Source organism: Chelmon rostratus, chromosome 2, assembly GCF_017976325.1.
Source record: "Chelmon rostratus isolate fCheRos1 chromosome 2, fCheRos1.pri, whole genome shotgun sequence".
NCBI classification, from domain to species: Eukaryota; Metazoa; Chordata; class Actinopteri; order Chaetodontiformes; family Chaetodontidae; genus Chelmon; species Chelmon rostratus.
Genome location: NC_055659.1, coordinates 4360432 through 4424188, shown reverse-complemented (window position 1 = coordinate 4424188; position 63757 = coordinate 4360432). Strand labels below are relative to the sequence as shown.

Below are 63757 nucleotides of genomic sequence, written 5' to 3'. Positions count from 1 at the left end.
AGACTGTGTCTCTGTACTGGCTCAGTGTTTAGTCTGCGTGTGTGTGTGTGTGTGTGTGTGTGTGTGTGTTTGTGTGTGTGCGTGCGTGTCTAACATGCTGGTTCGCTTTCGTCCTTTCTGCTCAGTCAATCGTTTGATTTTTCATTTTTCCTCTTCGTTCCGTCTTCCTTTCTTTCCTCCCCTTCCTTTCCTCGTTCCTCTCGGCCGTTTCTTTTGTTCTTTCCTTTCAGATTACTTCTCGTCTCTCATGTTTGATCCATCTCACTTTTTCTGTCTCTTTTTCCATCATTCGCTCTATTTTGTCCTTCCTTCCTTCCCTCCCCTTCTCCTCCCCTCTTATTCTTTTTCCTTCCTCCTTTCATTTCTTTTCATTTCATTTCTGGCATGTTTCCTTCCACCTCTTTCTTCTCTCATCTCTAATCCCTTGCTTATTGCTTTCCCTCCTGTTTTTCCTCGTATCAATCTCCCTTTCCTTCCTCCCCTTTCCACCTCTCTTTCTCCCTCCTTCTCTCTGTCTGACGCTACACCTCTCTTTCCTTCACAACACATCCTCCTCCCTCTCTTCCCCTCTTCATGCTCCATCTATCCCCCTCCTTCCCTCTCCCTCATTATTCGGTATAATCGGTTGTCTAGACAGAAACTCCCCACACAGATCACACCTGAGAGAGCGAGTGATGGAGGGAGCAGAGAAAAAAGAGACACAGAAGGAAATGAGACAGAAGAGAGGGAGAAAAGAGGTGATAAAATGATTTGCCTTTTTTTTTCCTCCCCTTAAAGGCGTTGAGAGGAAAAGCTGTCTGAGACATAAAACACACTGATTGAAGGAGAGAGGGAGGGAGAAAACGGGAGGAAGGGTAGAAAGGAGCAATAAGAAAGACGAAAGGGTCTGACAGGCACACACACACACACACACACACACACACACACACACACAGGCCCTTGGAGAAACTGCAGCTCGACATTATGAAATACATCCATTAGTTTTGTTCTATGCAGTCTAGACTGGTTGATTTTCTGATGTGTGTGTGTGTGTGTGTGTGTGTGTGTGGTCTTGTACCTTTGTGAGGACCACTTTGCTCGACCTTCAGAGAGGGGACAATTTTTTGAGGTTTACATCTGATAACATGGAGTCTGTATCTGCTGGACGTCTGCATGGATAAAGAGAAATGCCCCGTTGCAGCGTTGGTTATTGGTTTTCTAGCCTAGAGTCGGATGGGAACATCAACACACTGGGAGCCTCTCGTTGGACTGCTACAATCTGCAGGCGAGGGTCACGTCATCACTGGTGAGCTAATCTGTTAGCATGCTAACTGTCGTCTGATGTCACATCCGGACAGGCCTCTGCTGCAGCTTTCTGAGAAAATGAAGCGGCTCATGGGGTTTTCTTACCATGTTCTAAGTCAAATCAGTATCCACTGAAGCAAGGAACTGAAACTTAGTGATTTTAATGAAATCAAAGAACAATAGCATGTGAGCTCCCACGAAAAGCTACAAGCATTACAGTGGGTGTTGATGTCAGCGTAACTTGGTTTCAAACCTATGCATGAAACTCGTCAAAGCACTCCTCTAAAGCCATTTTCATTCTAGTTGTTCTCTCTGATGTCTAAAATTCATACGGTGTTCTGTGCTCTCTGCTCCTCTGTTGTTGCAGACAGGTCTGAACTGACCACGGCTCCTAGGCTTGTGGACTCCGTGGACTCGCCTCCTCTGTTGAGGGGAGATGGTGCTCGTTAAAAGATGCTAAAAAGCATAAGAATGACACACACCACTGCTTCAAGAACAATAACGGTAACAATGACGTGTAACATTGTGCACACAGTGGTGCTGCAGGCTAAAGCTCTGTCGGCAGCTGAGGAAATGGATATTGATGACCTGTTGCTTTGCAGACAAAGAGGAATCAGGAGAATCCAACTCTCTGTTGCGAGAGTTGTTATCTTTTGAAGACTAATTTGATTTGCACTTTATGAGTCAGCGTGATTTTGATTGGACCTGGCGATTGTCAAGGAGGACATCAGGGCAAAACTAATTTGAGAGAACCCAGAGACCGTTTGACAGTATGTCTCAGGTAAAACGACTTTTTTATGTGAAACTGGCTGTTCGTCTTGCTTAAAATCTATCTTATCTTACTGTCCTTACTCTGAAAGTGATCCCATTGATATTGTTAGTCGCTGTTCTTTTAGCTGTGGTGTGGATTCCATCATTCACTTGAGCTAGAACAATTTTTTAAAATATTCATATTCCTTTGGTGTGGACGGCTCTTAACTACTGAATAAACAACAATATTAATTTGTTTTTCCAAAAACCATCCCTAAATAAATACATGAAGTGACCCACATTTGAGAAAGGGTCTGTTCCAAGGCTTTATTTTTATTTATTAGGGTAGTTTCAAATATCAGTGGGGTTCTGAATGAGGCTTTCTTACTTCTGTAACAGAAGCAGAAAGTTCTGGTTTCACGTTGGCTCTATATTTACAGTACAATGTTATCTCACAACATTTGCAAGGGTTTGTCAATATTGATTTATGAGTCTTTATTTGATAAAATAGTACAATGGGCATAGTATTTTAACAGGAACTGATTCTTGGAAATTAAAATAGTTTCCTAGTAATTACAGTGACATTGAGCTGTGTGTTGTGTCGACATTCTGGACAGATACTGGAGGTTAGTTTGGTGTTAGTTAGTTGTTTAGTGGTGTGGCAGACCACGTTTTTGAGGAAACATCTGTGGTGATAGACCTGTAAGACATGGAAAAATTGGCAAAAATCTGATTAGAAACGATTCATGAATGACATCAGGGAGGTTATTTTGCTTAAATTCTCTCTTGATCATAGTTTGTATACTGTGAAAACATGAAACATGAACTAACTGCTGACTAACACAGCAACAGGTGACCACCAACCAGCCTGTTGGTTATATTCTGTAATTTCCTGAATGCAAATCATCCCACTTTTATGTGCTTCCCTGTTCTTCTCTCTCAAACACAGACACTTTGTGTATTGACTTAACTCACACATGTCTCTCTGCAGAGCACATCTCTGTAGCCATCTCATACTTTGATGACTTTGGCTAGTCATCAGCCCGAGGTGGCTGTCTGCATCAGTAGCAACTGAAATAAATCCAACATGGTGCAGAAACCATTGGCGCACACTGCCCCCTAATGGTCTTTGGGTGTACAGCACAAATATTTTTCTACTTATTTATCAAGATTGATGATGCAGTTTATGCATTTGTTACCAGAGATCAGCACTTGACCTTAATAACGGCAATATTAAAAATGCTAATATTGCTACTTGTTGCTATAATTGCTCCTGTGACAGTTAGGAGTAAAATAACTGCAGCTAATTTAATTGCGGTGCAGCCATGATTGCGTATGAGTGTACACACCTGACTGTAAAAGTGATGTAGCATGATCCGATGCACCTGATCACACTAAAAAGACAGGTGAGGCCTTGAGTGCACAGGGATGCCCACTGTAGACCTTTTCATCTTTGAAGTCATGTTGGCCTAAGGGACTAGTTAGAGCGAAAAATCCTTTGTAATCAATTTTGTGTCCACAAGCAAATGCATGTTTCTGTCTGTATTTCTGCTAATTAATTAATTTTATTTGGCATTAAAGTCTCCAAAGCCTACAAAGTGAAAACCCAAAACACAACACAATAAAACCATGAAATTACTTACACGACATCAGAGTCAGCTAACAGGAAACACCTGCTGCCCTCATCATCACACTCTTAATGAGGTCTCATTCCCAAAAAGAAGAGGAGGTGTGTCTCTTCTTACCAAAAATGATGGCTCACCAAGAAAATGATAAAAACAATAATTAAAAAAAATATATTAAAAAAATATTTAAGGTGCTGTGGTAAATAGCTGACATAATAATGAAGCTGATAATTTCACGATAAACAGTAACAAGAACTACATATTAAAAGACACAAGGGGGCACTGGAGTCCTTCAGTTTTTCCCTTCAGAATGTTTGTATTTCATTCCGTAAATTCACATTTAAAGTACAGATATTTCTGAAAAAATTAATTAGTTGTGTTAAAAGCTGATTCTACCAATCAGTTCTGCTCCGTTTCTGTCATCTTTTTTCTTTCATTTCTTTGTCCAATAACTTCCTGCTCTAGGCTATAACCATAAAGTATTCTACCCGGCAACAGTGGTGTAATCATATCTGACTGGCTGCTTAAAGCTGGACAGTCTGAAGTTTCTGCCTCAGTGGTTTTATTCCCTGAACACAAGCAACATGTCTGGACTCCAGATGACTGTGTCTGTGGCCGCACTGATCATACTCACTGGGGCTGTTTGCACTTCTGCAACAAGTAAGAAACGAACTGCAGCTTTTGTCAGCGTTCACCTGGATGTTTGTGAGTGACTCAGCAGGTGTAGAGTACAATCAGCTTCCTTTAGATGTCTGTTTGTCAAGGTAAATTTAGCTTGATTCAAACTGACTTACAGAGAACAGCCTGAATCAAACTGTATCAAACAAACTGCTGCGATTCAACAAGTGAAAATACAAGAAGTTGAACTTCAGTGTCTGCGTTTGTGAAAATGTGTTTGGACAAATCCTTATAGAAGGTTTGACATTTCTCTTACCTGAAGGGATGCAGTCTGAAGTCTCACCCCACACTAAATCCTATGCCAGTCGTCCCTTTTGAGATTCATTGCAAAGTAAGATCAACCAGTTAAACAGACAGTTGGCTTTTCTGTGTGCCACAGGTCATAAAGGTGCATCCATGTGCTCGCATTGTTCTTGTGAAGTATTGGAGAGCTTTACCAGATGAAATGATGACTTCAGATGAAACAGTCGAAGAGGTTCACAGAAGAAAGGTGTTCTTTGGTTAAACTGCACACAGCTCATAGCCAGAGTAAACCTTTGATGAGGGGTTGAAAGCATTATTGCTGTGTGAGGCGTGAATACCAAATGTTTACCCACCTTCCAGGCTGTTGGTTTGAACTAATGTCAGCACAATATGGACTTAAACTCGCAGTGTTTGAGCTTCGATCTTGTGACGCTGTTTCATCTCCTGCTTCTCAGCACCCTCCCATTACTTCCACTACATCTACGGCTGCTATGAATCCACTGACGTGCGGGTGGACATGCTTCTCGATGAGGACGTGGCAGCGTACGCTGATTTCAGCAAAGACGAAATAGTGTGGGCGATGCCTCACCTGCCGCAAGCTGTGATAGACTTCAAGCAGTGGGTCTTTGGATTTGCCAAATCCAGCATTGTTCACTGTCACAGCGTGTTGGGTAAAGCAAGAAGAGCAGAACCTGGTGCTCCCAAAGCACAAGGTACCACTTCATGTCAGGTGTTCATTTAACCAATCAAACTGGGTTGCAGTAAATTGATATTAATCATTAACTGTGTACATTTGCTTATCTAAGGTATTGAATTCTATTAGTGTTTATTAAGTTAATGTCAAGTTTCATGTCTGGCAGGACATAATATTTTGTAATTCATTTATGAACGTGTTTATTCAACCAAAAACTTCTGTTTTCGTTCCTTTAATACCGTATATGGTGATATTTTGTGAGACGATTATTATTATTTTTATTATTATTATTATTACTTTTGCTAGTGCATTAGCTAAACTGATGACCAGTGGCATCAAATATGACTCCTTTTAACAATATTTCTCGATATGTTACTACTGATGATGACATCAGCGCTACCTTCTTGATATCACACTTGGGGAATGATTTAACTTTTAGAAGTAAATAAACTGATCTAAGATGTAGAAATTTAAACAGAAGCTGAACTCTGTGACCTTAAAGCAGAAAATCAACATTTTTTTTATAAAATCAAATAACACTGTGTCACATTCGCCGTTTTAGCCTCTTTCAGCTCATTGTTTTGGTTTTATAGCCCCACAGCTTATACTGTTCTAGTTCACTGTTCTGGTTCTAGAGACCAGCTGTGAGCATAGTGGAGCATTTAGCAGCTTAAGATCCAGACTCATTGTTCTCAGGGGTTGGTGGAGGCCAAAAACTGAGCTAAAAGACAGTGAAAGAGGCAAATATTAGACATACATTTCTTTAGGTGAAGAGAAACACAGCTCCAAATGAGAGCTAATGTTGCCCTATGTCGACTCAATGTGTAAATACTGTGAGACACTGTTTGCAAACACAGTTGCCATTTCACTTAATTGGTGATAATATTTCACTGTTCGGGTTTGCAGCTTGTTTTCACTGCCCCCAAGTGGTGGGAAAACCATTTGTCACATGCAGCAGGTCATGTTCAATTGGAAATGCATCATTATTGGAAAAACTTTGCACTTATGATTTAAACCCAGTGTGGGATGCACAAAGTGTGGGTGCGGAGGTCGGGGAGGTGACATTTAGACTAAAACCACAGGCGCAGTTTAAACTGAGGGGCTCATGAGTGACAATTTAAACTAATCTTTGACCTTAAACTGCAGCTAATGTCAGAGAAACAGCCCCAACATCCTCTTCTTCTGATTTTGCATGTTCTCTGCATCATTATTATATTTCCTGAATAATTCTGCATTCATATAACAGTTGAAAATTATCTAACTCACTGCACATTTATGGTGATGTCAGTTAATTAGAACTGTCTCTGAAAATAAATAAGATTAAAAAAAAATGAAAAAATGAACAAAAATGTGTATCCTCAGTCGCGTCTTGCTATTCTGTTCATTTACCAGAAGCTCCAGACAGCTACGTCTACACCCGGTACAAGGGCGAGGATGGTGTGATGAACACTCTCTTCTGCCTGGCCAATCACTTCTACCCCCCCTCCATCAATTTCACATGGACGAAGAACGGGGCTGAGGTCACAGAGGGGGTGTCGAACCTGCGTTACCTACACAACAGCGACGGGACGTTCCACAGAATTTCAACGCTGAGTTTCACGCCTCGGGAGGGCGACGTTTACTCCTGTTCAGTGGAGCATCAAGCCTCGCGGCAGCCCCTCACCAGGAGCTGGAGTGAGTCAAAGAGTCGTAGCATCTGTTCAGCTACGTCCAAAATGCCTCTATGAGACATGAGGAGGTCTAAGTAGAAGATCAGATGGCTTAGAGAAGAAAAGAGACGTTTGAGACGTGTCACCAAGTGTAGTTTAAAGGATATCTTTCGTTTTTTTACAACCTAGACCTTATTTCAAGAGTCTTTCAAGATTCAAGAGTCTTTATTGTCATTGCACATGTCAATGAAATTTTCATTGCAACCCCCATGTTAGATGGTAAGAAAGCTAAGACTAGAAAGAGTGAATAAAATTAAGATAACTACAATAAAATAAAATAAACCAACATGCAATAAAAAAAATATTCGTGAAGCAATTAAAAATATAACAGAATGAAAATATACTTAGGCAATAAAATATACTAAACAATAAACAATAAAATATGGAAGTGAAATGTGCAAACAGAATAAAATATACAAGCAGAATAAAATATAAAATATACACAGTGAAATGTTCCGACAGAATAAAATATGCCAATGAAACTGAAATGTGCTGATATACTAAAATGTATATAATTATAGTATATGTGTGTACATAAAAGTCAAGTACACAGAAGGTGCAGGTGGAGGTAGAGGTGTAGGTGTAGGTGTAAAGTGCGGTGTGCAGTGTTCACAGTTCACACAGTCTCTCACTGCAGTGAGGGGCTGCTGGGGGTGATAGCTCTAACAGCTCTGGGGAAGAAGCTGTCCCTCAGTCTGTTAGTGGTGGTGCGGATGTTCCTGTACCGCTTTCCTGATGGAAGCGGTACAAACAGTCTGTGGCCCGGGTGGCTGGGGTCCGTGGCGATGGATCTCGCCCTCTTTCTGACCCGACCTTCATATATAGAGTCTAGGTCAGGGAGGGGGCAGCCCACGATGCCCTGTGCAGTTTTAACCACCCATGCCAGTTGTTTCCTCTCCTGTGCCGTGCAGCTGCCATACCACACTGTCACACTGAGGCAGAGGATGCTTTCAATTGTGGCCCTGTAGAAGTTAACGAGCAACCGAGAGGAGAGTCCAGCCCGTTTCAGCTTCCTGAGGAAGAAGAGCCTTTGTTGTGCTTTCTTCACCAGGCGGGAGGTGTTCATGGACCAGGAGAGGTCAGATGTGATGTGGAGGCCCAGGAACCTGATGTTGTCCACACGCTCCACCACTTCTCCGTCCATGAGGAGGGGGGCGTGATCCGTCTTCCTGGACCTCCTGAAGTCCACAATGACCTCCTTGGTTTTCCCTGTGTTCAGCACCAGGTTGTTGGCTGAACACCACTGGGTGAGCTATTTCTAGCATTAAATACGACCATTTACTCACCCAGACAACTTTGGTGGCATTTGGAGTCGTTTTGAAGATATTAGCCCCAGAGGAGCGGCACGTATATCCGTATAATGCGAGTACTCGGGGCATCCATGCGCAGCCTCTATAAACGCACAATCTGCGGCGAAACTCGTTCGTATTCCAATATTTTGTTCTGATATGCTGGTGCTATTCCCCTCTGAGCCGGCGGTCGGCTAGTTTAGCTGTAGTTTGGCACAGCTGTGGTTTGTTCGTAGCCGACTGTTAGCCGTGTTGGGGCTGGCTGCTCGCAGCGCCCGGCGTTCGGTAATGACGTCATCCACGTCAGAAGTAGTTGTCTAGAGACGCTGGATGTTGATAACATGCCACCAGGGGCTCAGAGGGGAATAGCACCAGCATATCTTAACAAAATATTGGAATATGAACGAGTTTCGCAGCAGATTATGCGTTTATAGAGGCTACGCACGGGTGTCCCGATTACTCACATTATACGGATATACGTGCCGCTCCTCTGGGGCTAATTTCTTCAAAACGACTCCAAATGCCACCAAAGTTGTCTGGGTGAGTAAATGGTCGTATTTAATGCTACAAATAAGGTCCAGGTTGTAAAAAACGAAAGTTATCCTTTAATAAAAGATGAAGACATTTTGCAAAATCCACTCATTCGCTTTCCGTTGCAGCATTAGATATGAGGATGAGTACTGTACTCATACCAGCAGCCAGTGAGATTAATGTAGTTTAGCGTAAAGACTTGAAATGCAAACAGTTAGAATGGGTCTGTCCAAAGGTAACAACCATCACCTACCAATACTTATAAAACTCACTATTTACTTGTTATATCTCATTTCAGTACAGTACAGCCAGATAATGACTCCCTTTAAAAGAACAGGTCTACAAGATAAGTTTAAAACTACTTTATATTTCACAGACACCTGGCTTACAGTGGCATATTTTACATCCAATGCCATTTTCATTGTCATTTCATTATCTGCATACAGCAGCTACGGTATGTGAAAGGTTGGGAAAGATTGTGAATCATTGTTAAAAGAAACCAGTGTTGACTCTCGCTGCTGGAAACTGGAAACAAACAGCGCTCTGTAAAAAGCCTGACGTTGTGTTGACCCGGCCCGACCTCCTCCCTCTGCAGACTTTAAGACTCTGTAATAACATCGCCTGACTTCCGCCTTTGGAGTCACAATTACTGCAGCTGCCAGACGGCTTTATCACCCGAATGTGTCGTTTTTAGTTTTTTTCTGAGGCATTTGATGCTGTCAAGGCTTTTCTACTTCTTGTAGTTTGGAAGCAATGCACTCACAGTTTTCAGGTTTGAACACTTTCCATGCATTTTGTGGCTTAAAAATGCTAAAACAAAAGTTTCTGTTTGATTTGCAGAGCTGCAAGAGAGGGCGAGCAGCATGAGTCCTGCAGCGGGGTTCTTCGTAGCGAGCCTCGTTTTGTGCCTGGTGGGAATCGGGACCGGAGCCTACTTTTTCACCAAGGAGCCAAATCGGTGCCTTCGCTAGTTTTACTGAGAGCAGCTCAGCATTCAGCTGAGCGTGCACATGTTTTCACCGTTAATGCGACGGGATGGTCCAACAGCCCGGCCTCCTCTTTGAGGGCGTGTTTCTCTGTACGTTAAAGGAAAACCTTCACAACACCTCAACATATTGCAAAATCAAACACACGACACATTTGTCTTCATGGAGGCAACTGGACTTTTCATTAATGATGCACAGGAAAGCCAAAGGTGATCTGGAAAATTGCAACAGAAAAGCACTTGCGCTTTGAATTCAGAGGATTTGTATCGTGACCCGACTTGTTGGCTCAGTTTCTGAAGTTTCTGTTTTATTTTGCCTGAATGTTCTAAGATGAAAGGATGGTAACACAACAGGACATGTTGCCTTTCCGTTAAAATATGCACAGTCCTGTACAGCTGAGTCAAATGTGCTGATTGATGCAGTTGATCCCTCTTGAGAATTTACAGTTAAATAAAGCAAACCTATCCCGTAATACTTTATTTGTACTATACTTTATTTTCGAAACAATATCAATTCAACAGTCATATTTAATGCACTTACCGTGCACGTCTTTGGATTGTAAGAGGAGATCAGTGCACCAGTCTGTGATGGGACAGAAGGTCTGGTCTGGACCAGGTGAATCAGACTGATGAATGCCGGGAACCAGGAAATGTCCAACCTCCCTCACACTGAGGCCTCCCTGTGGACACATTGAGCGACTGCCTCTAAAACTTTGGCCTTGACTTTGAGCGCCTCACTTCCTCGCTGGTCCTCAGCGTTGATTCTGAATAATCTCCATTTCTGAACACACACAGAGAGGACAGAGATCTGTGAACAAACCTGCTGTGAATGACTCTCTGACTCACCTTCTGATTCCAGAGGAGCATCTCTCTCAGGTAGAAGCGGCTCCACCTGCTTCCTGCAGCTCTCTGAGCTCCGTCTGGATCATCACATCACAGCCAGCGCTCGACTCCTGGAAGACTTTAACGTGACGGTGAGGAGGAATGAGCAAAGAGAAAACTGAAGGACCAAAACGAAACTTCAGAATCAGCTTTGGTGAAGAAGTCTGTGCACACGTACAAGGACTTTGACTCCTGTTGAGAACAGGAACAACAAACACTGAACAAATGGAGATAAAGGCTGGTAGAGCAGAAAAAGTCCCATTCAGAGACAAGCTATTTCAGGTAGAGGTTTTGTTCAGACCGGCCACTGAAAATACCTTCTCGGCATCAGCATTTGAATGAGGAAGCACTAAAACCAGGGTTGCGATCTTTGATAGCCTCCAAAATTGGTTCAAGCCAGTCACCTTTGAAAAAGGAACCAAGGGCCTCTATTACTTAAATGTTTTCCTTTTATCTCAGGGCCGGTTGGGCTCGCGGGTTTTCAGGACTCAAATGCAGTAACTCAGTTCACCCAGGCAAGGTTCAAAAACACAAGGCAGTATTTATTAACAGAAAACACAGATACAAGGATCTGGCAAAAACAGGACTGAAGTAACTGAAAGTAACAAACAAAAGGCGCTCTGTAATTCAATGTACAACAAAAAGACTTGATTACAATAAACGAGAACAAAAGGCGCAAGGATTCCAAAAATGTGCAAACTAGAAACTTGAATCAGCTAACACTCACAGGGAGACAGGGATATAATACAGAGCTAGGCTTGGACAAGGGACAAGAGACAATCTGGCACAGGACAAGGGGAGACGCAGACTATATATACACATGAGGTAACAATGAACAGGTGGAAACAATCAGGGCGGGGCAGACAATCAGACAGGCAGGAAACACATCAGGAAGTCAGGGTCTGAAACAAGAGGAGAGTAACGCTTACTATGCAACACATTTTAATCTGATACATTAAAGATACTTAAGCAGCAACTATCGTTGTGATGCGATACACCCCCTGATCACGATGCAGTTCGATTCAACATGACAAGAGGAGTTATTTAGAGGTCACCATTCTTAACTTCTGTCTGTACTAGTTGAGAGCACACAACAGAGCCAATATACACCTTATACCTTTGAGGGATCATACATTCTCACAGCAGGAAGTACTCACTTAACTAGACATGATGTTTTTCAAGAAAACTGTACCCCTGAAGGAGTATGAGTTATTCCAAGGGACACTTGAAGCCACTCAGAGGCAAAATGAGGAGCTTGTTAATAGGAATAGGTTCCTCATGCAACAAAGCGTAAAGCTCTACAATGAAAACAAAGAGCTTCGGAGTCAGCTGGACAAACTCAGTCAGGAGAAGAAGGTCTGGGAGGAGGAGAAGGCCTGTCAGGCAGCTTCTGAGGCTGAGACGAGGGTTGCTGAGTAGTTGCCCAGAGACGCCGGATGTTGATAACATGCCACCACGGGCTCAGAAGAGAATAGCACCAGCATATCATAACAAAATGTTGGAATATGAACGAGTTTCGCCGCAGATTATGCGTTATATAGAGGCTGCACATGGATGCCCCGAGCACTCGCATTATACGGATATACGCGCCGCTCCTCTGGGCTAATTTCTTCAAAACGACTCCAAATGCCACCAAAGTTGTCTGGGTGGGTAAATGGTCGTATTTAATGCTACATGCAGCCTCTATATAATAAAACCAACAAATCTCAATTAAATTGACAATCTTGAAAATGTAAGACCACTTTCCTATGTTTAGCTACCTCCATCATTTCCCAGAGAGGTTGTGGAAAAACTATTTTAACTCTTTTTTAATTCTGTATTTCTATCATGACTGCTTTGCATTTACAGTGCTATTGTGAAATCAACATTGTGTCATATCTTTTAGTAGATTATTGTTTTTAACAAGAGGAGCAACACACTTCTTTAACTGTCTGTAATCCCAGCAAGGCAATTCACAACCATCAGAGAAATCTCATAACACACTGGAGACAAGAGTTCCCAGGATAATGCAGAAGTACTAAATGGGAATAAATACTGGCATGAATATTTATCCAATGTCTTTTTTTAAGCCAGGGAAGATGAATTAGGCCAATTAGATAAGAAAAGCATTTTTGTTAAGACTCTGAATCAAACTATTAACACTTCTCTGGTTATGTAAAAGTTTCATTGCCTTCGAGAGAGCCGTTTCACCTGTGTTAAGACGCCTTTTCCTTCCACTAACTGACGCCGTATAGGGGCGTTGAGGCCATAGACATATAAACATGTGTATGTCTATGGTTGCAATACTTACCTTACACCACAAGGCGTCACTCAAACGTTTGAATGTGTCACCTTTCACTTTTCCCCGTTTCGGTGCCTCCTTTATAATTGTCCCCGGTTCGGCATCCGGTCCCTTCTGTAGTTCCACAACACGCGTTTATCTACTGCGGTCTGAAAACGGCAACATGAGTGCTGATAATTGTGATGGAAATGTTTCTGTGCCTTTACGAAATCTACTGAACTCCATCCAGTGCATTAGCGACCGAGTCAGAGGTAAATGTGAGACGGGAGATGTGACGCAGGAGAAATAGTTAGCTGAGTTAGCTAAGTTAGCCTCGAACTCAGCTGTACGTATGCTAGCCTAAGTCAAGCTAAATGTGCTAACTTTAGCTTCAACTTCAGCTAAACGTGTATTTTTATTCACGCTAGGCTCCGTTTCTCCACTGAGACGTTTTGTTTTTATTAATATGTGTCATTCGCTGACGTTATGCCACAGTGTTACGGTAATGTTTGTTTGCTAAACTATTAGCAAGCTGTCAGTTCCTTTTAATGTGTTCAGAACAACTTGCCATAGAGACTCAGCTGTATGTTTGTTAGATAATCTACACCCAGCTTTAACAAATGCAGCGGTTCTGCAGTAGCTAGTTAAACAGCTATTTTTATGAAAATTGTTTAGTTTTTGCAGAAAAAAAGACATGTGGATTCATGGACATGTTGGAGGATGCAAAGACAGTTTGTGCTGCAGCTGTTGAGTTGTATTGCGAGGTGTTTCTATATGTAGCCATCCGTCAGTGATCTTCATATAAAACATGAGAAACAGCTCAGTATGGCGTGAAACAATTCAACAGCACGAACTGAAGCCTTCAAAATGACCGTAACGTTGAATCAACCCCTCTCTAAACTGTTTTGAAACAGACAGCTGGAAGTACATTTCAGTTCTGAGTGGGTAATTTAGGTAAAATCTAATTTTGTAATGCGATATCAATGTATTTCATAATCCAGTCTGGAAAAACCTATTTAGAAACAGTTTATGGATGAAATAACCAGATGGGAATGTTTTTTGTTGTTGTTGTTGTTGTTGTTTAATCCAGTGAAGTAAACACATGAAACTTCACCACATTGATGGCAAACATTGCACAACTTGACTCAGTGCACCTAGAAATGTTGAAAGGTTTACAAAGTGGAAACAAAAGAGCACAAAATGAACAAAATAAAACCTTAGTTTATAATCAAACAACAATTATTTAGAATTAGACAACAAGGGAAAACAACCTATTAAAGACCAGCATACAGAGGGAGCTACATGAGCCTTTTTGTAGTGGTGCAAGTAACGATTGTTTCATTCATTTAATTGTTGAGTCGAGTTATGTGTTATGACATGTTATGAGAGCTGAGTTAACTTTCAAATTACTGACCAACAGTCCACAACCCAAATATATTCACTTAGCAGTAATTTAAAAGGTAGAAAAGCAGCAAATCCTCTCACCTGCGTAGCTGGAACCAGAGCATACGCAGCATTTTTGCTTGATTATACAACTGAAACAATTAGTTGAGTATTGCAGATTTAATTTTCTTGGTTGTTTGATTAATTGTTAATTGTTAGTTCTTGTTTTCATACATACATCAGTAAAGTAAACAAGGGTTTAGCAACTTTTTCGCTTTGGCATTTGAGTACCTGACCTGAAAGAGGCAAGATTTGTCTAACCAAATGCTCATTTTCCTCCATAGATGGAGAGTCCAATGCATCACACGGAGCCTTCAACCTCTCCAACTTCTGGGACACTCTGAGTTGAGTTTTGTTTGACCGTCTCATCCTTTATTCACTCCTCAAGCTTCTGTCAGGGCCCCATGAATGCAAAATTTCCCACCTTACAACCCTGGATGGATGCCACTGGCCATTAGATGTCATATGTCAAAAATATGTTTTCATAATTTTTAGATCAAACGACACACTCATTTCTGTGGTTTCTATATATTCATTTAGATAGAATTCTGTTTCCAACAACTCAAGATTGCATGAGAAAATTTCATCAATATTCATGTGAGACTCAGGGCCCTCCTTACATTAATACCACACCGTTGTCATCCCGTTCCATCCAGAAACACATCAAGCCACCATGGTGTTAAATCATCACCTCAAAGCCATTTAATGAAACCTTTTCATGTGGTATGACTGTGTCTTCTCTCCTCAGACCAGGCAGTGAAGGCAGTGTCTCAGGAAGCCACTAAACTCAGCCTGGCCTTCTCCAAACCCCCGCTGCCATCACAAGAGGTCAGGACAATGCTGTCAACCTGAGTTTATACTGCACCAGTTATGATCCACAACAAGACACCATGATTAAAGCACCATGTTTAAAGCAGAAGGAGTACATCAATCAGAAAACCAACAGCACAAGTGCACTCAAAGAGGAAGACAAGAAATAATATAACAATGCTTCCACTAGAAAATGAACCAAAACTCAGACCATACTCTAGTTTTATTATGTACAGAGATAATGCTTGAATGTACCAGTGAAGAGCCAGCCTGATCACTTATTCAGTTTGTGTTCTGATGCTGCAATAGCAGCAAAATAATATTTCATATTTGATATGACAGTGGCAGCATTTGGGGGAAGTTAATAAAGAAATGATTCTAATATTTCTCAAGCTCTTGAATTATCACATAAATGTCTTATTGTAATTCCCAACATATTTATGTCTCTCTTTCCTCCTTTCTGTCTGCAGGATGGAGAGAAGTTAGCAGAATCCATCCTGAAGAGCGTCCTGGCTCTGTCTACAGTGTACTACTGGCTACCTAAGAGCCAAGGTAACACCAGTCATTACCGATGCAGTCCAGGAATCAGACAGTTGGCTACTTCAGTGACAGTAATCCCTGTTCTATACTGTCATTCACTTAGATGTGGTTTGGCTTGATAGTTCAGTATCAATAACACATTCTAAATGGATGTAAATCTCTGTCAGCATCTTGACTTCAGCTTTCTGTCACCGCTGTGTCTGCAGGTGTTAGTCTGCGCCGACAGGTCAGAGACGCCACAGTCGAGGTTCTGGAGGGAGTTGCGCAGCTGCTGGAGGTCATACTGAGCTCCCCGCTGCAGAGGTACGTGCACACACAAACAGAGTTCATATATGATGATGTAATCTGTTTTAACTGATAGCCACTGTAGAATAAGGTGTAATAAACACACACAAACATGCACACACAAATAGTGTGGACATTGTACCTGAAATTTCAATTAGTCATTTATTGTTGTGAAAAAATTAAATTGGTATTTATTTATTAATGTCAGCATTCTGGTGTCATGGTGACGCTAATACACATGCACACACTATCCCGATACCATGCCTATGAAAGGTACTCACCCCCAGTAGAAGTAGATTTAATGAGGCTTCCTTGACACTGATAAACAGAAAAATAACCTTTAATGACAAAGTAAAAACAGATGAACAGAAGAACGGAGTGGAAATCCAAAATACATGTTTGCAAAAGTGTTAAACTCCTGTAATAGGACACATAAATGGAGGGGGTGAATACTTATGCAAACATAATTTTTTTTTGTCACAAAAGCCACTGTACATTTATTTCCTTTAGTTGTTAAATAGTAAAACATGAATATTAAATAACATTGATATTATTTACAGCCGCTGTAGCTCTTGCAGCACCACAGTAAACTTTAAGAAACATTTGGATCCTTTTCCATCAGACATCAGTTCTCAGTGGTCTGTGGTCTCAGTGCCTCTCTGCTTTTCTTTTCATATGACTTCCTCCACCTCTCCTCTTCATCCTCCTCATCATCCTCCGTTTCTGCTCACCTCTAGTCTGAGCCAGGAACAGTTGACATCAACAGGGACTGTGTGGTCAGCCTGCGACCGGTTTGCCCAGCTGCCAAGAGGTCAGTGGACTTGACAGGATTGAGAAGAAAAAGTGTGAATGTTCAGATTTTATAAGTGGATTCTTCACTGGAGGGAGAAACAGTCAGTTGTTCAACCCTAACCTCTCACCCTGCTCTGTTAGTGTATTTTAAAGTTACAGTAGATCAGTTGTTTTACTGGCAGCCTGCAGGTGGTGATGTTGCACTGAAAGTGCGTCTACACAACTACCAGAGTTCCTGCAGACTTTCTTATGTGATCCACATTTAATGAGGAGTCTGTGTGCAAATGAGAAAGTTCACTCTCTGCTGCAGGTCCAGCGGGAGGAAAAGTAAAGGACATATTTGAGTGTGTGTGTTAGTTGAGCTGCTGAATTATGCACATCTGTATTTGTGTGTGTGGGTCTAGTGGTTAGGATTCGGCGCTCTCACTGCCGCAGCCCGTGTTCGATTCCCGGTCAGGGAACTAGCCTTTTGTGCCCTTGAGCAAGGCACTTAACCCCCCCATATGCTCACCGGGCGCCTGATGCGGCAGCCCACTGCTCCTGTGTGTTCACTGCATGTTGCATGTGCATGTGTGTGTTTCAAGTACAGTGATGGGTGAAATGCAGAGAAGAATTTCCCAGTTTGGGATCAATTAAGTGAATAAAATTTTTAAAAAAATTAATTAAATTAAAATATAAATAGCAGAGGATAACAAACAGTAGGTGAGATTGCCCCAAATTAAATGCCAGATTTAAATGATTCACCTTAGATTAAAAATTAACATGCAAGTTTTCAGGTTTGAGTTCACAGTTTAAAAAGTAGTGTCACCAGATTGACCAAAAGGAGGTGAAACTCAGTTCTCCATGATGGAGGTAGAAGGAACAACAGTTACAGTGTCGTGCAGAGGTAGAACATCTGTAAATGTGAGCACTCAGCTTCAGTGATCCTGATGTAACACTCACAGTTTTGCTGCAGTGCATGAGAAATGAGAGTAGGCCTCATTCCAGAGCTAGATATGATCAAACTAGCACACAGGGGTATCAGTTGTATCTGAAAGTCTTACACAGTGTAGAACATTATGGCTTGAAGCTGTCTGATCTATCTTTGTTCTCTCCTCATGAAGAGCGATGCTCATGAAGATCACACAAAACTCACTTTAAAACTGAAGAAATGAACACGTACTTTTCTTCGCCACTGAACTTGCTGTCAGCGGTTCCAAAACAAACAATATGTTTGAAGTGTGCTTCACTGGCGTTATATAATCTTCAAGATTGTCCTCAATTTGACAGCATCATAACAGCAATTTACTTTTACTTTCACCATATTTACATGTTGAAACTGTGAATTTTACATAAACAAAAACATGAACATGAATTAAAATCTCCTCAGTCATAGAAGCTTCTGTTCCTGTGGTGAAGACCTGTAACCATCACAGATCTTCTCAATCAGCTGATTAATCAATAGTCAATCGACAGAGAAGTTACAATGTGGATGTGTGGTTCATAACTTAAGTCACTGATCAATCATTAGCTTGATCTAACTTCTCAATTTTAAAAGTCTGCTGCTCTCATCTGTTCTATTATCATATTAAATTGATTATATCTTAGTTTTGACCATATATTCTGACATGTTAAAGACTAAACAATTGATTATTTAATCGGAGGAATAATACCAGTATAATTAATGTTAATGAAGCTAATTTTTAGCTCTTCTTCAAAGATCCTCCATGTCTTTGTTAAAGGTAAAGTCACTTCACACATAAATGAGATTAAACGGCTGTCAGTCGTGTATTTCAGGGCTGGTGTGAATGTGTCAGTCTGTCCATCAATTATCTGCTCATTTAGGTTTTGTATGATCATTAAATCAGATGTGTGGAGCTTCGTACTTCCTCCCGAGGTTTGAATCAGCAGTTATTACACAAAGTTTAAACTGAATCTCCTTTAAGTGTAGTGTGAATATGACAGAGGTTTCAGTATATTTTCCTTTTAGAAGTTGTTTCTGTCCTTTGTTTAAGGAGTTCTGTAAGATTTTGATTACTTTTGGTTTATTGATTTGAAAAATGTGTTTGTTTCACAGACAATAGGGCGGCAGCGCTGGTGGTTCTGTCGGCTCAGATTGGAGTTGTGAAAGACGCCATCGAGGAAATTGAACAGGTGCACTGTCGCTAATTCTCACAATACTGCAGCTCTTTTTTTATTAGACACCTGTTAAGTCCGGTCAGATAAACTGAAAATAGCCCTCCCACCCAGGCTTTATCTGAAGCCCAAGACCCATTCAGTGACGTCCTCAATGATGACCAGGAAGGGGAGGAGCCTCGAGGCAACCAGGACACTTATTGGTCGGAGAAAGACCGGCGCGTGATTGGTCCGTGCCAGGGGCTGATGAAAGCTTCGGCAGCGTGCCTGAGGAAGCTGACGTCGGCCGTCAAATCCAACGGAAACGTTGACACGTCTCAGAACGTGGCTCAGCTGGACGACCTGGCTGACATCACCAAGGAAATCAGCCCTGGGTAGGAATACACGCACACCCACACGCGTGATCATATTATCATGTTGTTTTACCATGGTAAGACCGAAAAGGAGTAAACTGTGCTAAATTGGCGTCATTAGAGTAATGACTTCTGCTCACCACACAGAAAATGGAAACTTCAACTTGTAAATCTGTAATAACCAAATTAGAAACTGTTCAACCAATTTATGATGCACATAAATAGTCCATAATAATTTTCCTCCTGCACAGTGCTGCAGGAAGGCTCTTCCTACACACCTGTAGCTTTTATGAATGGAAAATATTTCTTTCATTGTCTTGGATTGGTGGGATGAGATGCATTTATTGCTGCTGTTTGTGATTGTTGAAAGAAAGCAGCTGGAGTGTGACACTTCAGACACTTAATCCACCGTCTTATCCCCCATGTGCTCAATTTGTAATGAAAATGAAGTGTCACTTTTTGCAGCGAGCATCAAAATGAGCACAGTGATGAAGACAAAGCTCTGCCTCTTGCTGTCTTCTCTCCTCAGTGTTGATGATCTGGCTCTCTGTCTCTACCCACCCATGGACTACAGCGGAGTAGAAAGCAATGTAAGACACACACACTCGCACATACAAACACACACAACCCATCATTCATAGTGAAACGTGGTCAGACGCTATAAAAAAAGTTTCGTTTTGGCAGTAATCTGACTTTTTTCCACATATTTTGTGATGCTTGGTCTTGATAACATCTGCACAGGTTCCCGTGTATCAGTCAGAGTATCTTGTCAGTCCAAAATTGTTATACAGGTTGCTCAGACTGCACCTCGATAACTCACTAATGACTAATGTCATGCTGATCTCAGGCCTGTGTTTCCTGCAGTTGCAAATGTCTGAGTTCAGTGACGGATCAACAAAGGAGTCATACTTACACAGAAATCGTCCTGGAATGTCTTTAGTTTGGGCGAGACGGCGTGAAAACAATTAAATACAGCAGAACAATAGACGCAGTAGATGAACGTCAGTTTATGCAGCTTACAGGGATTTTAGGGATTTTAGTTTCCTGATTTGATCATCAACTACGTCAATAATCATTTCCTAATAATGAAAATGCGACTTTAAAACAACGTGCAAGGACAGAACAACCCAAGTAACTTATGGATTTGAATCATAAGAAAATTAATTCAATTTAAGTGAAACAAAACTTTGAAAAGTGAAATATCCCGGCTTAAGTCTTACCAGCTGTTCTTTCATATCTCGACACGTTGCTCAGGGAAGGTGTTCGTGTTAGCGTCACTTCAGAATTTCTCCCATTTGTCCGGGAAATCTTCCAGGACACGTGGAGCTTGAAACACGGCGTGAAGTGCCGCACATTTCAGCAGCGTCTAAAATACAATTTCATCATGCCATGCTGAACGGAGCAGTTTGTTTCCTGTTTTATGTTCCAAAATGCAAAAGTTACGCTGAAACAGTAGTGTGCGTACAACAGTGTTTGTAACATGTGTTCATGTTCAAAACACACTGTTATTGCAGAAAAGTAATATATTACTGTAACAAGTTACTTTTGTAATGCATTACCCGCCAACGCTACTGAACACACACTCTGCAGCTGCTCTGTGGACGCATCGATGATGTTGTGCCAGCTGATAATTGATCTCAAGCGTGAGGATTTGCTGCTTTTCTATGTTTGACATGAACTTTAGGATTTGCATTAATGGTCAGATGAAAACAATCCGCTTTTGACTTGTGTTGGACGTTCCAGAAACTGTCCTCATTGCTCAGGGTCATCCAAAGAAAACACTCTCCACTGTTTTTACAGCGACTGTTCACGCCCTGTTTACACCCCTGCGTCTGTTATGGGACTTTAACACTGATTTCCAGATATCAGCTGATTCGGATCAGCAGCTCTTAGTGATCTTCCTCTGTGTCCTTTTCCAACAGAAGCCCAACCGGCGTTAAAACTCTTTACTGAATTAGAGCCAAACATCAGAACAGGTTGTGTTCAGTAGTGAAATGATATGAAGCGATTGTGCCAGCTGCACTTGCGAGTAATTTATTTACACGTCCCAGCTTGTCAGTTTCAACACAATCTGCAAACTTACAACCCCAAGAAGTTGGGACGATGTATTAAATAAATAAATAAAACAGAATGTGATCATTTGGGTTGTAAAGCGACTTTTTTAATAGCAGCTCACCCAGCCTGAAAAAAATATATATATAAAAAGTTTAAATGAATACAAAAAGATGTTTGTCTGTTTTTTTTACCTACAGGTGTCTAAACTGGCAGCACTGTTAAAGAAAGTTCTGGAGATCATCAGGTAAGATTCACCCACTGAATCATGTGACTAATCATGAAGGAGTCCGACTGATGCTGAGTTAAGTTTCCTGGAATCAGCAGTGAAGGCGGGAAAGGTCAGACGTCCTCAGAGAAAGTTGGAGGGTGTGTTCGAGGAGGGTTGAGAAACATGTGGGTGGTGTCTCTGTAAATCTGACAAGTCATCAATCTTATCAGATCAAACAAACAAACAAAAAAAAAACAGATCCAGTTGGTTCGTTCACTGCTGGTTTCCATGTAAACACAAAGTGACCTTTAGCAAATAGAACACAATCTTTACCTCCTTTGTCTTCGTTGATCCTTTTCACAATCCTCCAGGTCCAGTCACGTGTGCGGGGAATCACAGCTGACCTGGGTTCAGTTCTTAGATGGAGCCGTGGATCACAACCTGCAGAAAGCCAAAGACCTGATTGAGCAGGACAGCTAGTGTGTGTGTGTGTGTGTGTGTGTGTGTGTGTGTGTGTGTGTGTGTGTGTGTGTGTGTGTGTGTGTGTGTGTGTGTGTGTGTGTGTGTGTGTGTGTGTGTTTCTGTACCATTACACGTGTGTCTGTTGTGTGGTTTTATATGCCAGTGTATGAAAGGGATGTGTGTGTGTGTGTGCTTGTGTGTGTGCTGGTGTGTGTGTGTGTGTGTGTGTGTGTGTGTGTGTGCACATGCATGCACAGCCTAGCAGAATTAAAAGGAAGGACTCGTGTCCTCACATTCACTCTTCTGTGGAAAAAAGCTTCATTATGCAACTCTGCACACCTCTGAATGTCAGTAATTTTGTCCACACAGCTAATCTGCATTTGACTTTTCGTCAGATACACGCAGAACCTGTTTGAGGATCGGCCGTGTTACATTTTTCCTGCTGGATTAATTAAAACAACATGCAAATCTCTGTGATCGTCTTGAATTATTGGCCCTCCAAGACTAACTAAACAGCAAGAAAACAGAGAAACACTTATTGTTGTAACTTTGTCAAGACAAAGAGAAGTTCAGATACATTTGACAAAGATTAAGATGCAGATTTATTGTTATTATTGTTATTGATAGCTGAACGCTCTGGCTTCCATTCTAGTTTTGGAGACTTGAGGGGCCATAAGTAAGCCTGCATTCTGGGAGTGTAGAGTTCTGGCTGGGTAATTGGGTTTGATGAGCTCTGTAAGATTTGATGGTGCCTGATCATTTAGGACTTAGGATTCTAAACTCTAGATGAAGATGATCTCTTTTCCCAGTTCTTGTCAGCACTCGTGCCACAGTGTTCCGGATCAGCTAGTGAGGAACTGCAAAGGAAGGGATGTGTCTGATTTTCACCGTGTTACATATGTGAAAAAAGGCAGTCCACAGATAAACAGACAAGCAAACATATTTATCTTTAATGTTGAATTGATTCCAGATGTTGAGCTGCAGAGTTGATTCAGGAGAACCGGTTTATCCTGCGAAGGGAGTGCTGCTGAAAACGAGCAGGTCTTCTCAGCCCACCCACCTCTGACAAATACAGAAAGTAGTTTGATGAATGAAAGATTGACTTAATCTTTCCAGTAACGTGATTAAGCGCCTCGGTTCTGCCTTGCTTCACACTGACCTGTGATCCTCAGGTTGATGTCAGTGAACAGACGATTGTTTATCCCCCACAACTGTTGAAACAGTCGGGTTAGAAAAACAAGCGTCTTCATCACTGCCAACAAGCTGTCAACCTTTGGCGCACCACTCCCTCCTGGTGGTCTGCTGCACAACAACAATTCTCCTTTCTAAATTAAAGGAACAGGACTGTGGCTGCCACCTAAAACACTGTAGTTCATTCAAGTCAGAAACTCGCTTCTATTCTTGGCCAGTGTGGACGAAATGATGCCACTCTGTATCTGTCTGTTGAGCCTGGAATAAAACCTCTTCCAGGAAGTCACGCTCAGAGAAATGGAGCATTGTTCAATCTTCGTTCTGTTTTAACCATAATCGTTTGCTTTTTGGGAGAACGCCAAGACAAACTGTGGTCAAAAGAGACTCTGTCCTGTCATCAGAGTAACTGCTTTCAAATTAATTGCTAAGACAAATATGAAAAACCTAAAAACCTTTTCATGTTTTCTGCACTCAATGAAGTAAATGTACATAGAACCCAGATCAGATTTTTATAGAACAACAAATGTATATTTCATCCAGTCTCAGTGTTACAAGAGCAAATTATATTACACTACGTTCACTATGTAATATCATGTTTTAGGACACTTTGTAAGACATAAATATAACAATGTGATAACTTGTTAATCCTTTTTGACATAAACTCAACTGAAAACAGCACAAAGACAATATATTTAATGTCTGACCTCATCAGCTTCATTGATTTTTGTAAATATCTGCTTATTCTGAATCTGATGCAGCAACACGTTTCAAACAAGTCGGGACAGGAGCAACAAAAGACTGAGAAAGTTGTGAAACGCTCCAAAAACACCTGTTTGGAACATTCCACAGGTAAACAAGTTGATTGGTGACAGGTGATAGTATCATGGTTGGGTTCACCACTTTGTGAACAAATGATTGGATAAAGGAGATTAATACCTGGACTCAGAGAGACTTCGTGAAACCATCAGTGAACAGAGTTTGTTTGCAAATCATTAAAATCTGTTCTTAATCCAGTTCTTGTGCGTCCCGTCTGTTTCGGCCTGTAGAAACCCACGTCATTATTTATGTGATCATTATTCCACTGATGTCACCAACTGCAGGAAATTCTCAAATGCAAAACTTTCTGAGTCAGACTTTTTTTGGAATTCACAGGAGGTCCTGCCCTAACCATCATCCTACACACACACACCTATGCAATGTTCAGTACAAGGAGCTGTAACTTTTAGTGATTCAGTGATGATAAAAGTTTCACAGCAGTTATTGAATAATGTTACATCACATCACAGTATCAGCAAATATCACTGGTTGATGTGACAAAATTCAAGCAGCGTATGTTAACGATTTATTGTTAAGCATCATTGTCGAGAGTAAATAATCAGTTAACAATACGTTTCATGAATCATGTACATGTGCTCGTTGCCCAATCGGGTGACTTGTGACACGACAAGATGGTTCATGTGTGTCCACGTTTTTGTTTATTTATTTCGATATCTGGGTTCTACATAACTCTGCGTGCAACACTAACGTAAAAATGGTGCAGTAGACATAACTAACATCCATTCTAGCATTAAGACTTGTTGCCAAGTGACAAACACCATAAAAACATCACCTCTTACAGATCTGAAGTAATCAATAATGCAACTTAAATATCACGAAAAGGGGGAAGAATGTCTGTCTATCAACACCTCATCTTTTACGAGGTAGCGGTTGCCATGGTGCCATAAGATAGATAGATAGTTTTATAATTACACTGTCTCATATGCTTACGTACATATTGATTTTGCAGAACATCTATTGGGTCAAAGAGTGCGTCTCTGATTTTTTTTTTTTGCTCACCTCAGCCGCTCCCTGACATTTCTGTGTCAAGTGAGTTTCCTCGTCAGTTCAGGATAAACCAGTTTAGTTAATTTACCACTTTGCTAAATTTGCCTTCTTCACCTGATCAGCGCTACACAACCCTGATTCCACAAAAGTTCGTACTGTTTGTAAATCCTACATAAAACCTGAATGCAGTCATTTGCAAACAACCTGTGTTTATAGACAGTTTCACAACGTGTTCCTGAGTCCATGTGGTGACATCCTTTATTACACTGTTTGTCATCATAAACATTCACAGTTTCACAAGCGGTGATCCACTAACTGGTAACATAATTTGAGTGGAGGAATCACCTGCACACATCACAAAGTGATCAGAAAGCTGGATGAGAGTAGCATACAGCAGCCAGTCTAAAATGAAATCATTATAATGGGGTTATGCTCGGTTAATGCTGTGTGTAATCGTCAGTCTAACTGGCCCGATCAGCGGAGGAGATCCTCCCAGGGAATGGTTAAACAGAGGTTACGACAGGTGTTGCATGTTAATTCGAGACGGGGTTGGGCTTGGCAGGTATTTTAAGATCAAACACAGAGTCTCCTCTCAGCCTGAGTGTTCACTGCCTGTCAGTGTGCATTTTACCGTCCTCACGTCGACTATTGTTAGAAAGAAAGTTCTGGGAAGATGACAGAGGAAATTAAAGAACCGTGTAAGTACACCAGTGATTTTAATGCAAGAATCTCTTTAAAGCACTTTGTCTTCGTATCTTGTCCCGTGTGGCTCTCTGCATCCACCCAAAGCTGCTCTCATGCTCTGCATGTATGTGAGCGAATGAAATGATGCTGTGTTTGGTTGCATATGTTTTAACACTAGCATACACCAGTTTCATAGTGGGACATGAAGGATTCAGTGAGGACTTCAAACAGCAAATTAAAACATTTTTAAGAATGCTGTCACATCACATGCTTCCAGTCACCTTCACGTTTTTTAGAAAGATTTTGACAGATGCACCACTGTCTGAGGAGGATATCTGGCCTTTAACTGCCTAAAGCGCCACTGCGTCCACCAGACAGTCTGCAACTGTGCACCTCTGCTGTTCGGTGCAGTGTGCAATGGTTTCTTAGAGATGTGAAAACAGCTGCCAAAAACAACAATGTGAGAGAGGAGAGCGAACTAGTTGCTAACTTTGTCGATGCTGCTGAGCAGGAAGTTAACAGGAGGTTTATCAAAGCGTGCTCACTGAAAACAGCTGCCTGCTGCTGCTGCTGGAACAAAGCTCATGACAGCGACGAGACTGAAAGGAAGCAGGAAATCTGCAGGCTGGAGGCCAAAACAGGCTCAAAGTCTTTTCTTTGGGTTCATCACAACAAACAGCATCTTTCACGATCCATTGCTAGTATAGAGTTTTAATAAGTTGCAGCTCTAAGGCATAAAAAGGAAAGATGGAAAGCTAAACTTACACTCGAAAGCTCAGAAGTGGTGGGTCATGTCGGTCTGCCGCCCAGCTTAATGTGGAAGTGAGTATTTTCTTCTGTTCTCATCCCGTCCTGTTGTGTCTTGCCCTGTTTACACACATATTTCTTCACCACGTACTGTAGCTCCACCGCTGACATTTACAGTCCGCTCAGTCTGTTTACATATTTTAACTACCTGCTCACTGCCTTGCCCCAGTTTCTGCCACAGTGAGTTGAGTTTGGGTGTCCCCACACCTTCAGGTGTGCTGAGTGGATCCCCACACCTGGCTCAGCACCAGGAGCACCGAGCACCTCGGTGTCTGTCTGGCAGACGCTGTAATCCATGCAGTTGATAATTTTTCCGTTTTGCATTTAAAGGGACGTTAAGTGATCTGTGACTTTGTAGAAACTCATTACTACTGTGATGAGTAATGACTGTTGTCATAATGTGCGTATAAAACTCATAATGTAAGACCTTGTGCATATACGTGCATATAATGTGCTAAAAAGTTTTAACATTTAACAATAATCTTTACAGAAATGTTACAACTTTTTTGTCTGCAATAACTGTAAAGCTTCAGGACATTTTCAGCATTTCATCGTTGCTTTATGAATTACAGTATGACTAACAGGATTTTTTTTACTGTTCCTCGTGACCACTGTGGGCAACCATAGAAACTGCACTAATCGTTTTTGATATGCTTCCCTTGCACAGAAATTTTGGACATGTAAGAGTGTAAACTTTGAATTTATAATGGCTACAACTAACGATTATTTTCATAGTCAATTAATCTGTTGATTATTTTCTCAATCAGTGAGTGGTTTGGTCTATAAAATGTCAGAAATTTGTGAAAAATGTGAATCAGTGTTTCCAAAAACCCAGGAAGACGTTGATAAATGTCTTCTATTGTCCACAACCCAAAGATATTCAGTTTCAGTTGTCATAGAGGTGTGAAGAAACCAGAAAATATTCACCTTTAAGATGCTGGAACTAGATATTGGACTTATTTATTTATTTATTTTTTAATTACTCAATGATCAAAATTGTTAATTCAGTAGTTGACATCTAATGGTTTAACCTTCGCAGCCCCCCCCAAAAAAATATATATTTGGTTGATGCAAAATAATTAAATAATAATTAAACATCTTTCTTATTGTCACAGATGAACAAGAGCTTTGCTTTTCCTACTGGGAGATTTGCACTTTATATAAAAGTGGATATAAACTTAAACATTACTGCCATCAAATAAATATATTATTTGAAAACTGCCAGATATACAGATATTCTATTAAGAGACTTTGTATGTTTTTAATTCCTTTCAGTCTGGGAGCGCGTGGACCTTCACTGTAAGACCAACAACACTGAGCATCGCACCAGTGTAATCTCAGAAGATCAGCTGATTGTGAGAAGAGGCCAAGAATTCATCCTGACCCTTAAAATGACCAAACCTTTCAACCCTTACCAACACCCGCTCATCATTGCTGCGAAGACAGGTTGGTCCTTCATGAAATTATTTGGTTTTAATGGTTTTGGACAGCAGTGAAGGTACCTGCTGGCCTACGAGGTCAAAACGCAGTAACTCAGCGTTTAGCCAACATTGAGTTATGACAGAAAAAATGACTTCTAAAAACTGTTTTAATAATTTAAATCTTAATGTGCCATACAAATGTAGAATTACTTTGAAAACAGCATGTAAAGTTGTCAGTAGACAGCTAGCCAACCCAGCTAGACACGTGAGATAACAGCTAGGCTAAGTGAGGTTAGCTTAGAGGGAGCCACGCCTAGCGTTAGCTTAAAGCTAATAAAAATTAACTTACGTAATGTTCCCTAGCTCTAACATGCTTTGAAAAAACTTGCTTAACTGTAGCTGAAGGCAACTAACGTTAGCTTAACTCAGCAGAGACACGCTAGACTTTTTGTCAGGTTGTGTAGCATGTCACATGACACGGGTATAGACGGCCGATTGTTGTTCCAAACAAGCTCAAGGTTCGTTTGGCCCATCAGATGTTTCTCATCAAATAATGAATAAATAAAAATAAGAATTGTCATATACATCACGATTAATGTTGTTTTATTTTTGTGAGGTGAAAACGCTCTTTATGAGCATGTGCAGTAACATTTTGCATCTTAAGTATAAAATACAACAGGTGTTTGCTTTTGGCTCATGATCAAGTGTCAGTTTTGGCCCTCCAAAGGAAAAAATGGTCGTTCACCCCCGATGTAGAGTACTGTTTCACCGGCTCCTCTCTACAGGAAAGCATCCATCTCAAGACCAGGGGACGGTGTCATTTGTCAGTGTTCCCAATGGTTTGTGTGAGCGTTCACCATCAGCAAAGGCGGTGTGGAAGGTGGAGCTTCAGAGTAGCTCCTCCCTGCAAATGGGCATCCTGAAGCTGACCTTTACTCCACCAGCTGACACCCCCGTGGGGGTGTACGAGCTGTATGCACATTACAGGGGTGAGGAACTGTTTCTTGCAGCCCTGGTGGTGCTCTTCAACCCCTGGTGTTCCGGTAGGTCTGTCTATGATTGTAAATTTCTCTTTGGAGATTAATAAAGTATCTATTGTGATGTACTTTTACTTTAGTAACATTTTGAATATAGGACTTTTACTTAAGAAAAGTGACTGTACATCTTAGATAACTAATCTTCCTATCACCTGTCTGTCTGAATTCACGGTCTCTGCAGATGACTGGGTGTTTCTGGCTGATGAGAAGGAGAGGCAGGAGTATGTGATGAACGATCAAGGATGCATCTTCAGAGGAAGTGGAAACTATATCTCCTTTATCAACTGGGACTTTGGACAGGTACTTTCTCTCACACATGCATATGTGTCGGAGTGAGGTGAGAGGTCACCAAGTAGTATAAGGCGGAGAACCAACAACGCCACCTGGGGAATTGCACCCCAGGAAATACCTCAAGAATATTAAACGGTTGGAAGATTAGTAAGGCACACAGATTCGTTCTGAAACAGGACAGAGACGTATTGTTTTGAATAAATGAATTATTTATTGAAAATCAATATAAACAGGCAGGGCTGGAACTGCAAAGGAAGAAGGAAAAATTAACTAGTCAAAATAAAACTAAATCAGCACACACTGAAAGGGATTATAAACATTTGTATTACAATATTGTCCAAAAAAGGCCTTAACAAATACTATCTAAAAACCAGAGATGTGATTAAATACCTAAAACGCTCAGCCCAACATAACCTAAAGAAAAAAAGTGAGCAGAGACCATCGGTGGGGAGGCGCCTCCCCAACAAAATGGTGCCCCACTTCACTAAAAGAAAAATACTAATGACAAAATTAACAAATACAGCAACCCAGATGTTTTAATACATTCAAAGAAATAACTCAATAGGATGTAAAAGCAAATCAGAATGAGAACAAAACTAAGCACAAAAAATGCAAAACAGGAAACCAAACAACAAAACAGAAGCAAAACGAGGGCAAACACAAAGGCTCTACAAGGGGAAAACACGAAGGTCCTGAAAGGGCAAAACAGCACCTATAATAAAGTGAAAATGAAATTAATAGTGGTTCACAACACTGCTTTTAAAAGTTTTAAAAGCATAACCCTACTTACCACCTATATTACCAGACCACTACAGCAGGGAGAGGGCTCAGACACCACTGCTACCTTCAGCCTTACTGAGAGGAAAAAAGGGGGGTTTAAAATAAAAGTGCAGGGAAGAAGTAAAACGTGACAACTAAACTGAAAAAGGCTCCTGTACCTACCAGTGCAGCAAAGAGCAGCCAAAAAGAAGGAGCATGTGCTCACGCATCCCTTATATAGGCTGGCTGTAATTAAGGGAGTGGCTACTGAGGAGTGGAGTCTGGAGGTGCGTTCACAAGCACTACTTAAATGTGTCAGGTGCTATACCTCACTACACATTCATGCACACACATACTTACCGATGTTAAATGTGATGCACAGTTTTGATCATTTCATGGCCAGGGGTGCATATCATACTTGCATGATAAAATAAACATATATTAAGTATTATTACCATATTTCTCCAATTCTTATCTGCCACAACTGCAGAAGGTAACAGGCCTCTATTTGAAGCAGGCTTGTATTAGAGCAGGTCTTTATTTTTTAATTCTCTCTGTTTGGTAAGTATAATTGCTCATATCAGTACAAACCTTACGTTAATACCCACAGGGACTAAAATCAGACACATTTTAGGTGAGTAATCCAGAACAACAAGGAGTTGAAAATAGCATGATTAGATTGTTGAATTTATTGAGCACAACAGTACATCCACCCTTGTTTTTTTTTCCCCCAGCCTCTATTAAAGTCCCGGCTTTTATTTGTTCGTGTCAACCACGCCCCCGGCAATTATTTGAGACCTGCCTTTTATTTGACTGCTGGTTTTTATTTGAGAAAATACAGTACTACCTCATGTTTGTGGTACAGATAGGGGTGCTCATCACATTTGCGACCTTCATCCCCTTCAACACAAGGCCTCGCCATCATGATGGAATGACCGTTTGGTCATCCTGTGAAGAGTTTTATCGAAGCAAATAATGGTCATAAAGATTTTAAGCTTAAAAGGGATTGAATACCTCAGTCAAATTTATATTAGAATGTAATCACCAATGAATGTTTTCTGTGGAAATCTAATTAAACCAGTTAATTAAATTAAACCATTTTATTGTCAGGAAGGGGGGATTTACGGGGAACTGTGAGGGATAGAACCCAGATGCAGACACAACGGGGAACATAAACACTAAAAGACGATGGTCACACTTTCTTGATACTTGGCGTGGTTAATGAGCAAAGACAACACTTGTAAAACATTCACAAGGTACATGACATGGCAAGGTAACACAGACAAGACTAGATAACACTTACATGAAACGTGGCATGGACATGAACAAAGACAAGACAAGGAAAACCACTCACGACATGGAAGGACTCATTGACCAACCAAGGGATGCACTAGATTTAAATTAATACATTTGAGACACAACGGAAATCTACAACTAAGGAAACTAATTAACACACACTCTAGGGACAAGGGCTATACATACAACAATGCAACCCCAGGAAAAACTGAGCAATAGAAATACACTAACACAAAACACAACGGGGCATGGATTAGACAGCACAAGAACTCTAACACAAAACGTGGTGGAACTATAACAAGAAAAGACTAGAAACTCAATTACATAAACTGGGGCAGGACTAAAGACATAGACACGACAGGAACAAACTATCAGGGTATAAAATAAACAGAAAACGCTCCTGAAGGAGGAAAACACAAAAGCTATGAAAACGCAACTGACCAACTGAAAGAACTAGATATGAAAAACTAACAACTCAAAATTCATTACTAGCAAACGGAAGAACAAGAATCTAAATAACAAAAGTAATGTAACAGAAAATCGCTCTTAGCAAGGAGAACAAATCGGCTACGAAGAAACTAAATGATAAACTTTACAAACAAATGACACTCATGAAAGGAACATGGCATGGAACTTAAACTAACAAGGGAAGCGCAGACAACACTAAGGACAGGGACTCTACATAAAACAAGACATGAACAAAGACAAGAACAAGGCGATAAACTAACTAGAACTGTGGAAAACAAAAGACAAAGACGAAACAAGGAACAACTCAGACCTGAACAGAAACACGGATATGAACTAAGGTAACGCAACAAGAAACACTTACATGAAACATGACAAACACTCACTAAGGGACTATGGCTAGAACTATGACAATGACACAGACTTTGACTATGACTATGACTATGACTATGACTATGGTGAGGAACATAGACAGCAAGGTATCACAGACAATGACCCGCCAAGGACTGTGGGAAAGACACGGACTTAAATACACAAGGGAGGAACACTAATGACACACAGGTGAAACACATTAGACAATCACATGGGAGGGAAAACACAGGAAGTAAAGTAAACCAAAGACACATAACAAGAACCTTCAAAATAAAACAGGATGTAACAAAAACCAGGCAAAGACAAGACACAATGGGAAACTTAACAAAACACAAACACGATGGGGAAAGGGTAGAGACTAAGACAATACAAAAACTCTCTTACATAAAACATGGCATGACTGAGACAACACTAAGTAAATGAGGCAATGGCAAGGATCAACAAGAGGAAAACTAAACAAAACCGGTGTGCATGGCACGGGTCATGACATTTATTTACTTTATTGGTCCCAAACTGGGAAATTACTTCTCTGTATTTCACCCATCACTGTTTGAAACACACACCAACAGCAGTGAATCACACAGGAGCAGTGGGCTGCCGCATCAGGCGCCCAGGGGAGCATAAATGAAGTGCCTTGCTCAAGGGCACATCAGCTGGCTAATGGAGGGGATACTCCACCACACCCAAATTTTTCTGCCAGTCCAGTGGGGGAATCGAACCGGCGACCTTCCGATCACAAGCATACATATTCTTTAGAATTTACAAATTCAGTTGCCCAGTATTCAGCATTCAGGCTGACACTCGGTGTCCTGTATGTTCAGTTTTAAATTGAATTGAATTGTAACATCTGAATTTGAAATTTTGTCACTTGAATTTGAATTTAAATTAATTTTGCGATTAGTTGTTCAGTTACTCAAATTTGCGATTTTGTTTGAAATTCAAATCTTCATGTCCAGTATTTGCTTAAATTAAGCTTTATCTTACTATCATCTCGGACACGCAATTGCAAGTATGAATACAGCTGTGAGCTGTGAGCAGTAGATGACGTCTCTTTTAAAGTTGAAATACTATTCCTTTTGGCAGTTAACTGCCACTGTATTGCTATGAATAAAACTACATTCATTTTCAATTTTTCCTGTTTCCAGTTTGAGGACAGCATGGTGAACATTTGCACGAAGATATTGGACCTCAACCACAAACACAAGGATGACCCAGCTGATGATGTTTCTGCTCGCTGCAACCCCATCTACGTGAGCCGCGTGATCAGCGCCATGGTAGGACGTCTTCTGTGTGGTTTTTAAAGATACGTCTGTAAAAACTAGCAGCAATGCAGTATTGACATTTATGGGCTGACATTTTGACCCAAATCCAGCAAGTGATGCAGAGTAATACCATTTTTGAACTGCAGACAGCTTGAGTGTTCAGTACTAAATTGAAAATGTTAGCCTGCTAACCTGATAAACTAAGATGGTAAGCATGGTAAACAGAATGTTAGCATTTTCCTTGCATTGTTAGCATGCTGACATGAGTGTTTGGCTCTTTGTTTGCTTTTTTTTTGCAGTTCCACGTATTGACAGTTAGTGGCAGTAATGTTGTCCAAATGTTTGCAAATATGCCAGTAAAGACTTGAAGAAGAAGAGAGCTGATGTAATGGCGTAGTTTTCAAAATCTAAGGACTTGGCAAATGTTTCTGATGTGACAGAGTCTGTGGAGTCCAAGAATAAAGTTGTTTTTTGAGGAAAAAATGATGGGGATGAGGATTTCCTTGTTTGTCTGATTTCTTCCAGATCAACAGTGAGGATGACCACGGTGTCTTGACGGGACGCTGGGGCGGTCCGTATTTTGGCGGGGTCTCACCTTCCCACTGGAGTGGCAGTCATGAAATCCTTAAGCAGTGGCTTGAAACAGACTGCCGTCCGGTCAAGTATGGGCAGTGCTGGGTGTTCGCTGGTGTGATGTGCTCAGGTAGCAACATCTCTCAGGATAAATATTGGTTCTGAAACAATTACTCAAATAATCTATTTGTCACTTTTCAGAAACTTAAACGGCAACATTTTTGATAATTGATTATTTGTTTCATTACATGCTGATTTGAACATATGTGGATGACTCCAGTGTTTCTGTTTGGTTCCAGTGATGCGCCTGCTGGGCATCCCCTGCCGTGTGGTCACCAACTTTCAGTCAGCGCACGACAACAACAGGAATCTGACCATTGACGTGTACCACGCAGACTATGGCGTCAGAGAGAAACCAAGCCATGACAGTGTTTGGTGAGAGGCTACGATTTCTTGCTTTGTCAATGCGCAGATGGCGAGGAGCAGATCGGTGTGAGCTTCAATGCAAAAAGCGTTTTCAGCTAACTTACAGTCGTCAGAATGTTTCCTTATATACACAGTGAGCGATATATCGCCATGAAACCATATATACAAAACATTACAGTCACCTGTCAACGTAACATTATGCTATCATAATGAATGCAAAACATGGTTATTGTTAGTAGTCAAAACTGTCAATTTAGCATGTTAGCAGTGGGAAATTTTGCCATTCTTGTGTTATTGAGTGCACAGACAGAGTGCACGTGGATAGACAGGTACATGGGTAGAGAGGCAGGTAGACCATCCAGTCGTTTCATTCAGGTGGAATGCAGTGACTTCTAGATGTGTTGAATTCAAACACAGGTAGATTTTCATGCTATTTTTGAATGTTAAGTGATTTGAATTCATTGTTTTTATATGATTTAATTTTGAGAGGCACAGAGGCTAAACATGACACCATATAATGAATATTTTTACTGGCCTTTACTCCAGTAACGGTGACCTTTAAATACATCTTAATCAGTGACAACAAACAAACCAAGTTTTAAATTGTTTTTTGGACATAGTAGTCACATGTCATATGTACATTGACAGAGTTGGTTGTTGTAATCATTCCTCCTGAAAATACCCCCTCCCAGTGACAGTCCTACAGTCCTCGTTCTGTGCATAAATGCATTGTAAAGTTCAGCTGAAGCTCATTTAAGGCCTCAGCAGTCTGAGTTTGACACATAGGCATCATCACCCGAGTCAGACTGCTGAAGCCTAAAGTCAAATTCAGATAAACGCTAGACGTAATTTTTGCACAGAATCACAGGACTATGGACATCTTTTTTTTTAGTGTAATTGCTTTTGGAAGGTAACACTTCACACACATAATCTTTCGGTGAAAAAGTCAACTTCAACATCAGGTGCATGGTCAGACTGGCCATTGTGAGCAGGTTGCTCATTGGGCCGGGTTGACATCGAATGACCTTCACCGCCGTTACCAGTCAATCATGTGAGCGTAGTGAGCCTGAAGGCAGTAGAGAGGAGAAAGACAGCAGCTCATCGAGCCCATCGAACCAGTTCAACTGTTCTGCTGCTGAAGACAGGATAATACAAAATAAGATAAGCAAGGTTTGTGTGTGTGCTTTAGTATTATGTTCTCACGTGCCGCAAACCTAACAGTAATTACTTTCTTGGGTGTGATGACTTAAAGAGACTCACCACACCCAAACAATAACATTAATATGTATTACATATGTACCACACTGGAAAACAGCAATAGAAAATGGGATTTCAAGCCTTTTATGTGCAGCAGGTACTGACATTGGCATGATTTTTGGCCAGAGAATGTGTCTCATCACACCTCTCTATTCTGATCTGACCTCATAAAAACTGACAAACACGTTTGCTTCAGGGAAACTGGCATCCTGCTCTGGTTTGTTTATTTTCATTTTATTCATGTCAGATATGCAAAGTATTGAGTTTGTTCAAGTTTAAAGACTGAGAAAGTTCTGACTTTAAATAATTCTACTAATTAAAAATAGATAACCATTAATGAATCGATATGAAATTAATACTTCTTTTATGGGAGAGATTTGGCAAAAGTACTGTTTTAAATATTGGCTGGTAAAACCTATGAGTGGCTGGTAGGAGTTAGAACCCAGCAGCCACTTTGACTGTGGAAAGCTGGAAATGACACCATGAGAGCGATGAGAGTGAAGACAAAAATGAGCTGAAAGGCACTAAAACACTCCACAGAGCTCAGCTGATAATTCTGTTCATCACATCAAATGAGCTTTTCCCGTAAAAGCATTCGTGTGATCCATAAAAAATATTTATAAGAGCTGCTGCAAAGATTCAGCAAATAGATATTTTGAACTTACGATGGCAACAATAAGCAGATTGATGGTGTCAAGGTTTGAACTCGCTCACAGTTTAATTCCTCAAAATTGGCACACAGTGTGGTTAATTCCCACAGGTGTGTAACATACTTTCCAGACAGGTGCCGCGCCTTAAAGGTGAGTAAATAATTTTGATCTGACGCAAAAAAGAAAACCAAACAAACCAGAGCAGTGTGCCAGTGTCCCTGAAATAAATGAGTTAGCAGTTTTTGTAAGGTCAGACCAGAGTAGGGAGGTGTGATGAAACACGTTCTTTAGCCAAAAATCAAACCAACATGTCAGGACTTGCTGTGCTGTTAATTACTTTTCCAAAGTAAAAGTAATTAACATGCACATTAGTCTTGTTTGGGTGCGGTGATTCTCTTGAAGTCCTCACACCCAGCTGACCTGCCAATAAAGAAAGTTATTACTGTCCATTGTGGCGAAGGATTAAAATGTCCGTGATGCTTTAAACAGTATTTCTGGTACTTTTCCAACACGTCACAATACTCACTTAATGTTCGTGAAACACGGGCCTTTCGAAATGTCTCCAGCTTGTATTGCAGGCCTCTGTGAGCCTTTTACAGTGTACAGTATACCTAGAAACATGAGCCAAAGAGTAACGCCCTGTGGTCTGTTGAGACGTATAAGAACTGATAACTTCGTGTTTTGACAAAACAAAGAGCATCTGAGTCGAGTGCTGCAGAATTCCAGTTTGAAGGATGAAGAGTTTTATTATGGGCAGAACAAGATTTCTGACCAGATTTCTGTTATTTCAGCTGTCTTCCACAATGTGTCAATGCACATTGTGAAGTGGCTATAAGCAGCATTTTTATAATGAACCTACAGACATTTGACACCTGACACCTACAGACACCTGAAGCTGCAGCTTCACGCTGCTTTCTGGAGCTTTATACAGGTCGCGTTCCTCTCAGAGAGCTCCTCACTTGGCCGAAAAACGTCTAGTTTGCTGGATGTGCGAAGAAGTGATGTTCGGTGTGTTGTGTTGTCACTGTGAAAGACGTCACTGTGATGCATTAATGAATGAGCTCCGTGAGTGTCCGTGTGCTGTGCTGCTGCAGAATCTGAACGTTGTGTTGTGTCTCAGGAACTACCACGTGTGGGTGGAGGGCTGGATGAGGCGGCCAGACCTGGCAGAAGATGGCAAGTACGATGGCTGGCAAGTTCTGGATCCAACACCACAGGAGAAGAGCGACGGTACAGACCCTCGTTTATCTCCGTAAACTTTAACTGGGACACATGTTCCTCCCTGCTCTGATGGCCTTGTTTCTTGTCCTCATTGTACATGCTGACCTCTTTCTACTCTTAGATTTCATTGAGTGTGTCGCTCAACAGATCTAATGCCATCCAAACGAGGATTTAGGAGAATATAGACATTTTTGCACTAAACATCAGAATTATCTTCAAACATATTCGAGCCATAGAGCCACATCAGAAAGAAAAGTAAAGAAATGTTCTACATATGTTAAAAATGTTCTGATTAAGGTTTGTCTAGAGATAAAAGGATCATGCACTCATTGAACTTTAAAAAGAATAAACACAACTGAAAAACAACTTAATAAATGCCATATAATAATAATGATGTGTAATAATATCAAGTTAGAATAAACAATCAGTCCAAATACTTATTTAATATGTGATGTACACTCACCGGCCACTTTATTAGGTACACCTTGCTAGTACTGGGTTGGACCCCCTTTTGCCTTCAGAACTGCCTTAATCCTTCGTGGCAACAAGGTGCTGGAAACATTCCTCAGAGAGTTTGGTCCATATTGATATGATAGCATCACTCAGTTGCTGCAGATTTGTTGGCAGCACATCCATGATGCAAATCTCCCGTTCCATTACATCCCAAAGGTGCTCTATTGGATTGATTTCTGGTTACTGTGGAGGCCATTTGAGTACAGTGAACTCATTGTCATGTTCAAGAAACTAATCTGAGATGATTCGAGCTTTATGACATGGTGCGTGTTGTGGAAAATTTTCCCAGTCTGCCTGTAGAGAGCCAAACAAACCACAGCTAATCCACCAGGACATCCTCTAGTCAATATAACAGTAAAACAGCGAAGACTACAGATCAACTATATAAACTAGGAAATCAAAATAGAAAAGTATAGAAACATGTAAAAATTCCATCACAGTGCGTTATCCTGCTGGAAGTGGCCATCAGAAGATGGGTACACTGTGGTCATAGAGGGATGGACATGGTCAGCAACAATACTCAGTTAGGCTGTGGCATTGAAACGATGCTCAATTGGTACTAAGGGGCCCAAAGTGTACCCAGAAAATATCCCCCACACCATTACACCACCACCACCAGCCTGAACCATTGATACAAGGCAGGATGGATCCATGCTTTCATGTTTCATGCTTTCCAAATTCTGACCCTACCATCTGAATGTTGCAGCAGAAATCGAGACTCATCAGACCAGGCAACGTTTTTCCAATCTTCTATTGTCCAATTTTGGTGAGCCTGTGTGAATTGTAGCCTGTTTCCTGTTCTTAGCTGACAGGAGTGGCACTTTCAGGCATTTTCACCCACAGAACTGCCGCTCACTAGATATTTTCTCTTTTTCGGACCATTCTCTGTAAACCCTGGAGGTGGTTGTCCGTGAAAATCCCAGTAGATCAGCAGTTTCTGAAATACTCAGACCAGCCTGTCCGGCACCAACAACCATGCCACGTTCAAAGTCACTTAAATCACCTTTCTTCCCCATTCTGATGGTTGGTTTGAAATGCAGCAGATCGTCCCAACCATGTCTACATGCCTAAATGCATTGAGTTGCTGCCATGTGATTGGCTGATTAGAAATTTATGTTAACGAGCAGTTGGACAGGTGTACCTAATAAAGTGGCCGGTGAGTGTATATTATAATGCCGTTTTTTATGTGGTACATGAAACGTGAGAAAGGATTATTGAAACGTGACTCTTGTCCTTTTTGGTTGCTCCAATCATTTGTTTTGTGTTGAAAACTGAAAATGAAATTGGATTCATCGCCCAGCCTGAGATGCCCATATGTCTTAGGAGATGAAATCACAAATGGCACCATTTTTGAGTTTTACAGATCGTGGCTTCAACTCACATTATTAACAAATGAGCATGAAAAAACACCATTGGGAGGTTTCTGGCCCCATGTCATGATCTTCATGGTCTCTCCTCCTGTAGGGGTTTACTGCTGCGGTCCGGCCCCGGTCAAAGCCATCCTGAATGGACAAACAGACCTCAAATATGACGTCCCATTTGTCTACGCCGAGGTCAATGCCGACTGTGTTGACTGGCTGGTCAGTGAGCAGAGCTTGAGCCTAACCTCATTGACATAACATCAACTCTAAGCTTCAAAAGGGTTTTATTCCTGGTTTTGTTTAACCGGTTGTTTCTGTTTCTTGTTGTTTCTGTGGTCTGTGTTTGTGTGTCCTGTCAGGTCAAAGCTGACGGCTCACTGGTGAAGATCTGGTCCGACACTAAGAGGGTCGGTCAGAACATCTCCACCAAGTCCATCGGCTCCAAAAAGAGGCTGAACATCACCGACACCTACAAACACAGAGAGGGTGAGTTCACCTGACCAACAGCTAACCCAGACGTCAGCTGTTCATGGAAACTGACTGAACTACAAACCTTACAGGATCCGACAAGGAGAGGTCTGTCTTTATATACGCCTGCACCAGAGACTACTCCAGAGTTGACGAGGATGAAGAAACGGAGGAGACGGAGGAGAATGAAGAGACGGTGGAGAATGGAGAGACGGAGGAGACGGAGGAGAATGAGGAGACGGAGGAGAACGGAGAGACGGGGGAGACGGAGGAGAATGCAGAGACAGAGGAGACGGTGGAGAATGGAGAGGGGAACGAGGGACATGAGACCACAGAAAGTACAGATGAAGCAACCCCAGAAAACATCCAACAACCGCTTGAAATATCCATACGATTCCAAGAGGTACATCCCACAAACTTCACTCCCAAAGTTCCCTTTAGAGTTATTGAACAGTATGTTTCTCTTTTTGGCTGCTACAAATGCCAGTTTAAAATAAAACTTGAGCACAAGTTCGAGTCCTCCTGGGAACCGTTGTTGCCGTTTCCACCGTCTCTCCCCTCATTTCCAGCCACCTCGGTCTTCTGGTAAAGGCACAAAAATTAACTCGGAGAATATCAAATTTGGTTCTTTTGCACCCGCCATGTCGTGAATCATCCTTCACGGCAAACAGATCGAAGCACCTGCACACAAAACAAAACACATCGATGTCCATACAATGACAACAGATGACACACAATGATAACAGACCACAGATAATGAAGCCAACGTGCGCCAGGCCAACGTTTGCCCTGAAGTTCTTTCAAAAAAAGAGAAAGAAGAAACTAATTACAGCAACAACCAAAAAGATAATGGAAGAAAAAAAAGAGATGTTAGATTAGATCTACCTTTCAACAACAAAGCAGTTAAAAGTGCTTTACAAAAGACATAAAGGCAAAACAGAAGATGACATTAGAGTGTCCCATGTTTCGTTTGGACTCTGAGGACAGTAAGCAGACCTAAAACCCAAAACATCTGCGAGGTCCAGATGGTTTATAACAGAGCAGCAGATCAGAAATGTATGCCGGCCCTAAACCGTTCAGATCTTTAGAAACTAACTATTTTATTAACAGAGTCAATTCTTTGACACACAGGAAGTCAGCCGAAAAGACCGGAGGAGGACTAATATTAACCTCCACATCTAACTCCGATTTAGTGAAAGTAACTACTGTAAAAATAATCTTACCAGTAATTATGTGAGTGTTTGTGCTTGTTTATGGATGTGAACACACCCGAATAAGGAACACCTTTCTGGATGGTGCTGCAGGATATTGGCACTGCAGTGGCTGTAGGCATAAACAAATCAACTGTCTCACGGTACAAAACAAGTTTGAGTTTGTTTGTTTCCAGAAGTGCTCTTGGATCTGCATCATGAAAAAAAGGGCTCCTTTTCCCAAAGGCGTCTTAGGGTTAAGATGATCGTTCAGATGTAAATACTGTTTGTAGTGCTGATTTTCACAGGATTTGAAGGGGTGATATCCCTGTAAGCAGAAAATCTCCATGCATGAGTTGTGTAAAATCTCTATCTCAGTGTTATTTTTCTCATTGCGTGGTGCTGCAGGTGACCAGGCCGATGAACGGCAAGGATGTGAGCCTGAAGCTAGTGCTGCACAGTGAGAGCAGCGTTGCCAGGCGGCTGTCCGTCAACATCAGCATCCAAGCCATGAATTACAACGGCTCACCAGCTGTGAACATCCACCACGAGGTGAAGGAGGACACACTGCAGCCTGGGAAAGGTGACTCATGCATGTCTCAACGCCGTGAGGGTTAAGTCATCAAATGTATGTTTTCATGCAATTTGTTGTGTGTTGTTAAAAAACTACTTTCTCTTCCACTGTCTCTTGAAGAGCTGTCCATCCCAATCCTGGTCCCCTTCTCGACCTACTACAAACACATGTTGGACTGCGACAGCATGAAGGTTTCAGCCATAGTCACGGACAAACAGAACCCGGATAAAATATACCTGGCTGAGGATGACATTGTGCTGCAAGACCCTCCCATCTCCATCACCGTCAGTAGAAAAACCTCTGTCTGTTGATCTGTCTGTCGTCTGTTCAGCTGTCTGTCACATTACTTGACAGCATCAACATCTCTTCTCTTACTCAAAGACTTTAATTTTTAAGTGGGAAAAAAAACAATCTCAAAATAATGATGACAATAATACATATGACAGCACTGAAAGTTTACAGCCAGTCATGCTAAATGCTAACTTCATGCTCATGCTAACATGCTAATGCTATCTTACTGTAGAGTTGCTTGCATGCTAACAAGTCCTAGCCTCCATTAGCCCTAAACACAAAGGACATCTGAGGCTTTGATTGAAATTTTGACCTGAGGGTGGCGGTAGATAAAAAGTTAGAGGATCACCAAAGTTATTACTGTTCATCCCAAGGGGAACATGAGTTTGTGCACCAAATTTCATTTCAGTTCATCCAATAGCTGTTGAGATATTTGACTCATAACCAAAAATGTTATGGTGGCGCAAGAAGAAAAGTAATGAGACACTAAACAGACACTCAAATTTATTAGGATTCATCCTCTGGAAACCATCAATGTCTGTACAAAATCGAGATATTTCAAAAGATGAGATTTTGACCTACTTGTGGTGCTCGATTAAAGGTCAGACATCACCAAGTTCTTGAAACCATGGATATTTGTATGAAGTTTCATGGCGATCCAAAAATGTCAACCTGCTAAGAGGTTTCATCCTCTGGAGACCATGAACGTCTGTACGGACTTACATGACAAACCATTGAAAAGTTGAGATATTTCAGTATTACTATAGTAAAGACCAACATTGTCATCTGTAGAGCCACTAGCATGGCTAAAAACGGCATTAGCTGGCTGTTTACAATCAGTCACACAGTCTTTGCAGCTCCTTACCCATCAACATACAAATAAGCTTTAACAGTAGAACTAAATTGGAGGTTTTCATTGGTTCTCATGTGTTAATTAAACAGTCCAGCCCCGATGAGTGTTTGCAGACAAAGTTGGAAGCAACATAACGTTGGCTTCAGACAATGTTGAAATAGATCAGCCATGATTGAGAAAAGTCTATATCCACCATCTTCCACCCCTGCTCGCAACAAAAGCAACAAAAAATATTTCGTTAAAATGTTGTTGAAGTTGTTTTTTTTCTTGCCGTTTTACTGTCTGTGTGATTACAGCCTGCAGGCTGCAGGCTGTAATCATCCATGACTTTTTCTCCACTGTGGGATTGTTATGTAAGAGCAATGTGTTCAGTCCTGTGGGAGCTGAGTCTGAGTGCTGCTGCAGGGTCTGCTCTCACTCACAAACCTGCCGCACATTCCTGCTCTTTAGCACCTGAGCCTCCGAGAAGTTCACCTGAGGGAAGCATTTCACCGAGTTTGGTTTTTTCTGTCTTGTATGGGTAGAGTTTGGGAGGCAGTAGAGTTCAAGCATCACTGCCAAAAATATGAAACTGCGCATTATAAACGATGCAGTTTCTTGTTTTCTCTGTTTTTCCTCTCTTGTCTCAATGCATGATGGGTAATGTTGTTTGAGCAGGTTGCAGTTTGGCTGCCTTGCTGAGTGATTTTGACATTTGAAGATTCATCAGAAATGTGTGTGTTCCAGGTGTTCGAGCCGGTCAGACTGAACCAAGAGGCAAAGGGGGAAGTGGTTTTAACGAACCTGGTCGATGCGATACAGGAGAAGTGCACCCTGACTCTCTCTGGAAGTGGCCTATATCATGACGTACTTGAATTCCCGTGAGTGTGTATGTGTGATACTGTGTGTGTGTCTGTGTGCTTGTTTTTCTACATTTGTGGGGTCCCAACACTAGAGGCCCACTCATGGTGAGGGGTCTGCCAGCTTTTCTAGGGACAAAACACAAGTCCCTGTAACACAGTCATAGTGATTATGGTTCAGGAAAGACTCCAGAATGAAATGAATGAAAGTCTATGTGTGTTTATGTGTCCTGGGATTGTGACACCAACAAAATTTTGCTCTACCATACTTTGCTAAAGATGAACAAACAAAACCCCCTTTTCATTTAACAAAGAAGCCAAATGTTAAATTTTGTCTCAACAAAAGCAGATGCTAAATTTAGACGTAAATCAGGAAGATTCAAGATTCAAGAGTCTTTATTGTCATTGAGCATGTCAATGAAATTTTCATTCCATTGCAACCCCCATGTTAGGAACAGATAGTAAGAAAGATAAGAAGATTAGAAAGAATAAAATTAAGATAACTACAATAAAATTAAATAAACATGCAGTAAAAATATTTGTAAAAGCAATTAAAAATATAACAGAATGAAAATATACTAAGGCAATAAAATATACTAAACAATAAATAATAAAATATGGAAGTGAAATGTGCAAACAGAATAAAATATACAAGCAGAATAAAATATACACAGTGAAATGTACCGACAGAATAAAATATACCAATGGACAATAAATATACCAATGAAAATGGAATGTGCCAATATAGAAAAAAAGAATATAACTTAGTTAAGTGTATGTGTGTACCAGGAACAGTTGCATCCAAAGATCATGAACTGAGGCGACATTTGACGCCAGCTTTGGTATCCATGAGTTTTCGATACTTGGTGCTACGGACACATTCTTGTCAGCGGCAGATGGGTTTTGTGGGCCGATGCCGTAGTCGTGAAACTGGGACGTTTTGCTGCATTGCTTAAATTAAAAGCGGAGTTGCCAATCCAAACTCTGCTCCGCACATTTTCTCATTGCTCTTTGTGTTACCCACAGGCTCCCAGATATGAAACCGAACACCCGATTACGTGTCAAATTCTTCTTTGTTCCCTACAAGACCGGACAGAAGACTGTATCCATCGACTTCAACAGCTCCTTCTTCAGAGACATCAAGAGCGCCTACACTTTCTACGTCAAGCCATAAATCCTCAGTGTCGCTGAGTAAGAGTCACATATTTACCCAGGAACAATGTGTCAGAGTTAGAACTCTTCATGACACATAAATGTCGGGATTTTTATAGCGGTTTATGTGTGAAGAAATCTTTGCTAGCAGGAGGTAGCAAGCGTGAGGCACCCCTCACTGCATCTGCTTTGGTGCTACATTCCAGGAGTTATTGACTTCATTATTTCTGCGTCTGCACTTGTGATTTTCCTTCTTGCTTACGAGGTGAAAGCTTATTTTTATTTTGACTTCATTTAGTTATTTTGACTTCATTTAGTTATTTTCATAAGAAAGAGCTGAAACATGACAGGTTTTAGAAAATGTAGTGCATTTATTGGGTGCTATTTTCAGATAAATACACATGTTGGTGCTATAGTGAGTGTTTGTGGCAGCAGGAGGGTGTATGTGTGACCCAGTGTGTGGTTGGGTGTGTGTGTGTGTGTGTGTTCATGGTAATGAAGGTACAACACTGCAACAGTGCGGCTCAGTGATGAGTTTTTAAAAGTTGTGGGACAACAAGTGGAGCTCTGTGGCACAGAGGGAGAAAATGTATCCGACTTTGACACACATGATGCTTTCTGCTTTTGGCCTTTTCATTCGACAAACAAACACGAGTGAGACGATCATGCGGGATGAAAACAAACCTCCTGGCTGTCCGCCGTAGCATCCGTCATAGTTTACAGACACACTTCCTGCTCCCACTTTGACCTGCTCTGCTTGCTGTAGTTATGTGCACAGTTTTCCTGCACAATGATGGATTATGACCAACATTCAGGTGCACTCACTTGACGTTCTACCACAAAATGACATCGTTCAGATCGTCTGGATGAACATAATGTGGTTTGTGCACAACCTGTCTGCTCGTGCGCTCGTGCTTGTTTGCTTTGTACAGCATTGCCATAATGTTGCCCAAATCTGAGAAAACAACATCAGAATCATCCCTCAAACCCCTAAATGTTACTGTAGCCCGCATACAACACTGGTCACTTACCACGATTAATGGTATTTGCTTATCAACATGATTTTTTTTTTTTTTTAACATTTTTTTTTTAACAACACACGTGAGTGTGTGTGGTTGTTTATGGGGAGACGCTCTGGATAAAGACAGTAGTTTGTATGCACCGGCCAATTTTTAGATTTTGGGCTATTTTGCTTCTATTCTTTCAGACTAGCGGAGAGAAAACATCTAAAATACACATTTAGGTGTTTATTTTAGTGTTTAGTGTACTTGTATTGTTCTGTTTTGTGTCTAAAAAAAAAAAATAGATGGAATCTCACAACACACATCTTTAAAGGCCATTTTTTTTCTCATACTCTGAGCCAGAAATCTCCACTTCAGCCACACGTACACCAAACTTTCCAGTTTTATTTCTGTCTATGTACCGAAGGTTTTTACAAACCCAGATATCATTTAAAACTTGATTTATACAACCTTTTATTCTTAAAAACAATAACGATATTTCCTGATTTAGGGAGTGATGAAAAGAGATGTCAAAAATTGTTCCGATTCGGAAAAAGCTGATGCTGAATGTTGAGGCTGATACTGATCACTGTTATAGATGTCTTCAGAATCCGTATAACAAATGAAGATCCTTCACATTGGCTTTTCAGCGATATGTGGTAGCAGCAGGATATTGTACACTTGAACACTGTAATCATTCTAAACAGAGGCTAAACTGCAGGCTTGTATGCTGCAGTGATTTCCAGATGACTGGAAGTGTAGCTCTGACGCCATGTATAAACGACCTTATATGCACTTTTTTGGCCATGTGTACACTGATCTAAGAATATGTGACCCGGCGGTATTATAAGCAGTACATTAAGACTGGTGGTGACATTTCAGGTTCAAACTCATCAGTTTACTTAACAGAAAAATGCAGCTAAACCTGACGCACACACAAACACACAACTCTTTTCTCTGTTCATGAGGGGTGTTCAGGGTCCGGTTAAACCTGAAGTCTTCTAAACTCGCAGCTTTAACTGCATTAAAAACGTCAGTCCATTAATTCTCCATACATGTTATTCCCGTTCCTGGGTGGAACAAGCATGTAAGTGCTTGTCTCTTTGTGAGCTTCAACCCGCAAACATTCACATCTCTAAAGTGCAAATCTTCGCTCTTCTAAAATACATAATTTTGTATCTTTTATATGTTTATTTCTTCAACTTGCAGTGACAGAAGAATTCTTGCTTTTACATAAATTCAGTCTTTGAAGCTAAGTGAGCTGGTGGAAGGTGTCCCCTTGTGGCAAAACAAAATAAGAGACCAAATGCTGTGTAAGCTGGACTGTATCGTTGTTTGCACTGTTTTATTGAATATTTCAGCGACCCAAATAAAATGTTTAGCATTGTGTCCTTTGTGTGTTTCAAAGTGATGCTACAGATTATTCTGTATCCACACCATGTAATAATAAGAAATGTGTTGCTTTATACTTGACCAGTGGTTCCCGGCATTAATCTGAGGGGTCCCTTGATGCTTAAAGGAACAAGAGATTTCTGTAACACAATATTATGTCCATTTACACAGAACTCTCTCTATTTTATGCATTTTGTCTGGTGAAGTACTAGATACTCTTACCTCCTCATGCCTCTATACATCCTTAAATGAAACAATCCAAATAGCTCTTTGGTTTAACTGCTCACAAATCATATCCACAGTAAAAACCTGCCATGAAGGTTCATAAAAGTCTGATAAAGTTTGATGACACAAATCTAAATTCCCTGATAGACAAAAACAAACCTTTATATGCATGCTGGAGATACAGTGTGTTGGATTTCAGGGAAACATACATGTAACGGCACTTCAATATAATATACAAATTAACTGATTTGGAGGCGGCAAGTATCCATTAGAGAAACATTTAAAAGCACAATAAAGAAAAAAAAATGCTCAAAATAAATTAAATAAAATGCACATTTAGTTCAGTCAGAAGTTGCCGCAAATTTAATGAAAGACAGAAGTGCAGAAGAGAAATTCATCAGTCGAAGGCAGAGCAGAAGTTTTCGCTTCAGATGTGAACAAACGGTAACAACGCGAGATTTGTCTCTGAACGTTCGTTATCGTCGCTCTTTTTTTCTGAAATAGAAACTGAACAACTGCTGCGCTCTGTCTAATGATGCGTTCAAGGTTATAGGAGACAGACCCCTGCACATGTTTCATCTCTGTGTTCAGCTAGTTGAAGAACATTGCATTTTTTATGTTTACCTTCAAAGGTAGGTAAAGGTATATAATAGAGCTATTGTGTACTGTTTATAGATATTTATGTTCATTATATTTGACAGTGATGGATAATAAATAGCACAATGTATATTCTAAACTGTAAATATGTAATTTATAATCAGTAGGTACAGCGGATGTGTTAGTGCTGTAGGGTTATTGACACTATGTAAGTGATTTAAATAGACTGATGGCCTTTGGATAGAAACTTGTTGTGTGGGGTTGTTTTGGCCTACAGTGCTCTGTAGCGCCTACCATAGAGGAGAAGTTGGAACAGGTTGTGTCCGGGGTATGATGAGCTTGTAGTGATATATTCTGCCCATTTCCTCTCTCTGATAAAGTATAGGTCCTAAATGGAGGGCAGGTTGTCACTAAATAACACCTTTACAGGTAATGATAGAACAATGGCAGGAGAGATTATGCTCTGTATGAATTACATATGGGCCTATAACAAGTACAACTTTCTGATAGTGTCTTATGTCTGTACTTTTACTTAATTTTAGTTATTCATAATTTAACTTAAAGTAAAGGATGTGAATAATTCTTCACCTCTGACTTTGCCGTCATCTTTCAGCATATGAGTTATTCAATTGGCCACAAGAGGGAGCACTACGCTCCACCCATTTAACTCTACAATTTACGACGGACTTGAATGCAGCGTGACGAAGAAGCGAAACCGATACAGAGCAGCAGCCTCTTCATTAGCAAACTGAGAAGTTCCTAAAGCCTGCCGGCGAGTTCCTTACCCCAATATAACTCCCCGCACAGGCAGAGGAGAGCCGCGTGGGTCCGATCGACCTGGAGAAAATAAAGTACACAGAGTAATGTCAGTATTAACTACGTACACAAGGGGTGCAGATAGTTTCAGGTACCGGTAGTCGATTCGTCCAAGTCATTGGTGTTGTGAAGAGGACTTCTTGCTGCGTTGCTATCTCTCAGAACCAGCAGCCGGTAAGAAGCGTGAGCCCCCTAACATTAGCATAGCTAGCGGTAGCAGTGTGGTTAGCTTGCTAAGTTAGCTATCTATATAAAACACCGCTCGAATGCGGCTTGAGTTAGCACAACTTAGCCGGCGAGCTAACTTAGCATTTAAGCAACAAAAGAGTGGAAGTTACGCTCGTTGAAACAAAAGGCAACCAGGTGTGTCTCCTTTTTAAGTGAACTTTGGGTGTAACTATTGACAAACTGTCAAAACGATGATGTGTTTTAGCAACTTAGCAGTGAGGTAAGCTAGCACATTTTGCTGCAAAGTCTTTAAGGTATGATTTAAAACTAGGGTTAAATTCGTTTAAGACAAATACTGGTAAATAATGTGGGTGTACATCACTATAAAACATGAACTCTTTCTTTTATACTGGCAGATGATTATTTGGTACCCCTAGCTAAAACAAATGTGCACAGCCATGCGTTAGCTTTAACTGTTAAACTCTAAGTTACCTTTATTAACTCAATTTTTGTTAAAACTGTTTTAAGGAGGTGTTGATTCAACCACCTCATTTACATTATGGAAGATCTAACCCCTAAAGCCCCTAAAATGCACTCTTGTGTGACTGACTAGCACTGTGCATGTCAATCAAAGTACTGAAGTTAGATCTTAAGCAGTTAGTTAAATAAATCTTTTCCACTCCTGTACATATCTGACTTTACACAGACATGACATTAATCCATCAGGAACACCTTTCTGTATCACAGTACAATTGAAAAGTAGTACAACCTGCAGTCTTCTGTAGCGAGGGGTACCTAAAAAACTAAGTGGATCCAAACTGTGTAATGTTAGCTGCATATTTTATGAGGAATCCAGGTTTTTATCAATCACCATTTCTTGTCCTACACTGATTAATGTACAGTTCAGACAGTCAGAATGACTTGCAGTTACCATGTTGAGATGTAGTTGTTCACAGTGTGACCCTGAGCAGTTTGAACTGAGTGAGCGGTTCAGCTTTGGCCTATTAGTGACGTGACAGCTAAAGTACCTAGCCACCTCATAAAGCAGGTCCACCCAGTACACTTAAATCTGACATGAGTATGTGTTCACATATGTTTACTGCTCACAGGGTTTTGGTGCACCCGTACACTTTGTCTTTTAAGTTTTGTCTGATGCACAGATCGAGTCCTTGTCTGTTCCCTTTAACAAATCTGTCCACCGCCGTCATTGTAAAATTGTCGCAGAGATACTGAGCACACCACAGTAAATATTGATACATAATGATCAGTGCAGTAACAGTTCACAGTAAGTTAAAAGACGGATGTGAGCAGCCAAGGCCATACTTTGAAAACAGTATATAGAGTACAGTAGTGAGAGCTCACTCTTTCTGGAGGCAGTATGTCATGTATCATGTCTTTGTTTTAGAGGAGGTACACAGAGTTTCCTCTGGGGAATGTCAGGATACATTTGGCACTGTGATGAGTTCACAGATATTATGTTCATGCACAGATGGCAACCAGTGTTTCATCTTTTCAGACAACAGTTAAAAAGAAGAGATGCCTCAGAAACAGAAGTCCAAGTCTTGGGTGGAGTTGAAACAAGCTGGAAATGAATGTTTCAAGACAGGCCAGTATGGAGAGGCCACCAATTTTTACAGCCAGGCGATCAAGGAGTTGGAGAAGAAAAGTAAGTGAGACTTGAATATTAGCTGTGGACCATACAGCACTCTTTGAGGAATAATGATCATAAACACAACCATGTTTGTTTGCAATCAAAGCAGTAAGTCTAATCACACAGTATATAAATGTGTAATTTTAATGTCCATCTGGACAGTGATGCAGTTTGTGGAAGAAGGTTGTAGCCACGCAGGAGGTGCAAGGCTGTTGAACAATGACATTAATGAAAAAATAATATCTGCATGCTAATTCCAAATGATAAATTCATTTAAATGGACAATGTTTTGATCCCAGTCGGATCTATGTCAGGTCAAGTGTTTTTTTTGTTTTTTTTTTAAATGGCTACACTAATATGCATACTGATTTGTGAGTTTTAGGCTCTGTTGATGCCCGCCAAACAAATAATAACTCAAACAGGAGTTGTTGAAAATATTAGAGCAAAGAAAATAGACCATGAAACATTGGGCTCCGTTAAAGGATGCATTCAAATATTGATATCAAAATGCAGGAGGAGGTGTTGATTCAACCACCTCATTTACATTATGGAAGATCTAACCCCTAAAGCCCCTAAAATGCACTCTTGTGTGACTGACACAGCCGCCCTTCAGAAATATAAAGTAATTGACGGGTCAGTTCACCCACATCCCCTCCCAGAAAACATTTTCTCACTTACCTGACCATGTCAAGCAGCTGCTACGTGCCTTTCCAGGAACAAGTCCTCGTGAATCCACAGACCTCCCTGTCAACTGTTTTTGTACCTGTGATAGAAAATATTTCCCAGTCTCATCCCATTCTTGAGCCTTTACTCAGTGCGTTGTCCACTTCACTCACTCTCTCTGGTATTTATCTCTTTCATAACGGCCGCTATTGTCAGTTGGCCTTCTCTCGTCTGTCTCTTTATGTGTCTTCTAAATGGACATATCCGAATGATTTGTGACTGAGGCTGATTTACCAGTTAGATTAAATGCTCATCACAAAGAGTTTTGTTTCCTCTTGAGGTAAAGGGAACCCAGAGGATTTGGGCATTTTGCACTCGAACCGTGCAGCAAGCTACCTGAAAGATGGCAACTGTGCGGAATGTGTCAAAGACTGCAACATGTAAGTGCGTCTATTTGTCATTTATAGCTTACTTTATACCTTTGTAGTCTCATCATTCTGTGCTGTTGTCTGTTCTTTTGTTTGTTTGGTGTTCAAATATCATGTTGTCCTTCATTATTAAACTTTCATCATTCAGGCTTTTTTGCTCTTTACACTTTTCTCTTATGTTCTTATGCAAACGGTAAACCAATGAAAGAGCCAGACTTTTAAAGGAAAAATGAGCCCAGATTGACTCACACATACACATGCTTGAGCTCTGTTTTAATGATTAAGATGTCAATCACTCAGTCGTGTACGTGTCTTGCAGCTGACCTCGTCACACTTGGAGTTCAAGCCATCTGAGTGTGTTCACTAAAGGTCCATGTTTTCTCTCAGGTCTCTGGAGTTGTTCCCGTTTAATGTCAAGTCTCTGCTGCGTCGTGCTGCGGCTTACGAAGCTCTGGAGCGCTACAGGCAGGCTTACATTGATTACAAGACTGCTCTGCAGATCGACTGCAACATTGCAGCCGCTCACGATGGCACCAACAGGTCAGGGGTTTTCAGATTTATCCACTCTGACGAGTATTTCAAAAAAGATTCAGAGAGATATGGTGTTGGTCATACGTACAGTCTTTCTCTTAATTCATCTTTGTGAGATGAAGCCAGAGTAAATTTTCTTCTAGCTTGTGAGACTTAGTGGCTGAATTTGAAGAACTGGTATCATTAATTTGAGAATTTAAGATGTTTCATTCCAGCTCATAAACCTTTGACTTGACAACAGATGCATCGATCACCTGTTCAGGGGTTTATTTTCTTTCCTTTTTTACATTGATTTCCTGTGTTTTTGATTGTTTCTCAGGATGACGAAGGCGCTCACAGAGGCGGACGGCCTGTCATGGAGAGAAAAGCTCCCTCCCATCCCCACTGTTCCTCTGTCCGTTAGAGAGAAACTAGCCCAGAAAACTCCAGCCAACGCCGCACAACCGAACCCTACACCGCAGCAGAACGGCACCCCCACGCAAACAAGCAAACCTGGTGAGAGGATTGATGTTCTCTGTTGACATGTAAATGATTTTATGTAGAGAAACGGACCTCCTGTGTGTTAGCAAGTTAATTTTTATGATAACTGGTTTAAAAGTGACTTCTCTTTATATATTAAAGTTCATCTCCTGGCATTGATTTTAGCACTGAAAGTTGCACATATAGAAGTCTTTTCCTTTGGAAAAAAATCCCTTCATACAGTAAAATGGTTTAGATGTTTCTCTAGACGTTTGCTTTCATAAAAATTGTGCAGATTTTTGAATATGCAAATACTTCCCAACACGGAAAGGCCCACACTGCGAGGTGACGGGATCAGTTCTTTAGGTGTGATATGTATGAAAACTGAATCCGTGTTTGTGAGGCTGTCGTTGGTCCTCTGCAGTCAACCATGGCGCTGACTGCTTGTCTCGCTCCTGATAGCTCGTGTAGGATATAAAAACACATCCTATGGACATGATGAAAGGTTAAAATCATCACTTTAGCCGTATTTACGTGGGACTGACGTCACATTAAAGCATTTTTTCAAAATGACCCACAAGCTGCAGTAAGTATGCGCTTTCTTCTGTGCATGCAGTCGAAGTCAGGAGCAGATTCAGATTTAAGTTCATCTCTTTGACCTCATTTCTTCATCGCGCTCCTCTCTTCTCCCTGCTTCTCCTGTCGTCAGCTCCCAGCGATAAAGACAAAAAGAAAGGCCAAGTTCTGAAAGAAGAAGGCAACGCCCTGGTGAAGAAAGGAGAGCACAAGAAGGCCATAGAGAAGTACAGCCAGAGCCTCAAACACAACCCCACTGAGGTCACAACCTACACCAACCGGTGAGTCAGCTCTCCTAGTTCACACATCCATATTCTTAACTTTTAATGGCCTCAGGAATGATGGTTACGCTGTTGACTGGAAATGTGTTTGAGATGTCCTTTTTACAGAATCTCCTGTGGAGATAAATATATCAGATTCAGGAAATTGCAGTAATTATACTGTAATTTAACAGTATTTGGACCATTGCAGCATATTACATTTTTCCCAGTGTAACAGTGTAGTGCAGGGGTTCTCAGACCTTTGTAACCTCAGACCCACTTCTGATTTCAAACACATTTCTGAGGACCCCCTTCCCAAATAAATTAGACAAAAACAAGACATGATAAAAAAGGACGCCAAGTGATTTGGGCTATGAACACATTCAAGACTCTGTGATTCTGGCTCAGGATCACTGCTGCCATATGAATCCAGATTTAATGTATTTCAGGGTCTTATTTCCCCAACGCACGGCTGTCTCATACATCACTTTTCCATTAAAAGTTTTCCGCCACTGCAGCCGAGGAACAGCAGCTAGCTACGTTTGTCTACCTGATGGTGCATCCTGATTGATGTGCTGATATTCAGACGTGACTGGTCATTGAAATTATACATTTTAATTTGACATTTTTTTCATTGATGTGAGTTATTGAGCACATTTAGATGTAAAATAAATTATTTTTCATCATAATCTAACCTTTTGGCAGTACCACTGCCTCTGGGGCCCACCAGATGGCGCTTTGAGGCCCACCAGTGAATGGCTCGAAACATATTGTGTGTGTAATAAAGCAGTTCAGATTAGAAGCTTCTCAATGGCAACCAGGTCTGTATTTACACAGAATCATATCTAATTTAATACATGATATTTATAGAGTGTTATAGCTGTAATACTGTACTGTGTGAATGATCATTTTGCATATTAAGTGAGCTTCTTTGGGTCAACAGTTTAAGCAGACCAGTAGGTTTTGGTATAGAAATTCCTTTATTTAAACTCTCTGGTGATTGATTGTGTGTGCTGTTTGTTCAGGGCGCTGTGTTTCCTGTCAGTGAAGCAGTATGCAGATGCCGTCAGAGACTGTGACGAGGCTCTGATGATTGACAGCAGCAATGTCAAGGCTCTCTACAGGAGGGCTCAGGCTCACAAGGAGCTCAAGGTGAGAGCCTGAATCTTCATCGCCGCGCTTCCGTTTTTGAAACCCACACAGAGTAATCAGATGTTAAGTTTCCAAAGGGTCTGTCTGGAGGTTTTCAGGGCGGGTGACAAAATAAAAGCTTTTCCTGCCTTGATAATTGCTGATGTTTTTCCCGTGGCAGCCTCTCATCAGTATTCCACACACAGAGAGGACACAGTTAGCTCGCAGCTCTGTACAGTGTCGACTGTGTTTGGAGGTTTCAGCTTTGTGAAAAATGTCTAGAAAAGAGCAAAAGAAAGCCACGACTTGCTGATCGTCTTCGTGCTGCTCTGTGTTTCGATCAATAGCTAAATTCTGCTACGTTTTTAAGCCTGTTTCCACCTGGTTTTAACACATCTTTGTATGTAAATTCAAATATTGGACAGTTTGGTATGTTCATCTGTGGTAAATCTTACCTTCACGAATAACAATGATTACATTTATATAGCACCATTCAAAACAAGTTACAAATTGCTTTATAATAAAAACAAACAAAAAGAAGCAAATGAAATCATTTAAATAATTACAACAAATTCCACCGGTCAAGAAAAAGCCACGAGATGAAAGTGAGTTTTAAGAGGAGATTTAAAAGAGGACAGAGACTCGTCCAGGTTTAGGATCCATTAGTGGGATCCTACCAGAAGATCTCAAGCAGCAATAAATCACGTAAGCACTCAGGTGTGGAATTTCTATCATTATTCATAAATGTAAATCTTTACTTTTAATTTAAATGTGTCATAAAGCACAACCCTGATCGCCGTGTGTGGTTAGCAATATCATGGCATGAGTGAGATTTGGTGCAGAAGAATCTCCAGATTGTCAAATATGGTCAAGATTTGTTTTGGTTTTTATACACAAACTAAATATTTTGGAGTAAAAGTCTCTTCAGGGATGAATAAATTGAAATTGTAGAAAGCGCATAACTTACAAACTTGTGGAAGCACCCGCAATTCCCACATCTGCCTGCAAATGTACTGTTGGCACTCTTCGACCTGGTTCGGTTTTCAACTCTAAACTCTCGTTGTGGTTCCTGCAGGACATCAAAGCCTGCGTGGACGACCTGAACAACCTGCTCAAAGTGGAACCAAAGAACACGGCCGCCCTGAAGCTGCTGCAGGAGGTGCAGAAGAAGAAGTGATGACACATCAGGGACCCCGGAGACCGCGGTAAGGATCTGCCACTGCACTGCGTACAGAGGAGAGGAAGAGGAGGAAAACAGCCGAGCAGTGGCACGATTCAGCCGCTTTGATTGGAAGACCGGGCCCGTGTTTCCCAAAAGCTCCTCCACGCTGAACACGTGTTTGATCCGCTCGCTCTCGCCGGAACAAACACGAGCTTGGTCTCCAGAGACGCTTCTGGAAAACGCAGCTCTGGTTGGCGAGAACTGAAAGTGCGTCAGGAAGAAGAATGTTTGTATGTCACCAGTTTTAGTGTCGTCGGCAGTTTCACCGAGTATTTATGGTTATTTAAGAGCTGACGTGATTGACACACACATCAAATTTAACTGAGAATAAGCTTTTACCATCACCAGCAGCTGGAGCTCCTGCTGGACGCCATAACTTTAATTTGTTGGAGCCCGGAAGTTGATCTCAACCTTAAAATTATTATGTAAGAGAAAATGATCTCAACTCAAGGTCCACTCACTGGCTTTGTCTGAGCTTTGCTGTTTCCGTTAACTGGCGCAGGTTTTTGATCAGGAATGCAGAGGAATCAGGTTGTTCAGGTTCCAGCCAGCAGTGGATGACGTGGATAGTACTATCATAGTATATGTTGTCGTATTTAAGTTTATACCTATCAATAGATTTCTGGAAAATCAGTAAATGGCCTAATGCACCCCAACCTGGATCATTACCACAGTACAGCAAAGTTGCAGCTCCATCCCTCCTCTTTAAAATGAAAAGTCCATGTTGAAGCCCTCTTCTCAGGGGTAAATTTAGGCAACTTAGCCATCTGAACACTGGTGATTGTAAAGGTTTATTCTGTATTTGAATACACTCAGGTAGTTTATTTATCCTATATGTGATTTCCTGAGGTTTTGAGTATGTGTGGAAGTTTGTTTCTCAATGGATTAAGATTTCTGGTGTTCCTGCAGTGTTTGTGTCACATGGGATGGATGGAAGAGACCATTACAAAGGATTCCCATGTTTTAGACTAATAAGCTTTCACTTTATTGTGTTGAGTTAAAAAGAAATAATACCATGTTTTGGCAGTATAGCATGATATACGTTGAACTTAATGACCTTGAACGACAGACGCTAGCTCACGTCACTTCTCCTTTTTGTGCACATCTGGATTATTATTATTGAATTTTCCAAGAAGTTTGAGTTCTGGAGTTGTATCGACGATTTGGATCTTGACGTGAACGCAGTGTCGCTCTTGAAGCTTCACCCAGCAAACATGTACAACATAGAGCTGAGGTTTGGTCACAGCAGCACCATCTTCAAATCCAGAGCCTGTTGGATGCAACACGATGTCTGAAATACATCTGTGTCGTGTTTGTTAACTACTTTTAGGATCAGCTTGTTTCTTTTCCATTTGACAGACAAACATGTGAACCAAGTCAAACTATCCTGTCCATATAATGTAGTTTCATTCTGTGTTCAGCTTTTTTTAAAAAACATTCATTGTCTAACTGTGAAACAAGTAAAAAATCAGTGATCCTGCCGTAGCTTGGCAATCTCCAGCTCGCCTGAAGTGCCTGTCTTCATCCTCCAACATTAGTTTCTGCTTAACAGCTACAGTGAAAAGCTGCAGTTTTGTGGTTTCAGACAAAGACAGTATCACACCTTCAGTTCTGTTGGTCATGCCAGGAAAGTTTTAGAAAAACATCCACACTTTTTCATGTTAGCACGGTCGAACCAAGAAGCTGCACAGTGCCACCACAGCCTGACGCGCTTGGAAAATCAGATCCTTTGTTTTATCACATTTCTGCTGTTTTTGTCAACTTGCTTCTGTTTTAACTACAAATAAACTTGACAGACATGAACCAACAGTGTCTTCTATATGTCTTTAATGCAAAAGTTCTACATTTAGCAGAGCAGGCAGAGTGCAGAGGTCCTTTGTCCAGATCTGTGTCTGCCAGCCCCCGGTGGAGAGCCTGGTTAAGGTATTTGCCAGTTCACTGAAGGATACTGAATCTATCAAGGCAACAGGGCAAGAACTGGAGAACCATCTGGCTGCAGTAGATACATTTAAGGCATGGATTTACCAGCGTGCAATTCGCCCACGGATCCTGTGGCCCTTACTAGTGTACAACGTCCCAATGTCAACAGTTGAGGGCTTTGAGCAGAAGATCAGCCGTCACCTCAGTAGGTGGCTGGGGGTTCCCAGGAGTCTAAGCAGCATAGCTCTGTACGAGCAGAATAACAAGCTCACACTCCCATTTAAGCAGAGTGACAGAGGAAATCATGGTCACCCGGACAAGAGAGGTGCCGCAGTTTGGAGCGTCCAGGGACCGCAAAGTATCTGGTGCTGGTATAGTCAGGACCGGAAAGAAAGGGAATGCCCAAGTTGCGGTTGAACAGGCCGAGTCCCGGCTTCGACACAGGGTGCTTGTGGGCCAGGTGGCATCTGGACGGGCCGGGTTAGGCGGCAACCCAACAACTAGCTGTAACCAAGCCAGCAGCAGGGGTAATGCCAGACGCCACTTGGTCCAACAGGAAGTGAGAGCAGGTGTGGAGGAGGTGCGTGCCACTAGAGCTCTGGGAATGTGTCAACGGGTGGCTTGGACCTGATGGGACCAGGCACTGGACCGTAGAGTATCTTGGTCTGAGCTATGGCGAGCCGAACTCCACCACACCTCTTCTGCTGGGACAAAACTGATAGTTCTGCGTGTGTCCTGTGTTCTCGGGCTGGGACGCTGGAGCACATCCTCAGCTGTTGGCAGCATAACCAGATGCAGAAGACCACAGCTGAAGCCATCCGCTCTGCCATTGGTTACTCCAAACAGCAGAAACCAGCAGAGCGTGCTTCTGTTTTAACTACACATAAACTTGACTGACAAATCAACAGTTTCTTCTCTATGTCTTTAAATCAAAAGTTCTACATTTGTGGAAATATGCTCATTCACTTTGTGGCAAGAAGAGTGGTATAACTCATGTCTGTTCAGTTAATATGACGAAACAGTCAGCTGCTAACTTAGCTTAGCATAAAGAGTGGAAAGCAGCTAGCCTACCAGCACCTCCAAAACTCACTAATTACTCATTTTGAATGTATAAACAACAATTCACTGTTTTATGGGGATTATGTGCTGGACTATTTCTTTCTCTGAACAGTTGCCTGGCAACCAGAAGAGACTCTAGGAAGCTAATGGTCCGGCCAAGAAATAGTCCAGAATATATATCCCTGTTAAACAGTGAAGTTTTGTGTTCACGCTACTGTTTTTGTACAGATGAAACAAACAACACGTAACATGTTGTGATGCTTGAGGGTCCATACATTCACCCAGGATGTTGTAGCAGCTTTCAAAGCAGCACGGTGGCATAGATGCAGCGTCTTCTTTAAACAAGACATTTCTGCACTCCAGGGGGCCTGAATCCTCCAACTGGGGAGGCACATTTTAAGAAAGGTCATGTTTCGTTGCCTTCACTATCACTCTTTTGTTTAAATATTTGAGCTAACCTCCGCATGTGCAGACAACCTCAAGTCGAAAGTGCAAGAACCAAATTAAGATAAGTGATGTTTGTGTTGGCAGCACCCTCAGACATGACTAGCATTAAGAAACAAGCACAAGGCACAATTACAACAGCTGGAATTTGAGTGTTTAAAATGAGATTTAGATTCATACTGTACAGTAAAACCTTAGTTGTGTCTGAGCCCAGCCGAACCCCGACAAAGCTCAATATGAGCCTGAAGCCAATGTTTGATTGGGAAGACTCCCCCACCCTCTGTCCTTTTCCTGTTCTCACACACAGATGCACAAATGTAATTCAGCTCACAACGAGCACAAGTTGCCAGCCATCACACACAAATCTTCACTTCCTCCACTGATTCTGCACATCAAACAGCAGCTGGAGAGATCAGTTAAAACACAAAGAAATTGACTCCAGAATCCGAAGAACAGCGGCGACTGTTCAAATGTCAACTGAACAAAGATTTGTGTTCAAATTCAGGCTGAGACTCTCTGCCGAGATCCTTCACTGAAGGGAAAGTCACCAAAAGTTGGAAGTCCACATGAGAATGTAAGAGCAAAGAGGATAAAGATGATTAAACAAGACTCTTAGCAGCAAGATGATAAGTTCTTCTTAACGCTTCAGTGTCATCAGTCCACACAGAGGAGCAGAAGCCTCGGAGACGTTGAAGTCTAGTGTTTCACGTATGTCAGGATTTATTCACCAAATCTCCACTGCAACAACTTTTCCACCTTAATTGAGCGTAAAAGCTACGAATATCCACTCAGGTCATATTTCCACGCAAAATGAGGACGCGCTAACAGAGAGGGGCGAGACGCAGAAATCAGACAGGGATGAAGGACGCATGATCTTTCCTCGAAGGCGTTCATGGTGTTGAGCTGTACGAACAACAAAAAAGGCCAGAAGTAGTTGTGTGACTTGAAAAAGGGAAGACCTACGTCTAACCCCAGTCATACAGGAGGGTCAGCTGACTGCCGCTGGTCCACTGAGACCGCAGAGAAGTTTTCATTCTGCCGTTTTGTCTTCTGTGAAAACCAAATGAGAATAAACATTTGCATCTCGCTGCATTTGCATAAAACAGACATTATCCAGGAGAACACGACAGCCTCCTGTTATCCTGCTGAATATTTGCATTTATGTCCCAAACGAAAAACCCAACACACATTTCAACACTTCAGTGTGTTTAAAAGACTCTTCGCTGCTTTAAACTTGCATCATTTTCTGCTCTTTCCAGGGAAGCTTCCACCCCCCGCACCGTCAATCAGGAAAGTCAATGTGAGATAAAGTTAAGAAACAAAAAAGAAACATGCGCCATTAGCAGGCTAGAGGTGATAAGAAACAGAACAGGGCTGATTCGGAACTGATAAAACCTTTATTTCACTTTAAATTGTCTTTTACATTTTGTCCTGTTTATAACATGTAAGGTGAAACTAGAGCTGCATTTTTTTTAAAAGACATACACAAATCTAATATTACGTCAATAGCCAGGGTGGGGGAAAGGTGTTGAAGGGTATTTCTTTTTTGTCATTTTCTCATTTTATTGGTGTCCTTGAGCTAAGTCTAAGTTTTCACAACCACGTGCGCGCTAAGCAATAAAACCGTCACAGAAGCAAAAAAAATTTTTGTTGTTTTTTTTGGGTTGTTTTTTTTTTTTCTTTTTATTTTAAGCAGAATACTGGTCAGTAAAAACAAAATGATTTGAGATACCAGATATACAGACAGGCTCGGTGCCACATTCACTACTGCATGGGATCATTTTTTTCCTTATAAAGCGTAGAATAACTGCCTTTTTGTTCAGCTAACGAGAAAAAGAGCGGCAGGGAGGAATAATTTTTTTTTTAACCTTTTAAACTTCAGTGCATGAAAACATTTGTCCCCAGCGAAAGAAAAAAAAAACATTGAGACACATGACTTTTCTACACCTACAGAGTGGAATGTCGAGATGGTTGATGACAAGGTTATTGTGACACTGAGTGGAGACGAAAAAAATATTTCCTGAACTAGTTCTACTTTTGAAGAAAAAGAGGATCCTCTGGCAGACTCGCGGGTCTGCATTCTGGTCAGCCGAGATTTCTCAAAGTTTGGGACCAAAGACTAGTTTAGTTTTGGATTAGAACTGCTTTTGAACAAGGACAGTATCTTGCTATTGGCAGGCTGTAGCCTGATTTTTGCCAGCTCGAATGTTCACACTGTAAAAGATCAGATCTGAAAGCGAGCCACAAAAGACTGCTGACGGCTCTCTTTTCTAAACGCAGTCGGAGGATAATCTAAAAGGTGGACTTGACACGTTTATGAACTTCAGCCGGAAAACATTAACCATGATCCAAACTACAGTTCGGTGACGCTTAAAAATCACTTCCTCGTTTCTTTCTAGTTTATAATTTAAATCAGCACTGGAGATTATCTCTTCATTGAAAGGAGAGAGAAGATGGAGAAGTTCTCCATGGAAACAATGTTTTCACTCTTTCCCTGACTGACCAGCGTTCAGCATCAACATCGCCATGATCCGATTGGCTGAAATTAGCCTGTGATTGACTGTGATAGATGGCTCATCCAAACACTTCCTGTTCTGCGTGACAAATCATCTGACACGTCAGGTGAGCTCACCGAAACCGATGCTCAAGATTAATCAGGTCGCAGGAATGACGCCAGGCCTGACTGCCGCCGCTGCCGCTCACAATTTGGAAACGAGGAAGCAGGAAGTTTAAGTGCCGATCCACAGAGGGTGGAATTCCCCACTCAGCGCTTGCAGCAGATTTACGTGGTGATAAATGACGGCATGCATCCATGTGTGCAATCACACCGTTCAGCAGCGAGTGGAAACGTGGGGCTTTTCTAGACTCGTCTGTACAAGCAGCTAGGGGGCGTAAAGAGGGAGGGGAGAGAGAAAAAGTACCAAAAAAATGATCTGGTCAAAAAATGCCAAAGCATCAAACAGCAGCTGACTGTAACGGCTTCAAGGTTTTCATTGCAAGCAGGTGTTAACGGACAACATCGACAAACCGTTTCGTTTTCCAAAAGACAGATTTACAGTTAAGCTCTAAAAATGTTTTACAATTTTACAGTTTTCAAAAACTGGAAAGAAGAGTTTGATTTGTTATACACACACAGAAAAAGAGGAACGCAACCGCAAAGGGAAATGAACGTGTTCGGGAATTAACGTCAGGGACCGCCGTGCTGATGTTCAACGGCACCTTGGCGGGAGGTGGATCCGAGGATCCCGTTTGTCGTGAAAATGTCCAAAGTTTTCTCAAACATTAAGATGGAATGTACGCTTTTTAGCTTTCAAATCATGCTTCAAATCAGTTTTAGCTCCGAGCGGGAAATATGCAGAATGGCGTCAAATAAAAGTCGGGGTCCGGGTTAGAAAGTGAAATAAAAATGGTGAGTGTTTGATTACGCAGCAGATAAAACACTTTAGTTTTTAGATTTGTCAGTGTCACAATACAGCCTTGTAGGAGGACCCTTCTGTATAAACCTCAGCAGAATTGCACTGCTGTTCAAACACACCCCCTCCCAGCTGAATATTGTTTTCGCCATCAAACGAGGATCTGGTGGCGAGGTGGAGGAAAAACTAAGCATCACAGTGTTTGTTGAAAATAATCGGACAGTTTAATAACCTTTTGTTTTGTTTAAAGTGGAATAAAACCAGCCATTTGCCAGTACACTAAAAAGCCAAAAGAGAAGGGATGGACAACTATATAAATGCATTAACTCGCTAGAGAGAGGAGGGGGAGGGAGGAGGGTGAGAGAACGTACTGAGATGTTAGGAAGGAGGGAAGAGGAGTGAGGGAAGAACAGAAGGAACGGAGGAAGATTAAATGAGGGGGGTAAAAAACGGGGGAATGTGGGCTCTAAAAGACATGATTTGTGGTTTTGGATAAAAACCCTCCGTGCGTGCTATAAGACTAGACTGGCCAGGGGTTTTAGTCTGCTGGCCTGCCTTGGAGTGCCATCATCGAGGGGGGGCGGGAGGAGGGACGGAGGGATCGTGGGCTGATGAGTTTCTCTTTTTTCCCCCCTCCTTTTTTTTTTTTTTTTTTTAAATCCGTTTGTGAAGGTCAGGTACTATTCATGCTGTTGGTTATACAGAAGGGAAATCGGGAGGCCGGGCTTGAAAAAGTGAGACGAGGGAATGAACGGGCTGTTTATGTGTACGAAGAGAGGAAGAAGAGAAGAAAGAGGAAGAGAGATAAGAGGAGGAGGAAGAGAGTGGGGATGGGTTAACAGTGAAGTGCGCTCTAGTTCTCTCCTTCGACGCCTTCGCCGTCGTCTCCCTGGTTTTCTGATGTCCACAGCTGCAGGGAGACAGAGAGAAAATGTCTTTCGGTCATCCTGGCAGCGTAAACAAGGATGTGAGCTGCTGGGAAAACTAACTGTAGCACCAAATGTGTATCACTCCACTGCTGGAAATAGTCC

At 41.4% G+C, this 63757-nt stretch overlaps 5 protein-coding genes and 1 long non-coding RNA gene across 9 annotated transcripts in view; 4 read left to right on the top strand and 2 right to left on the bottom strand.

Moving 5' to 3' along the window:
* Positions 1 to 4202: 4202 nt before the first annotated feature.
* On the top strand, positions 4203 to 12163 carry LOC121617763 (H-2 class II histocompatibility antigen, A-Q alpha chain-like). Its single transcript, XM_041953000.1, has 4 exons — positions 4203 to 4319; positions 5036 to 5293; positions 6667 to 6948; positions 9644 to 12163. Exons 1-4 carry the CDS (start codon positions 4244 to 4246, stop codon positions 9772 to 9774), a joined length of 747 nt encoding a protein of 248 aa, XP_041808934.1. The 5' UTR covers positions 4203 to 4243; the 3' UTR covers positions 9775 to 12163.
* Positions 12164 to 13060: 897 nt separating this feature from the next.
* On the top strand, positions 13061 to 22465 carry ccndbp1 (cyclin D-type binding-protein 1). Of its 3 annotated transcripts, none has more exons than XM_041946994.1 (12): positions 13061 to 13202; positions 14658 to 14717; positions 15122 to 15201; positions 15654 to 15735; positions 15930 to 16026; positions 16746 to 16819; positions 18857 to 18933; positions 19030 to 19289; positions 19798 to 19858; positions 21521 to 21567; positions 21903 to 22010; positions 22057 to 22465. In XM_041946994.1, coding segments are annotated over exons 1-12 (1035 nt in total). In that variant the 5' UTR covers positions 13061 to 13114; the 3' UTR covers positions 22058 to 22465. The 3 variants fall into 3 exon arrangements, with proteins under 3 accessions (XP_041802928.1, XP_041802920.1, XP_041802910.1); XM_041946986.1 differs by having other exon boundaries at positions 21903 to 22044; positions 22091 to 22465; XM_041946976.1 differs by having other exon boundaries at positions 21903 to 22465.
* LOC121613554 lies at positions 20672 to 26600 on the bottom strand. Of its 2 annotated transcripts, none has more exons than XR_006007204.1 (3): positions 26458 to 26600; positions 21865 to 21972; positions 20672 to 21753 (listed from the first exon to the last, which is right to left on the bottom strand). It is a non-coding gene; the product is annotated as an uncharacterized LOC121613554 (long non-coding RNA). The 2 variants fall into 2 exon arrangements; XR_006007205.1 differs by having other exon boundaries at positions 20672 to 21737.
* Positions 25562 to 47158, top strand: LOC121613529 (protein-glutamine gamma-glutamyltransferase 5-like). The gene is made up of 15 exons (XM_041946967.1): positions 25562 to 25706; positions 27775 to 27945; positions 28706 to 28963; positions 29139 to 29257; positions 33286 to 33414; positions 33928 to 34105; positions 34275 to 34410; positions 37429 to 37538; positions 39507 to 39622; positions 39763 to 39889; positions 39964 to 40274; positions 41470 to 41644; positions 41756 to 41919; positions 43506 to 43639; positions 44645 to 47158. Exons 1-15 carry the CDS (start codon positions 25682 to 25684, stop codon positions 44790 to 44792), a joined length of 2301 nt encoding a protein of 766 aa, XP_041802901.1. The 5' UTR covers positions 25562 to 25681; the 3' UTR covers positions 44793 to 47158.
* Positions 47159 to 48718: 1560 nt separating this feature from the next.
* On the top strand, positions 48719 to 57687 carry tomm34 (translocase of outer mitochondrial membrane 34). Its single transcript, XM_041954661.1, has 8 exons — positions 48719 to 48975; positions 50486 to 50635; positions 51624 to 51723; positions 52099 to 52251; positions 52562 to 52737; positions 53411 to 53558; positions 54563 to 54689; positions 55744 to 57687. Exons 2-8 carry the CDS (start codon positions 50506 to 50508, stop codon positions 55843 to 55845), a joined length of 936 nt encoding a protein of 311 aa, XP_041810595.1. The 5' UTR covers positions 48719 to 48975; positions 50486 to 50505; the 3' UTR covers positions 55846 to 57687.
* Positions 57688 to 60691: 3004 nt separating this feature from the next.
* The window catches only part of ywhaba (tyrosine 3-monooxygenase/tryptophan 5-monooxygenase activation protein, beta polypeptide a), an 18269-nt gene continuing 15203 nt past the window's right edge, over positions 60692 to 63757 (bottom strand). Inside the window, exon 7 of the mRNA XM_041961451.1 lies at positions 60692 to 63636. Coding sequence (XP_041817385.1) covers positions 63580 to 63636 — 57 coding nt within the window. The 3' untranslated portion in view covers positions 60692 to 63579. The remainder of the gene's footprint in view (positions 63637 to 63757) is intronic.

Bases quoted from the DNA above. Each gene is read 5' to 3' on its own strand.
- LOC121617763 (XM_041953000.1), top strand. From the start codon at position 4,244: ATGTCTGGACTCCAGATGACTGTGTCTGTGGCCGCACTGATCATACTC. The intron at 4,320-5,035 runs GTAAGAAACGAA...CCTGCTTCTCAG, and splicing joins TGTTTGCACTTCTGCAACAA to CACCCTCCCATTACTTCCAC. The intron at 6,949-9,643 runs GTGAGTCAAAGA...TTTGATTTGCAG, and splicing joins GCCCCTCACCAGGAGCTGGA to AGCTGCAAGAGAGGGCGAGC.
- ccndbp1 (XM_041946994.1), top strand. From the start codon at position 13,115: ATGAGTGCTGATAATTGTGATGGAAATGTTTCTGTGCCTTTACGAAAT. The intron at 14,718-15,121 runs GTTGAGTTTTGT...TTCTCTCCTCAG, and splicing joins CAACTTCTGGGACACTCTGA to ACCAGGCAGTGAAGGCAGTG. The intron at 16,820-18,856 runs GTCAGTGGACTT...TTTGTTTCACAG, and splicing joins GTTTGCCCAGCTGCCAAGAG to ACAATAGGGCGGCAGCGCTG.
- LOC121613529 (XM_041946967.1), top strand. From the start codon at position 25,682: ATGACAGAGGAAATTAAAGAACCGT. The intron at 37,539-39,506 runs GTACAGACCCTC...CTCCTCCTGTAG, and splicing joins ACCACAGGAGAAGAGCGACG to GGGTTTACTGCTGCGGTCCG. The intron at 40,275-41,469 runs GTACATCCCACA...GTGGTGCTGCAG, and splicing joins TATCCATACGATTCCAAGAG to GTGACCAGGCCGATGAACGG.
- tomm34 (XM_041954661.1), top strand. From the start codon at position 50,506: ATGCCTCAGAAACAGAAGTCCAAGTCTTGGGTGGAGTTGAAACAAGCT. The intron at 52,252-52,561 runs GTCAGGGGTTTT...ATTGTTTCTCAG, and splicing joins GCTCACGATGGCACCAACAG to GATGACGAAGGCGCTCACAG. The intron at 54,690-55,743 runs GTGAGAGCCTGA...TGGTTCCTGCAG, and splicing joins AGGCTCACAAGGAGCTCAAG to GACATCAAAGCCTGCGTGGA.